This window comes from Pinus tabuliformis, chromosome 8, assembly GCF_031772625.1.
Source record: "Pinus tabuliformis cultivar Carrire ecotype Pingquan chromosome 8, CPIR1, whole genome shotgun sequence".
In the NCBI taxonomy this organism is placed as follows: Eukaryota; Viridiplantae; Streptophyta; class Pinopsida; order Pinales; family Pinaceae; genus Pinus; species Pinus tabuliformis.
The window spans coordinates 1145019089-1145091177 of NC_142294.1; positions in this window are offsets into that span (position 1 = coordinate 1145019089).

A 72089-nucleotide genomic window follows, 5' to 3' on the forward strand; every position below is an offset into this window, starting at 1 on the left:
GGGCAGGAAGTGTTGATGGTAGAAAAAGCACTAGTGGTGGTGCATTCTATATGGGTTCCAGGTTAGTGTCTTGGTTCAGCGAGAAACAAAGTTCAATTGCATTATCTACAGTTGAAGCAGAATATGTGGCTGCTGCATCTTACTACACACAACTACTTTGGATGATGCAAACCTTGCAAGACATTCAGCTCACATGTACTCCACCCATCTCCATTCTATGTGATAATACAAGTGCCATCAGTATTTCAAAGAATCCAATCATGCACTCCAAGACCAAGCACATACCCATCAAATATCATATTCTACATGAACAAGTGCTTGAACAAAAGGTCAAATTGGAGTATGTTCCCTGCAAGGAACAGGTTGCTGATATATTCACTAAACCACTTCCCAAATAGACATTTGAATATCTTAGACAAAAGCTAGGAGTAGTTGTTGCATCATCCTACTATTAAATCCTATTTTTCAGAGAAAGGTTGTTATACATGAGTTTCATGAAGCGTAGTTGCATACATACGTGGGTTTCTGTGGGCACAATCATGTACATGTTGGTTTGAGGAAAAGAAGTGGGCCAGACTCAGGAAAAAGGGGTCTGATATGGTTTTTTCAATTATCTGCTCTGTTTGATGATGGTTACAATCTTCTAATAACATGTGGAAATATGTTGGTCCTCATAAGTTGTTGATAACTTGATGTATATCTGATTGATGATGATGCCTTGATATTTCTTACTGATATATGCATAACCAGATTTGATAGTGAACATCTGGAATAGGTTTAGGGGGAGCATATGCTTCTAGTAATGCATTGTTGGCATTATCTTAGAAGATCTTGGTATAGATCCGCATAATTGTTTTGATTCAGGTGACTCTTTTGATGATGGAAATATACAGGCTATTGATCCTGATGTTGCTAATGGTGCAGATCATATATGGTGTATGATAGTTGTTGATGACTATCATGGTCTTGTTTAGATCGGTTGTCCTTATTATAAATGTCATGTATATCATTTAATGTAAAGGTCATGAAAAGACCTAATTTGTAACCCCACTATGCATGGGATGGATGATGTAATATTTCTTGTTTTTGTCATGTATAAACATATTGGTATATCCCCACTTGGTTGGGAGATGGATGTATGAGTCATTGGTGATAGGAAGGTCATCCTCACATAGTTGATTTATAGAGTCATGTTATTCTTTTAGAAAATATTCTTGCAGACTTTGCTAGTGCTCAGGGGGAGCATGGACTCAATCATGGGAGCTCAATTAGTACATTTCAGCATATCAGAGAATTCAACATGTACTCAGGGGGAGCATGACCCTTTTCCCTTGATGTCAAAGGGGGGGAGTGACTTGGTGTTGTTTTTGCCATCAAGTCCAATGGGGAAGATTGTTAGCATTATGATACAGGTGTTTTCCTTGATGGCAACTCACTGAGATGAAGGGTCATAGTACAACAGGTTAACAACAAAGAATTATAGATTAGTCTACAAAGAATGAAGAAAGAGAGGTATACGCAAATTCACCTTGACCAAGGTGCATATACACGCAAGTTCACTGAACACAAGTAGCGTATACATACACACACACTTTCACAGAAGGAAAAGTGCGTGTATCTTGGAAAACTAAGTTTTTGGTCCAAGGTATTTGGTCCATGGTATTTTGATCCATGGTATTGACCCTAGGTATTTGGTCCAAGGTATTGGTCCTAAGTGATTTTGGTCCATGGTATTGAGAAAGGCCTAAAACTATAAAAGGAGGAGAAGATCATTAGGCTAGGTGTGCAAGTATTGAATATCTGATGAAGTGTGAGATCTAGTATGCAGGTTATTGGCTTATGGTGTTGTGCATGATCTGAACTAGGGATGAACCTTAGCGGTTGATGGAGGATAATATTTAATGATGGATCGGGATCTTAAGGCTTGAAATAAATTATCTTTATATGGTTTGATCATGTTTATTCTAGATTTGAATACTGACGCATGTGTTGTTCTGTAAATATTATGATCTGGGTATAACTGAAGTCTGGAATAGCTACAGAATTATGAATTAATATTTGCAGATGTATACGCTGGTTGGCTTTGAGAAAAGCACATATACACATAGGTTCGACACATGGAAGTAGTGTATACCTTATAAAATATGTTTCAGTTGTTTATGTTTGCTGTTGCAGAGTTCTGGGTTCTGGTTTGGGTTCTGGTTACTGTATTCTGGTGACAGTATTCTAAATGATTAGATTGATGGGTTGTCAAAGTGATTGATTGATTCAGTTGTGGTTGGTTCAGAAAGTGATTGGTTGATGCAGATGTATTTGATGATTGAATTAAAATTATGATGTTGTTGATGGATCCAGTCTGAAAATTTATGAAACGTGGTCCTTGGAGGAAGAAAGAAGGTTGTAGCCTTTTGTAGGTTGCAGCCTATGTACTAGTAAACATATCGGCTAGTACAAGAGTTAGGGGGTTGTAGCTCCCTTCCAGGAGAAGCTGGAGAACGAGAGAAGGTTGTAACCTTCTGCAGGTAGAAGCTTGCATACTGGTATAAGTCTACACCAGTACAAAATTGTAAACAAATTTTCTTATTATTAAAAGAAGATAGAGACGACAACAGCAGGTGGTTTTCACCCACATTGGGTTTCCACCTTATATCTTGGTGTTCATGTGTGTTGCTTATGTGTGATGCTTTATTCTACTTTTACTGCACTGTCTAATAAATCTCTGATATACTGGTTAAAGTTCAATGCATGATAAATTGGGTAAATCAAAAGTTCTCTACATATACGTTGGTTGCCTTAAGTACAGTCGTGTATACACACTAGTTCACTTAGATGAAGTAGCGTATACAAATCTGTTTGGAAAATTAAATCATTGATATGATAATGTTGATTCACCCCCCCTCTCAGTATTATTTCCAACAATTGTCTCATTTGATATTGCCATTATCTCAGCAAAAAATGGGAACACAAGAAGAAGTTGTGGATCGTGATGAGGTTGGAAGCCTCACCAGTGTAGGATACAAACATTGAAGCACAACAGATTCGGTCGCAATTGGAAAGCCTACACATGGAGTTGCAGAGTTTGAATACAAGAAAGGAAGCTCAACCTAAGGTATGCGTAGAAGTTTGGTGCATAAAATGTAAAGATAAGGATCACTGTCATGTTTATCAAAATTACTTGATTGGAGGAGGACCTGTTCTTGTGAAGCCTGAGAACATAGCGATATCAAGCGTAGGAGTACCCTTATGGTGCACTATTTGCCAGATAGCTAGGAAGCACGTGACTGATCATTGTCACCTCTTGCAAAAATTTCTACAGACTCTGCAATAGTTTTTTTGTACCTTCTGTAAATCGGTTGGGCATGATGAATGAAACTACCGAAGCTATGAATTAATGATTGATCATACGCCTACATTTTAAATGAAAGCATAAACTTGGCCTCAGGATCAGGGAGTGGGTGTAGTGCACAGAGGATTCTAGGGTCGAGGAAGAGGATGAGGAGGAGAGGATGGAAGGGGACGTAGACAAGTTATTTGCTACAACTGTGGAGAAGTGGGACATTTTGCGCGTGACTTTCAGAACCCAACACATCCATCTTTCCAGTATTGCAGACAATTTGATCATGTGATAGAGGATTGTCGGGTGTTGATAACCAAAATGCAAGAGAAAAAGACTTAACCAACCATGCAAAATATACAGATGATGAGAGCGGAGCCTCACGAAGAGGACCATAGCATCAATATCTTGACGCAAAGTGGTATTTCCATGGGAGAGGATAAAGGAAAGTAGCCAAAAACTGAAGGCTGGGTGCACAAGACTGCCGAAAAAGAGGTTAGCTTTGATCTCAACAAGGCTAAAGAAAATTTAATGGAAGCCAAGAAGAAATTTTCTGAGGCTTCTACGTTATGAAGTTAGAAGAAATAGGCTAGAAACAATGAAGCATAGGCCTCGCTATTGACTACTTTTTTGAAAACGTGTATGAAGTTGTTGCGAGATAGGAAGGTGGTGGAAGGGCTCCAGGAGCTAACTGACAACTGTACAGGAAAAATCAAGACTCCTCCTGAACAACGCATTGTAAGGAAATTGGGTAAAGATAAGAAGTAGACAGGGCACGAAATGAGGTTGACCGCACAGATTGGTGAGTATGAAATGGATCAAGTCATCTTGGTTTTGGGATCTGATGCAAATTTGTTTCCAAAGAAGGCATGGAAAAGGATGGGGAGACCTACACTACATGGTCTCCTATACAGCTACTCATGGTCAATCAACAAAAGATCATTCCTATGGGGTGCCTATACAGGGTAACAATAGACATTGAGGGAGCAAACACTCTGAGTGACTTTGAAGTAGTTGAAATAGTGGATGACAGCAATCCTTACCTTGTGCTACTAGGATTTGATTGGGCCTTTGACATGGATGCAGTAATTAATATGAAAAATCGAAGAATGACATTTGAAAGGAAGGCACTCTAGGTTATTCTCTCATTGGATCCCATTGAAGGAGTGTTACACTGAACCGGTCCACGACTATGAAGAAGAAGACGATTTGGATCAAATACACAATACAATGCGCACGATGAAGATTGGATCAATCCCACTACAGATGGGTGAATTACATGGGATAGAGATTTCTCATGTACCTTGGATTCATATGAAGAACTCGAGCACTAACAGAATAGGTTGCATGAAGTCTCAACACTATGCTGCAATATGATGACGAAATCGCTTCACTGCATATCTACAGAGGTACGAAACCTACCTAATTATGATGGTTTGAATGATATTAACTTGTTTTTGGGTCAATTTGGAAAGGAGTTTCTAGAGTAATATCGATTCCAGGCACTAGATCTGGTGCTACGTGTTACAACTGCGTGATGGTGGGGGACACATAAAGATATCTTCGCTGACTGGAAAGAGTACAAGCGAATGATGAAGCTACAGTTCAGGTACGCGAATACTTGCCTGACCGAGAAATACTTGGGAAAGGATGATCCGCGCGATCATTTGGCGCACTGGACTAGAACCTGGGGGGAGGAGCCTCAACTAGAATGGGTACATATCTTTTGTCACACCCTAGATACTATTCTGATGAACTAATACTTGGAAATGAAGTTATGCCATGGGACGGTTAAGTGGGATATCATGAGGGAAATTTTCTTGTTAACTTTCAGCTTTGAGGATGGATTTTCTTGTATTGATGAAGTGCTCTAGGAGATTAAGTTTTCAATCTTTAGGATGCCTGAGGAGCCATAGAATTGGTTCAACTGGATTGGAATACACAACTACTCCATGCACTAGAATGCTACAATGTGACTATAGAAGAAGAAGAAGAGGATCCATGAAATATAAAAATTCCAGAGTTCGAGGGAAAATGCAAGGTTGAAGGACCCAAAGTAGCAAACCCTGATATAACAAAACCTTTGAAGAACAAGCAAGTGAACATTCGATCCGATGCGCAACCTAAGTTTGCAAGGATAAGCGATTATTGGGATGAAGATACAATCGATAAGGTTGTGGAACTACTGCGTGAATATCAGGACTTATTTCCTACCAAATTCTCGGATCTGAAGGGAATAGTAGGGGATCTGGGTGTAATGAAGATCACCCTAAAGCTCGATATGAAGCCCATAAAACAAAGACCCTACCGTCTAAATCCCAAGTATAAGGAGAAGGTGCGCAAAGAGCTAGAAAAAATGTTGGAGGTTGGAACCATTGAGCCGATGGAAGAGTCTGATTGGGTGAGCCCTATGGTTGTTCAAGAGAATAAGAAACAATATGAAATTAGGATATGCGTAGATCTTAGGAATCTCAATGATGCATGCGTTCATGACCCATTTCCAATGCCATTTACGGATGAAGTTTTGGAGAATCTTGCAGGGCAGGAGGCCTATTTGTTCACTGATGGGTTCTTGGGGTACCATCATATTAAGATCATGCCAGAGGATCGCAACAATACTACCTTCGTAATGGAGTGGGGATGCTTCCATTACACAGTGATGCCATTCGGGTTGAAGAATGAGTTCGCGATCTTTTCAAGGGTCGTAATTGCATCTTTTAAGGAATTCATCCATAAATTCTTAGAAGTTTATTTTCATGAGTGAACTATGTTTGGGTTGGTAAAGCGCCACGTTACAAGTCTGCACCTTATGTTGGATACTTGTCGCAGATACTAGATTGACCTAAATTTGAAGAAATGTATCTTTTGTGTGCCCTATGGGATATTGCTAGGCCATGTGGTCTACAAGTAGGGATTAATGGTAGATCCTGCGAAGATAGATGTTATTGTCAATTTATAGGCTCCAAACAATGTAAATAAACTGTGTACAATGCTGGGCCACACTGGATACTATAGGAAGTTTATAAAATCTTATGCATAGATCATTGCGCTAATGGAGAAATCACTGAAGAAGGATGCAACTTTTTTCCGGGATGAGGAGTGTTAGAACAGTTTGGATGTTTTAAAGGAAAATATGGTGACTACACCAATTTTTGTGTTCCCAAACTGGAAGAAAGAATTTCATGTTCATGTGGATGCCTCCTGTATTGTGTTAGGTGTGGTATTAACCCAGCCAGGTGAAGGAAAAATTGATAATCCTATAGCCTTCGTGAGTACGAAATTATCAAAGGCCAAGAATAAATACTCAACTACAGAGTGCAAAGGGTTGCCAATGGTATACGCGCTACAAAAATTTCGAAACTACCTGTTGGGTGCGCACTTCAAAATATACACAGATCATTCCGCTCTCAAGTACCTAGTAACCAAGCCTGTGTTGGGGGGGGGAATATGTAGGTGGTTGTTTCTTTTACAATAATATGACTTTGAGGTGATTGCGAAGCCCAGATGATTGAGTGCGGGAACAAATCACTTATCCTGAATTGAGACAGGCGAAGAGCCCACTAGTTTGGAAGAAGGGTTGTTGGATGTGCAACTCTTTACTATACGTGTCGTAGACGATCACTTCACTGACATAATCCAGTTTTTAACCACTGACACAGCCCCAAATGGATATTCTACACAACAAAAAATAAATTGGTGGTCTGCATGGCTGATTTTTCTCTGATATTTGGATACTTGTATAAGATGGGCTCTGATGAAATACTACGCCGATACGTTCTGGAGTTTAAATGATCCTGCATCCTTACTGAAGCACACAGAGGAGTGGCAAGAGAAAACTATGCTGGTAGAGCAACCGCGCAGAAGATCATGCATGCAGGATTGTAGTGGCCAATGATGCATAAGGATTCTAAGGCATATTGCAGGGCATGCGATGCTTGTCAGAGAACATGAAAGCCATCACGGAGGGATTAACTGTCCTTAAACCCACATATTTCTTTGTAAATTTTTGAAAAATGGGTGAATGACTTTGTGGGTCCGATACAAAAAAATGGGTGATTGAATTTGTGGGCCTGATTCAGAAAAATGGGTGATTGACTTTGTGGGTCCGATACAACCACCAGGGAAAAAGACAGGCGCACGATACATTATTACTACAACCGAGTATTTGACGCATGGAGAAGCTCATTCGGTCAAATAATTTGGTGTTGCTATAGCTGCGAATTTCCTTTTCGATTTTGTCTTGACTCGGTTTGGGTGTCCTAAGATATTGATGAGCGGTAAGGATACGCATTCTGATTTTATCACCAGAAGAGCATGCCCTATCACCCTCAAGATAATGGTATGGTTGAAGCATTCAATAAGATCCTAGAGAGCACATTGACGAAGGTCTGTAACGCGAAAAGGAATTATTGGGATGTCCACATACCAGTAGTTCTCTGGGCATATAGGAAAACATGTAAAAAGTTGACAGGCCAAACTCCCTTTAGGTTTGTCTGTGGGATAGAGGTTGTGATGCCCATGGAGCATATTGTGTTGAGTCTACGGATGGAAGCACTCATTGATATGGTTGATCGCTACACAACGGAGGAGCTTTTTGCGTAGATAATGGAATTGGAGGAAGACAGGTTTTTGGCAGATTACACTAGTAGGTGCAAAAGGACCATGAAAAGGCCTGGCACGATCGACATATTAAGCAGTGCACCTTCTAGGTAGATTATTTAGTGTTACTTTATGATAGAAAATTCACAAAGTCTCCTGGAAAATTTCAAATGCATTGGTTGGGTCCATATGTCATCAAAGAAATTATAGATGGTGGCGCAGTTCAACTCACAAAGCTAAATGGAGAGATGTTTCCAGGAAAAGTTAATGGCAGTCGATTGAAGTTGTACAAGGGTGATCCCACCCTTGTGCAATGACTATATGATGGCAAGATAGTCTTAGTACTTCAGGTAGCTGCAAGGAAGTATAGGACTTTAAACTACCCTGTCCAAATCGCGAATAGACACAGGAAAGTAGGGTACAAATGGGAGTTGCGCCAAGGTAGCTGTGCTACACAAAGGGTAGCCGTGTAGACTGCTCAAGAAATAGCTGTTGAAGATATTGTAAATGATTGGACTGTAAATTTTTCATTAAGAGGAGTAGGGGGGGCACATTTATTGGGCAAATCTTTAGCAACATGTTGCCAAAGGAGCATTGGTGATGGGGTTTTGGAGGGAACAGTTGGATTGGAATTTAAAATCTCCTATAAATATGGTAGGGCGACCAACATTCGAACACTTTTCTTTCAACATGTTTGCTGCCAGAGATATTGTTGCATGTCTGAAAATATTTGGGAAGATATTTTGGCACAACCAGAATTCATGAGCTTACCTGAGCGGCGTAGAGCGATCACCTTAAAGAAAGGTCACGCTAAAACTCCTATTACGATATAACACGCGGATTCTAAATAGTTTATGGTATCAACCTTAATGCAATATCGCATCCGCTCGAAATTTACATATCACAAATCCTTATTACATTCAAATCCTATGATTGAGATATGTATTGCGGACCCATTGGTTCCATTGCAATACGCCTTAATACAATATTGCATCCATCGCAAATTGCAAACCATAAAGTTTATTATGTTTCACCACCCCAAATATATCGATTGTGATATGTGCATTGGGGACCCACCGAACCATTACAATACTACTCAATGAAATATTGTGTCTGCCTATCGAAACGTTCATATTGAAGGTCATAAATGGATGTATATCCAAAACCTTCAATTGTGATAACATTGCGGACTTGCTACACCATTATAGCATGACTTAATGAAATATCGCATCTGTATTAATCGCAAGTTTCAAAGTGTTGTCACCACCGGATCGCCGATTGCGATAATACTTGTGAACCCAATCACTGATTGTGATAATACTTATGAACCTGCACACTGATTGTGATATTAGTTGTGGACCCAAAGGATCTATTAACGATGGTTTAATATTATATCGTGTATGTTTCATCAGAAGTATGAATATCGGCCATGTTACATTGGTGATGTTAAGAGTTGCGATTGTGGGACCTCCGAAATTTGTGATTGCGATTGATGACATGGATGTGGGACCTCTTTGGGTATGGTCTCTCCTATGAAATATTTCGTAAAAAAAAAATAAAAAAATATGATTAATTGAATGAATATCCATAAGTCATCCTCTCCTTCCAAATGAACGTTTCTTTTGAGTATTAGTGTAACTCGTATAAAAACGAGTTAAATCACTTCACTTATGAGCATCAATCTCGAGCATAAAAATAAAGCATAAGGATATTTCACAACTCGTGAACTTGAAGAAACAAATGAAGTCAAAGGTCGCGAAATTGAAGATCAAGAAAACGCAGAAGGTGCAGTAGAAGCTGAAGGACGAGCGAAGAAGGAAACTAAAGATAGAGCGGTAGGACATTCTTTTGACCTATTTCATCAAGAAAGAATCAAACCCTAAAGTGAAGCCATAGTGCAGACAACAACCTGTTACATTGACTACAAAGACAGGGTTTTTGTAAAGAAGTTCTTGGAAGTAGTATAATACAATCAAACATTTCTTGATAGAGTAAATCTATAGGGTCGGATCCCTTGGGGTTGGTTCCTCAGAATTGGAAGGATTGGTGTCCTTGGAGTTGGTGCTCCTAAATTCAAGGTTGGTGCCTTGGTAATACAGGGTCAAATCCCTAGAGGTTGGATCCTCATCAAATTCCACGTTGGTGCTTGGAAACATTCATCAGATATTGTATTCAATCTTTTTCTATATTTAATAAAATCATTTCTTTGATTAAAATTGTTAAGAATCTAAACTGGTAATAATAACAATTGAAAATAAACACTGATTCACCCCCCTCTAAGTATTTCCAGCAATTGGTATTAGAGCCAGCTTCTTCAGAATCAACCTAACAATTGGAAGAAGGATTCTTAAGTTACAATGAAGAATCAAGAAATGACAGCAGGAAGGCTTCCCTTGTTCGATGGTACTAATTTTGGTTTTGGAAAAAGACAATGTCTTACTACTTAGTGTCCCTTGGACCTGAAGTTTGGAATGTTGTTCTGAATGGGTACAATGCCCCTCCCACTCTTCCTATTGATCAAGATGAAATGAAAGCATACATTTCCCATGCCAAAGCTCTAAATTCCATTACCACTGGAATTATTGATTCTGAGTTTATGAAAGTCTTGAATTGTGACTCGTCCAAAGAAGTATGGGATAAGATGGTTATCTTATATGATGGGGACTCCAAGGTTAAGAAGGAAAAGCTTTAAACTCATAGGAGGCAGTTCAAAAGTTTGAAAATGGATGATGAAGAAGATATTGCATCATACTTCCTCCGAGTAGCTGAAGTAGTCAACTCTCTTAAAGGATTGGAAGAAAATATTGAAGAAAGCATTATTGTTCAAAAGGTCTTAAGATATCTCCCAGACATATTTTACTCTAAAATAACTGCCATAGAAGAAATGAAGGAACTGGACACTCTCAAAATGGATGAACTTCATGGAATCCTCACCGCCTATGAGATGAGAAAAGGAATCCCAAGTTCCAAAGATGCAACATTCAAGGCCTCAAAATAAAAAAAGGGAAAAGGATGGAATACCAGCAGTGATGAGTCTGATGTTGAATCTGAATTGGTGGAATTTGTACGAAGACTAAAGAAAGGATCCAAGATAAAAAGTAAGCATCCTCTTATTTGCTTCAACTGTGGAAGAATTGCTCATTACATTACAAAATGTCCTCATAAGCATGACGGTGATAATGAGGAAGGAAGGATATACAAAAAGAATGGATTTACTAAGAAGAATTTCCTCTTTAAACAAGATGAATTTGATGAGGATGAATACATGGTCATCGAGAAGAAATCATCCAAAGATATCTTCCATCACAAAGAAATTAATGATGAATCAAATGAAGAGAATGACTATGTTGGAAGCAAGGAAGTAGTATTTATGGCATTCACTGAAGATGGTGAACCAAGATAGGAAAACAAAGAAGATACAAATTAATTACTAATAAGAACCATTGAAGAAAATGAGGAGTTATGAAATAAGGTTATCTCTCTTGAAACAGACAAAGAGGAAGCTAAAAGAAGGGAGGACAATATATGTGAAAGACATGAAGCTGAAATAGCATCTCTCAAAATGTAAGTGGAACAAATCAAAAGAATTTGGCAAAGTTCTCAAACACTTGATCACATTCTCAACACTTAGAAATCTCAAAGTGACAAATTTGGGATCAGTTTTTCATCAAGTGCCAAGGATAATACAAGAAGCTATGCCGACATACTTTGCAACAATCCAAAAGAAGAAAAATCATCTCATCAAAGGCCCGACTCAAATCCAAAGAATGAAGAAAGAGAAACTCCAAGGAAGAAGGTTTATTCAAATCATGACTATTATAACACGTACCAAACTATCTTTCTTGGACAACATTATTATTGTAAAAAATTTGGTCATAAAGTTATACATTGCATGGCTCGTAAGAATGAAGCACCAAGATTGAAAAATCAGACAAACAAACCATGTAGTCTCAAAGGGCAAGGAAAAATCAATACTTTCAACTCATTTGATCCTTTGGCCAAATTTGATCCAATTTTCTCATAATGTAATGATAATGGACATAGCGAACAAAATTGCCCCCTCAAAAGTAGAGAAGGAAAAGATGAAAATCCCAATATGGATAAATGCGGTCTAGCCTTGTGTGCTCACAGTGAGGAAAATCTTTGGTTTGTGGATAGTGGGTGCTCCAGACATATGACAGGTAACAAAAGGAAGTTTGTCTCATTAAACAAAAAGGAATGAAATGTATCCTTTGGGAGTGGGTCTGTCAAAATTGCTGGAAAAGGAACCGTTACCCATATTATTGGAAAAGGAAAGGCTCAAAATGATTTTGCTGGTAGATGGGCTCAAACACAATCTCTTGAGTGTTAGCCAAATATGTGATCAAGGACATAATGTTGTCTTCAACACTAAAAATTGTGAAATAAGGAACTCTTCCTCAAGAGAACTTGTGGCGAAAGGAGTTAGAATATCAGATAACATCTACATTCTAAACAAAATTCAAGAAGATAAATGTTATCTAAGTCAAGCAGGTGAAAGTTGGTTGTGGCATAAACGACTGGGGCATACAAGTTTTGATAACTTGATCAATATTAGCAAAATCAATGCAGTAAGGGACATTCCAAATATTTCCAAACCAGATCAAGTTGTATGTGGCCCATGTCAACATGGCAAGCAAACTAGAACCAACCACAAGACTAAGGAGTTCTCCACATCAAAACCTCTAAAGATCATTCATGTAGATTTATGTGGGCCAACCAGAACTCTAGCACTCCAGGGAGAAAGATATTTTTCTTTATTTTTTGATGACTATACTAGAATGATGTGGGTATATTTCATAAAATATAAATCTGAAGCATTTGAATGTTTTAAGAATCTTAAAGCTCTTGTAGAAAATGAAAAGGATTCCAAAATTAAATGTCTTAGAACAGATAGAGGAGGAGAATTCACATCAAAAGAATTTGATGAATTCTGTAAAGAACATGGAATCGAGAAAGAACTCCCCACTGCTAGAACACCTAAGAAAAATGGGGTAGTTTAAAGGAGAAACCGAACTATTCAAGAAATGGCCAGAACTATGTTACTAGCAATTAACTTGCAACCAAAATTTTGGAAGGTATCAGTCGGGACAACAGTCTATACCTTGAATCGAACTCAATTAAGACCAAATAATGAGAAGACTCCTTATGAATTATGGAAAGGAAGCCCTAATTCAATAAAATACTTCAAGATTTTTGGAAGCAAATGATTTATAAAGATCAATGATGACTCACCAGGAAAATTTGATTCTCAGGTTGACGAAGGAATATTTCTTGGATATTCTACCAAAAGAAAATCTTACAAATGCTACAATAATCAACTACAGAAAATAGTGGAAAGTATTGATGTGAAGATTGATGAAGAACTTCCAGAAAAGAAAATTGAAGATCATGAAGTTGATCCCTTTATTGAAGAAAATGAAGAAGAACCTGAAAAGGAAGAAAAAGATGAAGAAAAAGAAAAAGAAAAATAATCATCTCAAACTCCTTTAAAAGTGAAATTCCTCCAAAAGAATCACCCAGAAGAGCAGATCATTGGAAATTTAGATGAAGGAATACAAACCCGAAGAAGGATGACAAATACACCAAAGAGAAATGATGTTGCTCTCCTATCTATGATAGACCAGAAACTTGTACTCAAGCAAGTAAGGATCCTCATTAGGTGGAAGCCATGGAAGAAGAAATGTCTCAAATCGAGAAAAATGAGACATGGGAGCTGGTACCTCGTCCAAAGGATAAAAATATAATTGGAACTAAGTGGGTGTGCAAAAAAAAATGAATGAAGATAGACAAATCATCATAAATAAGGCAAGGCTTGACTATAAAGGTTATTCACAAATTGAAGGAATCGATTTTGAATCAACATTTGCACTAGTAGCTCATATGGAAGCTATAAGGATGTTCTTGGCATTTGCATGCTCAAAAGGATTCAAACTCTATCAAATGGACATAAAATCAACATTTTCTAAATGGGTAACTCAAGGAAGAAGTCTACATGGAGCAACCATAAGGTTTTGGTCTAGCAAAATGAAAAGATTTTGTATGTAAGTTGAAAAAGGAATTATACAATTTGAAATAATCTCCTAGGGCACGGTACGCAAGATTGGATCACTATCTACAACAAAAAAACTTCAAAAACGGGGTGGTAGGAAGTAATCTCTACATGAAGATGGATGAGGATAAATTACTAATCACCCTTGTATATGTTGATGATCTGATTTTTTCTAGAAATAATGATGAAATGAGCCATGAGTTTGCTCAAAATATGTCAAAAGAATTCGAAATGTCAATGATTGGTGAGATATACTACTTCCTTGGACTACAAGTATCACAAACCACAGTAGGCATGTTTATCTTTCAAACAAAATATCTCAAATATATGCTTAAAAGATATGGAATGGAATAATGTGCACCCATGAGCAAACCGATGACCACAAACTACAAAATTAAGCAAAGATGATGAATCCCCCCAATAGATGCAACTCTTTACAGGTCAATAATTGGATCTCTCTTATACTTAACTGCTACAAGAACTGACATAATGCAAGTTTTGGGAATTGTGGGAAGATTTCAATCAGCTCCTAAGCAATCCCACATGTTGGCTGTGAAAATAATTCTCAAATACTTGAAAGTAACCCCTCACTTTGGTCTTGGTATCCCAAAAGCACAAATGCTACAATGACAACTTATACAGATGTTGATTGGGCTAGAATCATGGATGATTGTAAAAGAACCAGTGGAAATGCATTTTTTATGGGAGATTACCTGGTAGCTTGGCTCAGTAAAAAACAATCATCTATATCTCTCTCTAAAGCTGAAGCCGAATATATAGCCGCAGCTGAATATTGTACACAAATACTATGGATGAAGGAAGCTTTGAAGGATGCCAACATAGAAACTAAATAGCCAATCACCATCTATTGTGATAACACAAGTGCTATTAGTCTCAGTAAAAATCTATTTATGCACTCAATAACCAAACATATACCAATCAAGTATCATTTTCTCCATGGACAAGTGGCTGAACAAAACATCAAGTTGGAATATATTAATACCAAGGAACATATTGCAGATATTTTTACCAAACCTCTTCCTCGATAAGAATTTGAATATCTCTGTCAAAAGATGGGGGTTATTACTTTAGCATCACACTTAAATGATTCTTAAGATGCCACATGACAGGGGGAGCAGTTTGACAAGGGGAGAAATTCGATATGGGGAGTCCTTGTGCACTCCTTTGCCATTGATGTCAAAGGGTGAGAGAAGAAGAATATTGCCACCAATGACAAAAGGGGAGATTGTTGATCTATATTGTCGTTGATTTCAATATGGAAATATTTTATGATACCAAAGGATGATGTGAAGGCAAGAAGAAGCATATCCGTGAAGCAATAGGAGAAAGAACCAAGGAGGAAATCCATCAGGGAAGCCATTAGAAAGACACTGGAAGAAGATCTATCATAAGAATGGAAGAATGAAGAGAATCCACAAAAGCAAGAACCCAACAGTAAGTTTTGGAAGGAAAGAACTAAGAAACAAAGAGGAACACGCAGCGAAGGCACATTAACAGTGTTGATGGAGGAGTTAAGTTGAGGGAGTATTAAAATCATGGAAACCCATTAAAATCCCCAACGCATGTAATAAAACACCTCGGTGGCTTTATATCGGTGACTTTACCAGCGGTCTATTATGTGCCACTACCCAAAACCTCCAATATGCGAAATGAGGTGCGGACTCGATCGTTCCATTATAATTCATCCTATTGTAATATCGCATCTATTGTGTCGGAACCTTCAAATCACAAGTCTTCAAAAAAGGTCACACTAAAACTATGATTGCAATATAATATGCAAACCCGAAACAATTTATGATATCAACCCTAATGCAATATCACATCTGCTCAAAAGTTACCTATCGCAAAGCCTTGTTACATTCAAATCCTTCGATTGTGATATGTATTGCGGACCCAATGGTTCCATTGCAATATGCCTTAATACAATATCGCATCCATCGCAAATCGCAAACCATAAAGTTTATTATGTTTCACCGCCCCAAATCTACCAATTTTGATATGTGCATTGTAGACCCACCGGACTATTACAATACTACTCAATGAAATATCATGTCCACCTATCGAAACATTCATATCGAAGGTCATAAAGGGATGTATATCCAAAACCTCCGATTGTGATAACATTGCAGACCCACTGCACCATTATAGCATGACTTAATGAAATATCACATCTGCAGTAATCGCAAGTTTGAAAGGGTTGTCACCACCGGATCGTCGATTGCGATAAGACTTGTGAACCCGACCGCTGATTGCGATAAGACTTTGTCAACTCGATCACTGATTTTGATATTAACCATGGACACGATGAATCTATTGACAATGTTTTAATATTATATCACATTTGTTTCATCAGAAGTATGAATATCGGACATGTTACATCGGTGATGTTAAGAGTTTCGATTGCGGGACCTTTGAAAGTTGTGAGTTGCGATTGCAGGATACATAAGTCTGTTTCTCCTTCCAAATGAATGTGTATTTTGAGTAATGGTGAAACTCTTATAGAAATTAGTTAAAACGCTTCACTTTTGAGCATCGATATCGGACATACAAACAGAGTGGCAGGACAATGTTTTGACTTGTTTCATTAAGAAAGAATCAAACCCTAAATTGAAGCCATAGCGCAAACAAAAACCTGTTACAAAGACTACAAAGATAGGGTTTTTGTAAAGAAGTTCTTGGAAGTATTATAATACAATCAAACATTTCTTGACATAGTAAATCTATAGGGTCGGAGCCCTTGGGGTTGGTGCCTCAAAATTGGAAGGATTGGTCTCCTTGGAATTGGTGCTCCTAAATTCAAGGTTGGTGCCTTGGTAAGACAAGGACGGAGCCCTAGAGGTTGGAGCCTCATCAAATTCCAAGTTGGTGCTTAGAAAAATTCATGAGATATTGTATTCATTCTTTTTCTAGATTTAATAAAATCATTTCTTTGATTAACATTGTTAAGAATCTAAACTGGTAATAATAACAATTGAAAAGAAATATTGATTCACCCCCCTCTAAGTATTTCCAACAATCTGGACAATAAAAGAGATGTTCTCAACCGCAGCGTAGAAGAAAGAAGTTGCAGCTATGGAAGTTGTTGCTAAAGAGGTCGTGGAGAAAGAAGATGCTGACAAAGAAGTTGCAAAGAAAGAATAGGCCACACAAGAGACAACCATTGAGGTTGAAGAGTCAACATCACTGCACACTCAGGACCACAAAGGGTCTGATGCCGAAAGAGATGAGGGTGTGGAGCAGCGCACTCCTTTTGTGGTTAAGAAATGAACTAAACAAAAAATGCCAAGCCCTAGGAAGAAGAAAAAGTCCGATAGGTACACGAATGTCGATCCAATGGTCCTCACTGAGGGGGACTTGGATGAAATTGAAGATAAAATATGGGAAACCACGACAGAACTTTGGACACAATTTGAGCAGTAGTACCAGTAGGCACTGAGTAATGTGTATAAGGATATGTGTGATCTGCAACTCCAAACAGGATGGCTGCAAGCTAGCGTGGGACAAGCGAGTAGGATTCAGATGAGCTTACAACAAGTGAGCATGACCATGTTAGATATAGATCGGACTCTAGGCCTCAGAGTCATTCAATTTCCGGATGGGGCCCTACACACCCAGTCAGAGGAAGTGAACACCCAACTGTCACAACTTAAGTCTCTGGGTGTCAATTTCGCGGCACTCCTTATCCAGACCCTCCATGAACTGCACCAACGATTATCCGACGAGCTAAGGGTTAGGGAGAAGCACGTGTTGCTAGTGAGCAGCGAGGTCAAGACCAACAATGAGAAGATATTCAAAGAAAAGGTGTATGCGTTGAAAGAAAAAGATGAAATGGCCACACGCAACTAGAACTTGGAAGTGGTGCTTACACAGGAGAGTAATGAGCTTCCAGATCTACAGATTGCCACTGATGCAGAATCCGCTGTCAAAATTTAAAAGTTGGCCATGGCAGTCAAGGAGTCAAAATAGGAAGTGGGCAGAGTTCACTTCAAAGTAAAAGTGTAGATTTCAGAGCTGCAACTCAAGTTACAGCCAACAACAAAGTTGCAGCCAACAACTCCACCAAAGGTTAGAGAGTAGTGTGGTGATTCCATAAAGGAAGGAATGGCCACTTTGGATGTAGCGGTCATAAGCTGCATGAAACTTTTTGAGGAGACAATGGAGCTGTGGACATCGTTGTAGAAGGACCCTACCCTGCAGAGGATCACCACAAATTTAAGGAATAAGCAGTTGCAGTTTGATGAGATCAGTTCAACTACATGGATGTTCGTACCAGTCCAGCAGTTTGCGAAGTTATAGAAGGGAAAGCAATTGCAGACTGAGATTGAAGAGCTGTGCAGGAAAGAAGCGATACTCTAGACCAAAACATAGCCATGGATAGAAAAATGCAATCAGCTAAATCTGTCTGTGCAGAACAAATTAAAGGGTATGCAACAGACATAGAGAACAATGGGCCTCGTGGTGGAAGGCCCTACTACAAAGAAGCTCGTCGAGGAAGTCTAGTAGGAAGCTATGCAAGGCACGGCTAATTTGTACGTTCTGAAGGTGGAGTTCCGCGAAATCTAGGAAAATATTGTAGCACTAGTTGAGTGACTCAAGGATGAGTCACCTAATTGTGTTAGAGTCCTGTTGGGATAGGGTCGCTAGGGTTAAGTTTTGGTCAAATCTTGGGTTAAATTTTGTATAAAATGTAAAGTCTCCGTGAAATGTGGAAGTGGAGCACGAAGATAGTCAAATTCAAAGGGACTTTAGTCCCTTAGGTGGGTAAGTGATAGGAAGGTTTTCAGACATGCCCATGGTTTGCGAACCATGGTACTGTAACCAAAATGCTATATCTATCTATCTATCTATCTATCTATATAGATATATATATATAGATATATATATGAGTCATAGCGAGTTTAGAGAAGTAACTAAGATAGAATATCATTGTTTTGGGAAAGAAGCTAAGGGAGGAAAGGTCTATTTCTTGTACTTAGGCGAAAGGGGAAGGCTCCTACAACTGAGTGCGCGAAGACCTTGGTAAATCCACAGGCTGAGTGCGTGGGCGCCTACAGCTGAGTGTGTAGGGAAAATAACTCTGTACTTGAATGATTATACTTAATAAAGACAGTTTTGAGCCAATTCTGATGCATCTGTGTATTATTTATTATTTATGCAATTATCTATAATTTCGCTCTGTGTTAAACTTTATATGAATCAATGCTTATCTAATACGTGAAAGTAGTAGATCAGTGATATTTATGCATGTTATGAATAATTAATAGCCTTCACGAAGATCTGGAAGTTGTTTAAGTGAATTTACTGTAATCATCTATTTCGTAAGGGTTAGAATTCATGAAGGTAGATCTAAGCCCAAGGAGCCACAGGAACCCTTCACACAGAACCCTGGATGCAGAAACCTGGGTTTGTTATCCCCCAATACTGCTTCAGGTGAGACTGTAGCCTACAATACACAGGTTTTTTCCAAAAGGGCTAGCAGTTAGGGTTTTGTTGGTTGGCGTAGATAACGTAGAACCTGGTTAAGGCCCCATCAAGCCAATAGTATTTCAAAAGTATTAAAGGAGTCTAATAAGAAAATGTGGCCTTTTTTCCTATTCAGTGCAGCATATATGCTTTGGCTAATTTCAAACACATAAGCATTGAAATTAATGCTATCCTAGAGTTTAATTTCCCCACCATTCCTAATAGATAGTATGACCTCCATGACACTGTCAAAACGATTACTGCACAATCAAGCATCAAGCATTTTTCTAATGAACCAGACAAATTCAATGATCTATTTGAAAATGCTTCTATCTATTCAATGGTCACAAGTCAAGCAACAAAGTAGTTGACTCCACAAGATATGATTCAATTCACCCAATAAAGATCTGCAAGGCTAGCTCATTTTCCTATGGATTCATTAAAGCTTCCTCAAGAAAGCATGGTTCAGGATGATGTTATAGTTGTTGGTTCCACACGGACTACTGATATGCATCAATCAAGAGAAATAAGTGCTTCCTCCTCTTCTCACATAGAAGGAATCCCGCCTAATACCAAGATTGAGGAAATATGGGAACAATATAACCAGATTTTGAAGGTTGGTGAACCTCAAGTTTTAAACACTCTTGTACAATAGAAAGTTCAAGATACTTCCAAATGTCTTGAACAAACTCTAATCACGATAAAGGCCTCTGAGAAGACTTTAGGAGATGAAGATATTGAAGTTACATTAGCTTTCCCTACGTCGAAGGTTGTATTAAGGGTTGAAGAAATTCCTCCATTTGATGTATTTTACAGTCTTGAGTATAAGGGTGTAGTCAAATGATAGAGGAAGAAAAGGAAGGTTGATCAATCCCAGGCTTTATTTTCTGGAAACGCTACCTTCAAAGTAGTATGGAAAGGCATTTTTCCCACTCCCACAGAGGAGCTGGGAAGGCTCATTCAATTCACAGGAGCCTATGCTTCGACAACCATGGATAAATCCATTGAAGTACAACAATTGTTTAAAGAGGAGGAAGAAAAAATTGTGTAGTTGGAACAGAGTTTTGAGATCGAGAAACAAAAGTTCGTCGATCAATGGCAAGGTAAAATTAATGAACTCCAGAACAGATTCAATTCCCTCAAAGTTCAATATGATAATTATTTATAAACCAAAGACATTCAAATACAGGAATTGCAGAAAAGGATTGAAAAACTAAGTGTTAATCCTAAATTGACAAAATTTAAGAAGGAGGCAAGAAAGTTAAATACTCTCCTTTCTCAACAAAAAATTGTGTTTTGTCAAAAGTTAGCCACTATTCATGATTTGTGGCATACAACTGGTTCCTTTGTTAATCAATTATCAGATATAAGAACTTATTTTGATGACGTTGAAGAAAAGATTGCAGGTTTCCTTACGTGGGAGGACAACTTCGATGGAAGATTAGCTAATATTCCCCGAATTGAAGATTCACACAAGGAAATGATCTTTAGAGAATGGGAAATTCATCTTAAACATGCAAAGGCAATAGTTTTCAATGTAAGAGATATTTCTAATAATCTCATTGAGACAATTAGTGATCACTTATTTCAAACGAATCTTATATCAAATTTCCCTGAAGGATCATTCCAAACATTAAATTTCTTACTAAAACGTGGCAAGAGACATCCAAAAAGTGAGCCCAAATAATGGATCAATTATCTAAAGTCAACTTGGAAGTCATTGGCAGTTTTGAGTAAAACCACATAGCTAGTGGTTGATGCTTTGACGCCTATCTAATACCACCACTCATATGTTTCCAGCATTAAGAGATGTTATCCTCATTAGCCAAATATGAGTTCAACCGAAGTCTCTTCCTGAATTAAATAATATGACAGATATCTATGAGTTGCATCAATGAATGGGAGGACAATTTTCTTCATAGGCCTAAAGGATTTTGTTGCAACAAATTCTAAATATGTCTCTTTGGGATTATTTTAGCTTCATTTGTTAAAACCGCTTCAAGCTTTTTTTTTTAAGGGTGGTTCACGAACATTGGGTGGTTGCTACATCCACAAGAAAATCCAGGCAGATCAACTTGAAGGGTTCTACCTGTCGGCCAAACAAGCAAGGCCTAACCCCAAGGGCATCGAGGAGATTTGACCCCATGACCTCCCAACTGGCGAGGTACTTAGCAACAAGAAATCAACCAATTGAGCTAACCATTGGGGCTAAAACCGTTTCAAGTTGTTAATCCATTTGCTATATTTGTATTCTATTTTGAGACTATAAATCCCCTCCATTTTGTAATGAGATAGGGTTCTAAATTTTTGAAAGAAGGCTCAAGCTTGCACTACTGTAACTTCAGTGTTCTTAATACATAGTGGAACCATCGCCATTTTTCTCATGAGAAAGAGTAACAATTTATTGGGTACTATTGTCTATTTATTATTTCTTTTTTTAAAAGTTGAATGGAAGTCTGATTCTGCTTATCATATATATGCTATAGAAATCATGCATTTTCACTACTGAAATGTGTGACTGGAATTATTTATTATATGCATAAACAAACATAATCTTATATATGTGACGAATTCATCAGCTAATTTAATTAACTATTTAATTAAATTAGTTATCATTTTATGTTTTAACCTCATAATCACATGATAATCTATATTGTCATGTTGCTTACGAAAATATTTTTAAATGACATATATAAATAGCTTTCTCAGGATAGGTATTAAGTTTATTAGTTTTATTTCCAGTTTTACTTATATCATAGTTATATAATTCTACAATATCTATTTCTTATGATTTCATTTAAAGAGAAACTGGTCCCATAATCCCAGTCTGGGCCACCATCCCAAATGGAAAAGGATATTCTCTAAGTTCCCAACTAGGTGGTTTTCCCTGATGTTGAGGCAGATAATTCGAGTCTTCAACTTTTTTGGCACTAGAAAGAGTACTATCAGACTATGAATGGCAACAAGGTCTAATCCCAAAAGAAAAAATCATTCAAAGAGTAAGTATCCCTCAATGTCTCCACCAAATTCTAAATCCCATTCTAGATCCCCTAGTCATAGATTTGAATTTGTTCATACAGTCACCAAATATCCTAGCTCAACTCTTAAATCTTTCAGTCAAAATTCTACAGAATCACCTACAAAATCACCTGAAGTGCAGAATTTAATCCAGAGACTGGAAGGAATTTCCATTTCCGAAGAAAAATCTTCTCAGATTGATATATCAAAAGGAAGTGTTACTTCATCTCTACAATCATCTAGAGTCTTGACTAGGTCCCAGAGTGAAAAACTTGGAATCAAACCTTTTGAGTTTCCATTACCCACTCATCGGAGAAAGAAAAATACTCTAGATACTCAATCTTCGACTAGTGAGATCATCTCATCACCTCCACCTCATACTCCTTTTGCCGATCCTGCTTCTTCTTCTCATCCTCCTCTACCTTCCTCTTATTATCTTCTGATTCCTTCCATTCACATTCCTCAATCACAATAAAATTTCACTATCGTAATCAATAGTGCTACAAGGGCTACTTCTTCAATTATCCAATCTCCTAAATCCTATATATCAGTTGGAACTTCCTTTGTTCCTACTGATCCCAGAATGGAAAATAAACCATGGAAAAACCCAGGGGTAGTTGCGATGACACCATCACTACATCCTCTCCCTAAACATCAAAAAATATGGTTGCCAAAGTTTAATCCAGACAATTGCTTGCCTGCAGAAAAACATCTACATAATTTTATGTTGGCAATTAATCTTAATGGAGTTTCAGAAGAGGATTGTGTTTGCATACTTTTTCCTTACACATTTGAAGGATCTGTAGGGTCTTGGTATTTGTCCCTGCCTATCGGATCAATCACAAACTGGGATATGTTTGAAGAACATTTTTTGTTGAAATTTGGGGATGCCCACACAACAACTACTTTAATTAACAATTTGAAAAACCTCAAAACCAACCCAAATGAAAAAATCAAGGATTTTAACTCGAGATTCAAAAAAAAATTAAACAAGATCCCAGATACTTCCAAACCAGGTACTGATGTGTAGATTGAATGGTACATCTCTTCTCTTCCTTAAAATATCGCTATGTTCGTAGATAGAGCTAATAAAAAAGTATTACTTGATAATGTGGAAAAACGAGTTCTAGCTCTTGAGAAGGAAATTGCCCTTGAAGAAAGAAAGAAAACCAAGAAAATCACTTGTAAAGATGAATCCAAGAAGAAAGATCCCAAAGATCCTTTTGACTTGGAAGGATTGCAGAAAGTTTTGAAAACAATGTAAAACGGGATGGTCGAAATCAAGAAACAAGTTATTGAATCTTCAAGGAATTCCTTTCAGCCTTTCAAAAGAAATCAACCATCAAAATCACAACCTTCTGCTGATATATCAAATGCAGAATATGATGAAGATGAAGAAACATATTTATCTGTTGATGAGACACAAGAGGAAATAGTTGAAGCTCATGGTTTATGGGACTTCATATTAACCACTTCAGATAATGAAGAAGGAGAGGAAGCTTTGCCTATAAGTACTAGAAGCAAGGGGCTTATTGATAATACTTCAACACTACTTCAACAAGTAAGAATAAAAAGTCTCCAACCCCTTCTACTAAAGAGAAAGGTATGGTAAAAAATACTCCTACTCAATCTTATGATTCTGCTCCAACTACTTCTAAGTCTTCCTCATCATCTAAAAATTTGATAGTATCAGATAACATTGAATATAATATTCTATAAGACATGAAAAATACCAAAGCTAACATTTCCTTGTATGAGGTTAGTAAATTAAAGAAACAATACAAATTATTACTCAATGAGTTAAATGTGGTCCCTGCATCTTCATTACCTTCTACTGCTATTACTGCAAAATCCTCAAAAGGGAAAGGAAAACCCCCAAATGCCTCTGCAGATAAGGTTGATTCTTCTGACACTATTTTGATTGGAGACATATCAAATTCTCACACTCCTCCTTTTCTATTGACTTTTGAAATCTTTGACAAGGATGTTCATAACTGTTTAGTAGATTCTGGTGCATCATCTAATATCGTGCCCTATTCAGCCTATCTCAAACTGAATATTTCACCTCAGAAACCTATTGTTCAAATTGTTCAATTAGACAAGATAAAAGTCAAAGTATTAGGAGAAATTAATGTTGTTTTAATTAGACTGTATTCCAATCCTAAATTTTGTCAAATCATCGATATACTCGTGGCAGATATCCCTGAATTTTATAGTCTTATTTTAAGTAGGGATTGGTCTGAAAAACTACATGGCTATTTTTCTACTGATTGGTCACATATTTGGCTTCCCTATAATGAAAAACCTAATCAAATTTGTGTTGATAGGGAGAAACATATGAAGTATTCTGTGACTGATTTGGATGAGGAAAATGAACCTGTAGTGTTCACAAATAATATCTTGGGAAATTATTCTATGGATTCTTTCTTTGGCAATTTCCTAACTCAGAACTCTTCGTTTCCTGTTGATTTTGTCTTATCCCAAATAGCAAAATCTTCAGATATAGATTCATATAAATATATCAATATTATAAATAACGTTGTACATAAATCCAATGATGAATTATTTTGGACTCTTTACTTTGATGGATCAAAATATAATGATGGTGCAGGAGCTGGATGCATCCTAGTAAACCCAGATGGAGAAAAGACTATACTTGCATGCATATTGGAGTTTGATTGTACCAATAACATTGCTGAATATGAAGCATTGGTACAAGGCTTGCAGAAGGCCACTAGTCTTGAAGTCAAATATATTAAAGTTTATGGTGATTCAAAGAATTTCATTAAATAGGTAAGAAACAATATCCATTTTGTTTATAATCACCTCAAACATTATCAACCTTTGATCCAAGATTTAACAACTTATTTTACTGCATTCAATATATCTTTGATTCCAAGATTATAAAATTCTAGTGCTGACCTCCTAGCCAATGTTGCCTCTAAGCTCATTCCACCTGAAGATTTTAGTCCTGGTAGATTTTTTATTGAATTAATTTTCCACCCCTCCATTATAGAGAACATAACTAATTGGCATGGATTTAACGAAGACAATTACATCCTAATTTTTCCGACTTCTAAAGGATCTTACTCTGACCAAATCATTGACGAAGATGAGCATGATAAGTAGCTAAATAAATATTCTGAAGAAAATTCTTTGCCTAAACCTCTAGTGAAATTGGAATATTTGTATGATTTGAAAGATAGATTTAAAAAGGTTACCAACTACAAACTTCAGAGCTCTACTTTGAGATTCGAATTGGTTAACCTAGGTTCCTATCCTAAACCCCAAAAAAATCATTTAAGCCTTGGACTTACACCATATGAGAGATCTACTTTCATTCATCTGTTGAAAAGATACAAGGATGTATTTTCTTGGAGTTATGATGATCTTAAAACCTATGACACATCCATCATTCAACACACTATTCCTATGCTGCCAGATGTAAATCCTATTCAATAAAAACTTAGGAAGATCCACCCTAATATGGAAGGCCAAATTAAAATCAAATTAAATAAGATGCTAAAATATAAAATCATTTTCCCGATCAGACATTCCAAGTGGGTCTTGAATCTTGTTCTAGTTAGGAAAAATAATGGAGATATTTATATTTGCATAGATTTAGAAATTTAAATAAAGCATGTGAAAAATATAACTTTCCTTTGCCTCTGATGGAACAAATTTTGCAATCTGTTGCTAGTTCTGAATGTAGATTTTAACCTTGTAGAGAAATTACCTACATACGAATTCTAAAAAAAACAAAAAATAAATAATGGTGAGAGCATAAAACATAAAATAGATATACAGAGAGATTTTCCCCTAGATCCCAAAACCAGGACTACCAAATTGATTTTTCATTATGTTGCTTTCAATGTTACAATACATATATATACATGCTAAAGCATCCATAAACCCAATCCATTAACCGTGGATTCGAACATAACTGTATTTCCCTTGACCGGATCTACAAAATACCATATACAGAAAAGCCATCATGGCCAAAAGCATGTGCGAAATCCATGCACAAAACCATAGGTAGGTCCTCCCACCTAATATGCGGTCCAAAAAACATTTCTTGGGGCGTTGCCCTGGGCCTCGTGTAGTGGGGATACTAGCCCCTTGAAAACACCCTAAAAAGGGGGGTTGTTGCCCCCATGTGACCCCCCAGCTTCACCTAGTGCAATGTATAGTGGCGGATACCACTGCTTCACACATGGGGTAGTTGTGGAAAGAGTATAAGACACAACCAACATTCTCCCACTTGTTGTTTTCTTTCCACAAGAGAGCTTAGTCATTGGTCCATCCCCGCAACGCCCATTGTTTCTCTACAGCAAGAGAATTTCTCAGAGCTCACAGACTTTGTCAATGCATCTATATATTCTTCAAAGTGTCCACCTTTACCAACAACACCTTTTTATCATCAACCATATCCCTAACAAAGTGATACTGAACATCAATGTGCTTTGTCTTTGAATGATAAGCAGGGTTCTTTACCAATAAAATTGCACTTTGGTTGCCACATTCTATCCCTATAGCTCAATGTACTAACTCCATACTTGAACACAATCTCTACAACCAAACTTCTGCTTTGCTTGAATGAGTGGCTGCCATGTATTCTACCTCTATAGTTGAAAGTTCCACTATAGACTGTCTCTTAATAATCCAACTGACTGCACCACAAAATAGGTTAAACACATACCTACTTGTAGATATTCTCTAATCTAGATCTCTAGCCCAGTATACATCAACAAAACCACGAATTTCTAAAACTATGTCCAATCCTAGTCTTCCTTGGTAGCACAAACCATAATCACTAGTGCCACACAAATACTTGAAAACCTACTTCACTGTTGTCCAATGCTCCTTCCCTGGTTTTGAAATAAACCTGCTCAATACTCCCACTACATGTGCAATTTCTGGTCTAGTATAGACCTTTGAATGCATTAGGCTACCGACTGCACTTTCATATGGAACACGGGACATGTCCTCTTCCTATTCTTGTGCCTTGGGACACTGTTCAACATATAACTTTACACCTACAGGAATAGGAACCTTCACCAGTTTACTATCCTGCATATTAAACCTCTGTAGTATTGTCTCGACATAAGTCCTCTGGTTTAACCAAATTTTCCTCTTTTATCGATCTCGTTTAATTTCCATGCCCAAAATATAGTTTGTAGCACTAAGATATTTCATGTCAAATTTGGAGTACAATTGGGTATTCAAATCCAGGATAATTTCTTTGCCATTTCCAAATAACAACATATCATCCACATACAAGACCAAATAAATAACATAGTCACCAATTAATTTAAAATACATACAATGATCTCCTTTGCTTATGGTGAAGCCAAGTCCCCATATAAATGTATCAAATTTCTGATACCACATCCTTGGTGACTATTTTAACCCATACAGAGACTTTTTAAACTTGCATACCAGTTATTTCTTACCCTTCACTACAAATCCTTCAGGTTTCTTCATGTACATCTCTTCTTCCTGGTGAAGAAATGTTGTCTTCATATCCATTTGTTCTACCTCAAAATCAAAAGCAACAACAACAAATAAAAGTAATCTAATAGAGGCCACCTTGGCAACACGAGAAAAAATATCACCGAAATCAATTCCCGAAACCTGGGAATAAACTTTTGTTACCAACAGAGCTTTGTATTTCTCCACCTTGCCTTCTGCATTCATCTTCTTCTTAAACACCCATTTGTTTCCAATGGGTTTCCTTCCAGCTGACAACTCCACCAGATCCCAAGCCTCATTTTTGTGCAAAGATGCCATTTCATCAAACATGGCCTCTTTCTAGAGTTTTCCATCCTATGAATCTACTACTTCCCTCACAGTTCTAGGATCATCATCAATAAGAGATAAATCAAAATTTGAATAGAAAGAAGATGGACAATACCTTTCTAGTTGCCTTCTTTCTTGAACTAATATTCTTATAGCTAGAGTTTGTGGTTCTTCGTCTTCTGATTCCTCTTCTGATGTAGAGTTTGATTCTTCCTCCTTTAGCTCAAACTCTATCTTCTCAGGTTCCTTTGGTAGAAATTTATGTTTAATAACATATTTCACCTCTCTAAACACCACATCTCAGTTGTACACAACCTTCCTTGTTTCTGGGTTACAAAGCTTATAACCTTTTAAACCATCATTTTACCCAATAAAGATGCACCTTTCAGATTTACTATCCAAATTTGTTCTTTTCTCCTTTGGAACATGTACATATGCATAAAATCCAAATACCCTCAGATGTGAAAGAGAAGTTTTCTTACCAATCCATACCTCTTGTGGAGTCTTATCCTCCAACACTGATGAAGATGATCTATTGACCAAGTAACATGCAGTCTCCACCGCCTCTGCCCAGAATTCCTGTTCATTATTTCTGCAACTCCATTTTACTGAGGCGTGTATGAAGTATTATTATTTCGTGCTATGCCACACTTCTTATAGAACACTTCAAATTCCTTCTTACAAAACTCTCCACAGTTATCTGTCCTCATCACCTTTCTCTTCTTGTTTGTCTATTTTTCCACCAGAGCCTTAAATTCTTTAAACCTGTCAAAAACTTCAGATTTCTTCCTGAGGAAATATATCCATCTATTCCTTGAGAAACCATATATAAATTATACACAGTACACAGACTTACCCAGTGATGGAACTCACATAGGTCCAAACACATCACTATGCACAAGATATAATATATGTTTTTCCCTCTTAGCACTAGAGGGGAAACTCACCCAATTTTTCTTTCCATATACACAATTTTCACAGCAATCAAAATCTGGAGAGAAATTAGACATACCTTATACCATACCATTACCATGAAGTATTCGAAGGCCCTTCTCTCCAATATGTCCAAGCCTTTGATGCCATAGCATAGTCTTTTCTCCATAGACCACTATATTTTTTGCTCCACTTTCAGGAACCACGAAATTGTTGCACCTATCAATAACAGTGCTACCCTAAAGCTTGTACAAAGTTCCAATCCGAAATCCCAAAATAAATACTAGTGCTTCCTGAACCATCTTGCAGGTATCTTTCTCAAACACTGTTTTTACACCTGCATCATCTAGCTTGCTTACAGAAATCAGATTCCTGACCAATGTAGGAATATGCAGAACACCCGAAAGTGTTCTAATCCTTCCACTTTTCAACTTCAACTTGAATTTTCCATGACCAACAATTCTATCCTTCCTATCATCCCCTAATAATACATCACCACCACCATATTTCTTATACTTGCAGAACCACTCTCAATGAGTAGTGAAGTGAAAGGATGCACCTGAGTCAATCAACCATGCCTCATGATCTACATGTGTACTTGAAGAAGAAGCTAAGTACACATCCCCACCTTCATCTGAGGTTCTTTTCACCTCTGCAGAATGAGCATCATCAAATCCATTTCCTTTCTCGTGATCTTTAGATTTACAATCCCTTTTGAAGTGCCCTTCATTTCTGCATTTCCAACACACCGTTACACATTTTCCTAGAGATTTAGATCTCCCTCTAAATTTAGATCTCCCACTCAAGGAATTATTTTTGTTTATTTTCTTGGACCATCCTCATACAGACAAGGCATCACCATTCGGTCCCTCCATATTTTTCTGTCTCATCTCCTCTGACAATAAGGATGAGACTATTTCATCAAACTGCAAGGAAGTTGCATTGCTACCTATTGCAACAACCAGACTATCCCACGAATATGGTAGAGAACACAAAAAAATGATGCACTTATCTTCATCTGAAATTTTAATATCAACAGATAATAATTGGCTTACCACAATATTAAAGGCGTTCATATGCTCTATCACCGAGTCTCCATCTTTCATCCTCAGGTTATACAACATTTTCCGTAGGAATAGATTATTCACTAGAGATTTATATTGGTACAAAGTCTCTAACTTGTCCCACAAATCCTTCACTGAAGCTTCCCCTAATACATTCAGTAATATTCAATCTGAGACACACAATCATATTGTGCTCTTTGCCTTCTAATCCAACTTCGCTTAGTCTTCATCTGACATTTCCGTTGGTTTAGTACCTAGATCTATCGTGATCCACTGATCTTTATCCACCAACAAATACTCCATCTTGATTTTCCACAAATCAAAGCTCTGAGTAATAAATTTCTTGATCTCTATCTTTCCATTGCTCACCATCTTTTTTCACCGCAAGAATCGATCCCGCAGATCTCCCACTGAACAAGATCTACCATAGGCCCAAGAAAAACCCTTAGCAGTAAAGGTTCCCCCTTGAATCCAAAACAACTCGGATACCAAATGTAGGTTTCAACCCCGTACAGAAATTACCTGCATAAGAATTCTAAAAAAACTGAAAATAAACAATGGCAAGAGCATAAAACATAAAATAGATACACACAGAGATTTTCCCCTAGATCCCAAAACCGGAACTACCAGATTGATTTTTCAATATATTCCTTTCAATGTTACAATAAACCCTAATCTATTAACCCTGGAAGCATCCATAAACCCCAATATATTAACCTTGGATTATAACATAATTGTAGTTCCCTTGACCAGATCTACAAAATACCATGGATAGAAAAACCATCATGCCCAAAACCATGTGCGAAATCCATACAAAAAACCATAGGTAGGTTGGCCCACCTAATATGGGGTCCAAAAAACTGTTACCGGGGTGCTTCCCCAGACCCTGTGTAGGGGAGCAACCACCCCTTGCTAACCCCCTTGCTGCACCCGACGCAATGTACAGGGTGGGGCTGTCGCTCCTCCTATGACCCCCTCATGCGTGGGGTATTCATGGAAATAATATAACACACACCCAACACTATAATAATCTCTTTCTTAGATGGGTTTTCAGGTTATAATCAAATCCTTGTGCATCCTTAAGATAGACTAAAAGCCACATTCAGAACCAAGCAGGGAATATATGCTTATCAAAATATGCCTTTTGGATTAATTAATGTTGGATCCACATTCCTAAGAGCCATGGATATTTCCTTCAAAAGTTTGATCAATAAAAAAAATGTTGTGTACTTAGATTACATTACAATTTATTCAAAAAAGAGAAATAATCATATTCATGACTTAAAACAAATCTTTGACAGATGTAGGAAATTTGGGATCTCCTCGAATCCTAAAAAGTCATTTTTTTTTCTCTTGGTGATGGTAAGCTTCTAGGCTTTATTGTGTCCAAGGAGGGAATTTTCATAGACCCTAAAAGAATTAAGGTGATTTATGAAATCCCCTTACCACACAACAAAAATTTCATACAACCTTTTCTTGGTCAAATTAATTTTGTCAAACGACTTGTCTTGTATTTTTCACAAATTATGTTTCCTTTACATACCCTGATAAAAAAGAAATCAAATTTTAAATGGGGACAAACCGAAAGAAATTCATTTGAGTCAATAAAGCAAGCGATCATAAATTCCTCTTCATTATCAACTCCCAATTTTTCTAAAGAATTTGTTCCATACACTTTTTCTTCTGAACAATCATATGCAGCAATGTTGACCCAACCCAATTAACAACAAGTTGAAGCTCCTATTTCCTTCTTTAGTTCCAATATACAAGGAGCTGAGCTAAACTATTCAGAAGTCGAAAACCAAGATTTTGTAGTGTTTAAGTCAATAAAGCATTTTAGACCTTTTCTCCTAAAATCACATATGAAAGTAATTGTTCCATTCCCTTCGGTCAGACAATTGCTCATTCAGAAAGAACTAGGTGAAAAGAGAGCTAATTGGGTTACTTCTCTACAAGAATATGACCTAGAGATAAATCCAGCTAAAATAGTCAGAGGTCAAGGTTTTTGCAGATTAATAATTGGAGCTTTTGACACTTCATCTGATGAAGATTCAGATAACAATGTTCAAATTACAGAGGTATGTCCGTTGACATTGAATCTCAATATGTTGACTTAATTTTCTACTTAAAAAATGGTTATGCTCCAGTAGAACTCAATTACAAAAGGAAGAGAGCTTTAAGACTTAAAGTTAATCAATATCAACTTGTCAATAATGTCTTGTTTAGAAAAAATTATGATTCTGTCTTGCAGGAGCTACAAGATCGACCCACTCGTGGAAACTATAGCGGGAATACTACTACTCATAAGATCCCTCATGCTGGTTACTATTGACCGACTCTATTCATTATGCAAGAAAGTGTACAGTCTTCTAAACAACTTCTAGGAAGGAAAAGAAACCATCTCTGCCTTTGCAGCTAGTTAACATCAAGAAGCCTTTTGAGAAATGGGGACTGGACATCATAGGTTAGATTGTTCCTCACTCTTCTAAATATCATAAGTACATCTTGACTTCTATGGACTATTTCACTAAATGGGTGGAAGAATTACCCTTGAAGGTGGCCAATTCTGAAACCATTATCAATTTTATCGATCAATTTATAATTACCAGGTTTGGCCTTCCTTATTCCCGTATGTTTGAAAATGCATCTTATTTCTCAAGAAATGCCATTACTGAATTTTCTCTCAAGAGAGGTTTCAAACTCAAATATTATGAAAACTCTTATCCTCAAGGAAATGGTTTAGCAGAATCCACCAATAAAAACCTCATAATGATCATTAAACAAATTGTTGACCAAAATAAAATAAAAAACTGGCACAAAGCTCTAGTTTCTTCTATATGGGATGACAAAATTACTCAGAAGGCCTCTTTAGGCACTTCTCCCTTTCACTTATTATATGGAAAGGAAGCTATTCTACCTCCTAATCTAACTCTTTCTTCAATGGCCCTAGTGAAATCTATAGAAGAAAAACCTTCTTCTGCTTTACAATTAAGAATGTCCAAAATTACTAAGTTAGAGGAAGAAAGAGATAAATCCAAACAATTTCATGCACACCACCATCAATTGGTCAAGTTCTTGTTTGATGTAGGTTCAGTAAGTAACAAAATTTTCACATTGGTGACTTAGTTCTAAAATGGGATAAGGCCGACAATGAAAAAGGTAAACACACTAAATTTCAAAAACTTTGGCTCGACCCATTTCAGATCATTAAGAAACTAGGCCCATCTAGTTTTATCCTTCAAGATTTACAAGGAAAGAAGGAAACGCTTCCCGTAAATGGGCTAGTTTTGAAAAATTTATTTCTTGAAAATGAATTTTTCTTTTGTAAATCTGTAAATAATCATATGTACATACTAGTGTCCCTAGTTTAGTTGTTTTGAGTAATACTCTTTTGAATTCATATTGGGGTCTAAATGTCGAGGCTATGGACACTTGTTGGTAGCAGTGGCTCTACCAAGGACAAATAAGTCTATCTTAAAGCTAAATTTCTATAGTTCTATGTTTTATATTTATAACTGGTTAAATGACTGACAAAGATAATGAACATTTTTATCAATAACAAATTTAGAAGATTTACAAACTAGTGAGTTTTATTTTATTCAGAGTACTCTTAATCAATCTAAATTTCAAATATTTACATCTTCCCAAATATTTTTCATTAGTTATTAAAATTTCATTTATCTTTAAAGAGATAATTTTTTCGCCCAATATGTCGCCAATTTTTGTAGTATTCAACAACCCCCATTTATTTTTATTTTAGTTATTAATAAATAATGGGGACCCTTCTTTCTTTTTAATAAAACTCTTTAATTTTTGATAAAGATAGAACACTTTTTAAGTTTGTTGTAAAAATATCTAAGGCTTGCAAGTTTCCCTCATCAGAACTTTCTTATCGTAGGCTCAACCCTTATAATGTTAACATGAATTAAAATCCCAATAGGCCATTTTTTAACAAAATTTATGCATTATCGGAAGGTTTTATCGGACTCTTACTTTCTCGTAACTTTCCTTTTAGAAAGTTGCGAGAAAATCATTCCCCAATAAATCCTTCCCAATTATTACTTGATTCATTAAAAAGTTTTTGATAAAGGATAATATAAGTCACCCACCCCCATTTTAAATCAATATTATAAGAGACGTCGGCCCCACAGCTGCCACTTGGCATATCGTCCCTATTTAATATCGTAACTTTCTAAATGTGCCACTTATGACTTATGATAGTACTTTTGATATCTCCCAGCTCTGTTGCCTTCCTCTTCCAATGTCCAACATCTCCAATATTCCTCTCCTCTGATACCACGAAACCTCTGATATTTCCGTCTACTGCTAAATTTATATTTTCATATCAGGAGCTTGCACTTTAAACTTTTGATATGTCATCTTCGATACAGAAACCCCGATATCATTTCCCACCTCTACTTATAGCCGTTATTTCTTCAAATACCATTTATTGGAAATTACCAATATTGTAACTTTCTAATGCATCTCCAATTGGTTTCTCTAATATTTTTCTTCCAATACGATGATGTGGGAAAACCCATGTGAATTCACGTTTTGGAATTTAATATTTGAAAGTGGTGAATTTATGATTTTCAAGATTATAATCATCCTCATTCATTACAATTTGATTTTATCATAATTCGCCCTTAAAGACAAAGATTGTTGTGTGAAATTCATTATTTGTGCTAAGTATTTCATGTGAAGAAGTTATCGCTCAGACCTATGTTTTTCATTACAAGCTAGTCCCAACAAGCGTAACTCTAAAGAAATGTCTAAAGCAACAAAAGAAAACAAGAAACTTGCTGCTCAACAACAATCTACAATTCCTCCAACTGAAAACGCCAATACGCCAAGATTATTTTCCTACATAGCCTATTCTCTAGATGTTGGAAGTGCCTGTTAGGAATCTATCTATAAACTATTTGGGGATGAAGGACCTAGGGTAACACAGAGAAAATTTACAGCTGATTATTCTAGCGCAGTCTCAGCCACTACTTATGGTGATGTGGCCAATTCATTCTTGCATAGGATTGCGGCCCGACCCAAAATCCTTACTTATACAGACATGGTTAGATGGGTGGTTGATAATTTAAGCATTGCAAAAGGAAAGATCATGACACAGAAGCAAGCAATCATCAAATCATTCATCGGCAAGGATTTGAGTGCAATGTACTATTTTCCAGAGCCTTAGTGTAAATATAACAAATAGTTTGTGGAGCAATTCATGAGCAAGCACGACCATGTGTTAAAACTTATTGAAGCATAGAGGAGAGATCCAAACAAGAATAAGTGAGAGGATTCAGGTACATATGCAGTTGACTCCCTTGGTACCTATTGTCAAATAGTCACTATGATATATATATTGTTTTATTACCATAATACACAAAAGTTTTTTAATCAATGGAGACCCCTGATTGATGGAGCTTTAGAAGGTTATATTTTTTATCAGGGAAATATATTGTCAGATAAACTAGCCTCTCATATCATGGCCTTTAGAAGCAAGCTAAAATCATTGAAAAAAATAATTCCTCCCTTCTACATGAGTGCCTACATAATGGATTCCCTCCGTTTCACTATGGATTTCACCTCTATGGGATGGAAGTGGACCTTAAATGACCCGAACCCCATCCACATATATCACAATATTCTTTAGGACTCAAAGTATCAGCCTAATTTTTATAAAATATGCCATGGAGTAATTCTCCCTATTTACCAAATCATCTTTGATAAAATAAACCGAAGGGTTTCCCTAGAAGCTGAAACCAACTTGCTCCGGATACCAGATACGAACACTTAGTAGCCTGATACCAGATAGCCTTACATCCCATCCTATAGACTTTATCTCCTGCTAACTATTATCTTATTCGAGGCCCTTGGCCAAACTATATAATCAAAGGCTAGGGCTACACCCTACAAAACCCAAATTTCCAAAAATTCTACCAACAACCCAATAAATTAAAGGGGCCATTCCCAAATTTCTAACACTTTTACTAAGCTCCCAAATGATTTCATAGGATTGAATTTGACTTTGATAGAGTAGAGACCTTTCCTAATGAATTTTGAAGGATCATAAATCTTCTCCAACCTATGTAGGAATCTCAAAATACTACCTTTAACTTGGAATTTGTAGATTTGCAACTGCTTATGAAGCTTTAATCAAAATCACAAGACACGGACCTACTATGTTGCTCTGCGGACACTAATTCACAATTAGAACAAAATTCTCAGACATGCAAGAATAAATAACACACATGCAATCAATATTTCTATCTGGGGAAAGAAATCTACTAAAAACCCCAATGCTTGCTTGCATTAATCAAATGAATAGAGATTTATTACAATTGCTTTGTGCAACTGAGCACACCCTGTAAGTTTATAACCTTTATCTCTACTCCCTGAAGGCCTCTGACCAGACTTAGTCAAATTTTGTCTCGACTTGAGATCTTATTTGTTTACACTATTCCTTGAGGAATTAGCCCCTATTATTTGAGAAATTCCTCTATTTGAATTACGCAATTTCTTAGGTTAATCATCTGACTACATGCAACACCTGTAGACTCAAGACTAGTCTACAACTAATGTTACACTTCCTTGGAATCTCCACCTCAACTGGGTAACTTTAATTCTCTGCATGCACTAGATATTTTAGGTTCATTAATTAGTTAACTGGATGATCACTGAGTTTGAATGCAGTCCCATTTCTTAACTGACCTTCCACCAGTTCCTCTAAAAGTTGGAATTGGTTTAACTGAAAACAATATGAGATAACTAACCTTGATTTCTAAAAATTAGCAATAACACATGCTAAATTGAACTCTAACTCCTCCAACTTGAATTTACTGAGTAAACTAGGTGATACAATCCATGTCACATAATTTAACATCATCCAAGTTGTTTGCTGATGTGGAAATTCGAATTTTCTCAATTTAATCAAGGCAAAATCAAATTGAGAATTTCTTGCTACATTTTTCAACACTGCCTCTCAGCAAGAAATGGATTATCAACCACCCCTATCATGCACCTATGGAACTCGAACTTCCCTCTTGACAAGGCCTTTGTCAAAATTTCAACATTTTGTAACTCTATCGGAATGTACTGCAACAACATTATCTTCCTCTACACACAATCCTATAAATGGTGATACTGGATATCTATATGCTTGTATTGATCATGAAAAATAGGATTCTCAGAGATCTTGATGCAACTCTCACTATCACAGTATATCACAGTTGGATCCATCATCTAACCAAACAATCCAACACATATCTTTCTCATATATATCGCTTCACATGTTGCTTGACTCGCAGCCATGTATTCTTCTTTTTCCAAGATGAGTACCATAGATCTTTGCTTCCTGTTATACCAAGAAACTGTTGTGGACTCAACACTAAAAATTCCACCTAATGTACTCTTTCATTCTAATGGAATCTCTGCCCAATCTACATATGTGAAGCCACATAGCTTCACTTCCTCTGTTCATTTGTACCATAGTCCAAACTGGCTAGTTCTTTTGAGGTACCGTATAACATGCTTAGCTGCCTTCCAAAAATAATTAGGTTGGCTTAACCATAGCTTGGATCATCTGGTTTAGTGCATAGCACATATCTAGTCGTGTGTTCACAAGATACATTAGTGAACCCACCAATTGTTGGTAAACAGTAGCATCCACTTCCTCACCTGAAGTGGCATCCTCTTTCCTCTAGTTGACAGCTAGAGGTGTCTTCATGGGTTTGATATTTTCCATGCGGAAATTATGAAGCATCTCATTAGCTTACTTCCCCTAAGAGACAAACAGTTCCCCATTTCCTTGCCACACTTAGAATCTTAGGAAGTAGTGCATGAGACCCATGTCCTTCATTTCAAACTCTATTGCAAGGTCATCCTTACAAGATCTGATCGACTTCTCATCACTAGTTAAAATAAAATCATCAAACATATAAGACAATAATCAACAATTTACCTTCTACCAAGATATTATAGAGGTTTTCATCTGCATATTTGTGAGATAGCTATCAATCCTAGTGTACCAAGCACGGGGTGCTTGTTTGAGATCATACAACGCTCACTTGAGTCTACACACATGAGACTCTTGATCAAAATTCTCGAAGTTTTTTTATTTCTAGATATACACCTCCTCAATAACTCCATTAAGAAGTTGTTTTTACATCCATCTGGTGGATCTTCCACCCCACCTATGTAGTCAGAGCAATAATTGATCTAATGGATGAGTACCTTGCTACAAGAGCAAGGTCTCCTCATAGTCAATCCCCTCAACTTTAGAGTATCCCTAGGCCACAAATCTGGCCTCTTAATTTTCTATGCTTCCATCTGATGTATGCTTTACCTTTAAGACCCATCTCAAACCCATAACTGATTTGTCTACTGGTCTTGGGACCACTTCCAAAACATTGTTATTTACAATGGATTCGTATTCCTCGGCCATTGCATCAAGCCACACAGGTTTCTCTATTGCTTCCTCAAAAGAGGATGCTTCAGTCTCTACAAGCTCAGTCATTAGATCCATGTGGCCAGTGTACCGATCTAGTGACCCTCTATGCCTGCATTGATTTTAAGGAGCACCAACATTCTCCCTCACATTCTACACAAGTATCTCAGCTTCAATGGTCCATTATATTCCTTCTCTAGATGGTTCTACTTGAGTGGTTGTTTCCACTCTCTGCTCCTCAACTTGTGGTTGTTCCACAACTTCATGAGGCTCCTCCTTTGGAGCTAAAAGATCCTATTCTGGTGGGATCTGAAGCTCCCTCTCATGAGAGAATCACATCACTTTATCTTCATCAAATTTTACATCCCTTCACACAACTTTCATTCTAAGGGATGGAAAGTACACACTGTAGTTGTGGGGAGTTTATGTAACCCATAAATACCTCCAATTTTTTTGTCGATTATAGATTCTTCCTTGATTCGTTGGAGACATGGCAGTAAATAGAGGCTCCAAAAATCCTGAAGTGCGACACATCTGGCTTTCTCCCCAAGAAAGCTTCCTCCGATGTAATCATTTCCAAAATCTAATGAGGACTATAGATCTCCAAATAGACTATTTTGTTTCATGCCTCAGCCCAGAAATATAGAGGTAGGCCTTGATCATGCAACATTTCCCTCACTTCCCCCTCAATGCTACAGTTATTTCTCTCAGTGACCCCATTCTGCTCTAGGTTGTGGAGTGATGTCAACTCTCGTCAAATGCCTTCTTTTTCACAAAATTTTTTAAATTCATTCGACACATACTCATCACCATTATTTCTCCTGAGATCCTCCACCTTCTTACTAGTTTCTTTGTGAACCAGTGCCTTGAATTCTACTAACTTGGAGAATGTCTCATATTTCTTCCGCATGAAGAAGATCAATCACTTCTGTGAGAATTCATCTATAAAAATGACAAAATATTTATGCATAGCAGTGGAGGCTGTCGAGAAAGGTCCACAGACATCATAGTGGATGCTTTTCAAGGATTGCATGTGCTTTATTGTCCCAATCATGGAATGTGGATTTTGTGTACTTCCCCAAATTACATCCTTTGCATACATCTTATTGCTCATGTGCTACTTTGGGAAGTCTCGTGGTTATCTGTTGCATGATATTCAAAGCGCCATGACAAAAATGGCCAATATTCTATGCCAAAGTTCACTAACATCGCATCTCTGCATATTTTCTTCCTTTGTGCTTAATGTAGTATAATCCTCCACATATATCTTGTACAAGTTCTTTACACGAACCCAATTTACTTGACCTGTCCTGTGGCTATGTGTCTCAGGAATGTCTTTCCTTTGTCGAAAATCACATAATAACCACGATCTTCCAAAACTAAAATAGAGACGAGATTTTTCTTTAGGCCCAGAATGAACATGACATCCTTGAGCCTGAGGGGATAGCCCAACTCCCTTTGAAAGGTGATTGTACCAATCTCGATCGTGTTATACCTTTTTTCATCCCCCATATCAATGTGCATATGAAATTATTTTTCCTCCAAGTCACTGAAAAAGTCTCTACACCCTGTCATGTGGAACGATGCACCTGAGTCCAAGTACAACACACTCCCCATCACTTTGTTGTCCATGCATGTAATGAGGGTAAATCCAAGCTTGAAATGTGAAGCCAAAGCTTCACCTTCTGCTCCTAATGAGTTCTTCTTTCTTTCCTTCTTGTGTGGACACTTCTTGGCATAGTGCCCGAATTCATGAAAATGGAAGCATTTAATTTTTAACAAATATTTCTTCTTGCACCCTTGACTAGATTTTGGTTTGGATTGGGATTTCTTCCCTTTTCCCTTATTTTCCCTTCTATCCCATGCAAATTATTATTCATCCTTTGCCTTGGATGAAGTCCCATCTCTTATATTCCTCCTAATTTTCTCTTGTACCAAATTGGACCATAAGCACTCCCAATTCAATAGTTTCTCCATCCCGTTCACCGAATATTGATAGCTATGACAAATATTGGGAAGGCCCAAAAGGGCTAGGCTTAGCAAGTCATCTTGATGGATAGTAACACCGACCTCACCCAGTTCATCTGTTATGAAACCAGCTCACAAAAACATAGAAAAGATAGATCAATGCCTTAGAAATAAGCCTGTTCGAGGGGGGAACCTCCTTTACATTACAGAAATGAACAATTCTTAGATGATTCAAATGAAAAAACCTCATTTCTATATATAGGAGTCTACAGGGTCACAATATAACCAAGCCAACCTAAGAATAATATTAAGGCACAAAAATAACAATAGAGGGATTCTATGGGGCACAATAATAACAATATGGGGACAATAGGGGCACAATAATAACAATAAGGGATACAACGACAATATTAATGGGGGGATCACTAGTATTATAGGGACCTAACATGCCCCTCTCCTTCAAAAAAGTGTTGTCCTCAATGCTTGAGTAGTTCTGGATGCTTCTGTATAAAATTCTCATCCTCCCATGTGGAATCTTCAATAGGTAAGTTCTTCCACTTGATGAGATACTCTGAAATTGATCTATTTTGTAGCTATTGAGTTCTTGTTTCTTTTACTACTTCAGGTTCCAATATGATTTTTCCTTCCTCATCAAGTTCTGGTAATATTGTCTGAACTGGAATCTTGTCACATATAACCTTCTTTAAGCATGAAACATGGAAAACTGTGTGCACTTGCGAAGCTGCAGGAAGCTCCAATTTGTATGCCATAGTACCTATCTTTTGCAACACCTTGTATAGACCATAATACTTTGGTGATAATTTGTTATCCTTCTTAGCTTACTTGAGGGACATTTATTTATATGATTGTAGCTGTAGGAATACCCAATCACCTACATCAAAACTTCTTTCACTGTGATGTTGATCTTCCTGTTGTTTCATTCTATTATGTGCCAAGGTGAGGTTATCCTTTAAGAGTTGGAGAACCTGTTGCTGATGCTCGATGTGATCTTCCACTACTTGAACCTTAGAATTTTCTCTTAAATATGATGTGATGGATGGTGGATGATATCCATAAAGTGCCATAAATGGGGTCATTTTTGTTGCAATATGGAAGGAAGTGTTATACCACCATTCAGCCAAAGGTAACCATTTGACCCATTGTGTCTGTTTATCAGATACAAAGCAACTAATATATCCTTCCAAACATTTGTTTACTATCTCAGTTTGCCCATCAGATTGAGGATTATAAGATGAGCTATGAACTAACATAGTACCAAGACAAGAAAATAATTATGTCCAAAAATTTTCAGTGAAAATGGGATCTCTGTCACTTACAATAATCTTTCAGTTTCCATGTAGTTTTTGAATTGTTTCCATAAATGCAGTAGAAACTGTACTTGCTTTAAATGGATGAGATAATGCACAAAAGTGTGCGTACTTGGTAAGTTTGTCCACCACCACCATGATAACACTCTTTCCTTCGGACTTGGGTAAACCTGTGATAAAATCCATTGAAACCTCCTCCCAACGTTGGCTTGGAATGGATAAAGGTTGTAATAGTCCTAGAGTCGTAATTATTTCAACTTTATTTTGTTGGCAAACCAAACATTCCACCACAAACTTTTGAATATCTGATTTAAGGCAATCCCAACAAAAATCCTTCATAACCCTATGGTAGGTTTTTAGAAATCCTGAGTTCCCTCCTAAGGGAGAGGTGTGTAATTCCCTAAGAATATTTTGTTTGAGTTAAGAATTCTTACATAGGTATACCTGATCCTTGTACCATAACGAATCATTTTTCCAGATAATGTTTCAGATGTACTGGGATCTTGTTGTATCTTTTGAATGAGTGCCCACACTTCCTCTTCATTCTTCCATTCATCCCTTTCTTTGTTTATCCAATCTGGTTGGATAATAGAAATGGTGCAAAGAAATGATCCACATCCTCATCCTTTCTTGAGAGTGAATCTGCCACAACATTGTGCTTCCCTTTTTTGTAGATGATTTCAAAGTCATAACCCAACATCTTTGTGACCCATTTTTGCTGCTCTTCTGAAGATAATCTTTGTTCTAAAAATTATTTAAGACTATCATGATCTTTTTTTACCTTGAAGTGTCTTCCCCTTAGGTAGGGTCACCATTTCTTAAGTGCATGTAGTATTGCCAACATTTCCTTCTCATAAATAGCTTTATGTAAATACTTTCCTCTGATTGGACGACTTTCAAAAGCAATTGGTCTTTCTTCTTGCATTAAAATAGCACCGATTCCATTTCCTGAGGCATCACATTCCACAATAAAGGTTTTTGTGAAGTTCGGTGTAGCTAAGACTGGTGCTTGGCACATTGCCTCTTTAAGATGTTCAAAGGCCTTCGTTGCTTCTGGAGTCCATGAAAATGTATCTTTCTTCAATAATGTTGTTAGAGGTACTGCTATTCTCCCATAATTCTTAACAAACTTGCGATAATACCTTGTCAACCCGAGAAATCCTTGTAGATGCTTTATGGGTGTAGGGATTTTCCATTCCTTAATGGTTTTAATTTTGCTAGGGTCTACCTTAACACCTTCATGACATACAATATGACCCAGATATTCCACCTCTTGTACTCCAAAGAAACATTTGGAGATTTTTTCATATAATTGTTTCTCCTCCAATAGTTTGAGCACCATGTCAACATGCTGGACATGATCCTTCCAAGACTTGTTGTAGATTAGACACAAATTTTCTAAGGAAGGGTTTGAAAATGGAATTCATCAAACCTTGAAATGTAGAAGGTTCATTAGTAAGGCCAAAAGGCATGACCAAAAATTCATAATGACCCTCATGAGTTCTAAATGTTGTTTTTGGAATGTCTTCAATCTTCATTCTGATTTGATGATATCCTGAACGAAGATCCAACTTGGTGAAGTAAATTGATCCATGCAATTCATCCAATAATTCATCAATGACAAGAATGGGAAATTTATCTTTAATAGTGAGCTTGTTGAGCTCCCTATAATCTGGACACATGCACCATGATCCATCCTTCTTGTGAACTAATACTACTGAAGCAGAGAAAAAACTTTGACTAGCTTGAATTATACCAGCTTCTAGCATTTCTGCAACCATACGTTCAATTTCACTCTTTTGGGAATAGGGATATCTGTACGACCTGATGTTTGGAGGAACACTTCCTGGAATCAAATGAATAGCATGATCATGATCATGAATAGGTGGGAGACCTTTGGGAGTCTCAAATACCTTGGAATGATTGTCTAAGACTTTTTGGAGGTTTGGAGAAATAGATGATTTCGATGTGGGAACCTCTAGCGAACATAATTGTGCCATTACACATCGTTGTTCCTTCTTTAGAAGCTTTTTCATACTGTTAGAGTTGATTATCTTTCCCAGTTTCCCTGCAATACCCCTTAATTCAACTTCCTTACCTTCCGCATAAAATTTCATGAAAAGTTCTTGAAAATTAAAAGCTATTGTACCCAAGGATTGTAGCTGTTAGACTCCTAGTAAAACATCAGCACCACCCATTGGAATGGAAAGCATTGGGCTATTCAATACATATTCTCCCATGGATAACTTGATATTATGGCACTTTCCAGAGCAATTTATGGTTCCTCCACTTGCAACCATCACTTGACACTCTAGTGCTGGATATAGGAAGCAATTCAATTCCTTTGCTATCTTACAATGAATAAAATTATGGGTACTTCCTGCATCAATCAACACTATTACCTTTTTCTTCTTGATATGTCCTTCTATCTTGATAGTTTGAGGAGTGGTAATTCCAGCCAATGCATTACAAGATAAGGTCAGATTCATTTCCTCTTTATCTAGGGTTTGTTCCTGGAGTATATCCTCTTCTTTCGACATTTCTTGTTCCTTTTCTTCTTCCTCTTCACAATCTATGTAGAATAATTTCTTCTCAGCACACTTATAACCTTTAGTGTATTTGCTATCACAACTGTAACAAAGCCCTTTTGCTATTTTTTCTTCCAACTGTTGTGGTGTCAACCTTGTAGGTTGTGGAAGGCTAGGGGCAGTAACACTTCCATCTTTATAGTTGTGAGTGGTAGGCTTCCTGGTTGCCATAATTTTTCTTTCCATTTTTCTTGCTAACCTGAATGCCTTTTCCAATGAATCAGGTTCCCAAAGGCAAACCTCATGTTGGATATTATCCTTTAAAGTCCCTATGAACACATCAATTCTATGCTCCTTTGGAATATCTTTTACCCTTATGTTCAATTTTTGGAAGTCCTCAATGTGCTCCATCATTGAACCCTTTTGTTTGGGATTTATCAATTGGCTAAAAAATGTGTTGCTCTTTGTATCCTCATAATGTGCTATCATTTCTTCCATAAAAATTGTCGAAGTGAAAATTTGTTTACGAGAGAAAAGCCATCGATACCATACAAACTGATTTGGTTCCAAATATAAAGTTGCAATATGTGCCTTTTGTGTGTTTTGCACATTATGGAGATCAAAAAATTGCTCCATATGTAGTATCCATGTTTCGGGATCCTTGCCATCAAACTTCCTCATATCGATTTTTGGAACATGGAGGGTCTTCAATCCAACATTAGAGTATATGAAATTATGATTAACATTTATTTTGTTCTCATCATGAGTTTCCTTTACTACCCTTTCACCATTAGTGACCATTTCTTGTAGCAACTTATTCAAATTTATCTTCAATTCTTCCATCTTATCGTCCATGTCATTCATCTTAGCTTCCATCTTAGCGTCCATGCCATCCATCTTAGCTTCCACGCCATCCATTTTAGTTTCCATGATGTCCATCTTAGCTTCCAATTCATTCATCTTAGCTTCTACGCCTTTCTTTAAACCATCCATCTTAGCTTCTACGTCTTTCTTTAAACCATCCATCTTGTTTTTTGTTACCTTTTGTGCCAATGAAATTTGTTGCACTTGGTTTCGTAATATTGATATATCATGTTGCATTTCTTCTTCTTCTTCATGAGTCATGCTAGAGCTTTCAAGTTGCTTAGTAGGTGTTTCCATTTTCTTTCTTCGGGGCATCAATTACCGATAATAATGCTCCACTATGCCCTTTGAATTCCTTCAAACTAACTTTTCAAACCAAGCTTATGCAAAAATTTAAAAAATACACACCTTTTTTCACTTGTAGATATTGAATCTAATGTACCTATGTAATTTTGGATCTCCCAGTTATGAAATCGTGACCTATAGTATCCCTCTGCATCCTCTTTCCAATGCCACCAGTCTGATCAAAATTGGATTCTCCAAGGAAGAGTTATACCAAATCTGCCACGGTGACCTGATTATAGACTAGTTCAGTAGAGCAAACTTGTACGACGTGCCACGTGTCACAGTTTCGACCTTAGTACCTAAAACTGATACACAGAAAACTAGAGGTTGTCCTCTTTTTGAAACTTCTTACAAGATTTCAATCTGATGCTCAAAGAAAAAGCTATGATGATTTTTCCCAGTCACCTGTTTGGAATGTAATTCGGGAATCTGAAAAATGCCAACTTCCTCAAATCATATCTCCGCACATATAGTGAGAAAAGCTCTGAAACTTGGACCCAAAGTTCAGAACTATTTCAGCCCAAATGGGTTTTTTTTTAATCTTCTGAAATGTCGCAAGAAAAAAGTTATAGCTAAAATGGTACGATGACTTGTTTGGAGCAGCAAAACCCTAGAATCCAAAGCTTTGATACCAAATGTTATGAAACTAGCTCACAAAGAGATATAAAAGATAGATCAATGCCTTAGAAATAAGCCTCTTCGAGGGGGAAACCTCCTTTACATTACACAAATGTACAATTCTTAGATGATTCAAATGACAAAACCTCCTTTCTATATATAGGAGTCTACGGGGTCACAATATAACCAAGCCGACCTAACAATAATAATATAAAGGCACAAAAATAATAATAGAGGGATTCTATTGGGCACAATAACAACAATATGGGGACAATAGGGGCACAATAATAACAATAAGGGATACAACGACAATAGTAATAGGGGGATCACTAATATTATAAGGACCTAACATCATCACGACGTTGTGTGAACTTGCTTAGATACTGCGGTATAGTGTCATCCTTCGGCATCTTGATACATCAAAGTTTATCCTTAAACGTCAAATTCATGTGGTCACTATTATTATCGAAAAAAAATTGAGTTCTTTCCACATCATGAAGGGGTTTCTTTTCCATGGATATTCGAGATAATATTATCTCATACTCCCTCCAAGATTATTCTCCTCGCCTTGGATACATATTTCTTCCATTGTGCAAGGTCCTAGACATCAACTACTAGTGGTCTTGGAATATTTGTCTTGAAATATTCAAGAAATCCATTGTCATCCAATACTTTCTCTATGTCATCCTTCCATGCAACAAAATTTGAGGTGCCTTCCAAGGCATACTCTAGCCTTAGTCTGTTGAAGGCCATCTTCTCAGCTCTAAAGAAACCGTACCACACTGATCTTCAAATTCAAACCTCTGAGAAACAACTTCAAATTTCCTGCTCTAATGTGAATCTAGCTCTGATACAATGTAGAAATTAGGTTGTATATTTTCAACTTCTTATGAAGTTTTAATTAAAATTACAAGATACAAACCTACTCTACTTCTATTTAGACATTAATTCAAAATTTAGAACAAATCATAGACATACAAGAAGAAATAACACACATGCAACAAGTATTTTTATCTAGGGAAAGAAATTTTCTAAAAACCCCAATGCCTTCCTCCATTAATCAAATGAATAAAGATGCATTACAATTGCTTTCCTCAATTGAGCACACCCCACAAGTTCATAACCTATCTCTTTGCTCATTGAAGGCCTCTGACCCAGACTTAGTCAAAATTTTCCTCATCTTGAGCTCCTATTTCCTTGCGTTGTTCCTTGATGAATTACCCCATATTATTTAGGAAGTTCCTTTGATTGAATTTTGCAATTAATTAGGTAGATCATCGAACTGCATGCAACACCTGTACACTCAAGACTAGTCGGCAACTGACTTTACACTGCCTTGGAATATCTACCTCAACTAGGTAACTCAAATTCTCTGCATGCACTAGTTATTTTGGGATGATTCACCAGTTAACTAGATGATCATTGAGTTTGACTAAAGTCCCACTGCTTAACTGGCCTTCGACTAGTTCCTCCAAAAGTTGGAAATAGTTTAATCGAAAACAACTTGAGATAGGTGACCTTGATTACTACAAATTAACAATCACACATGCTAAACTGAACTCTAACTCCTCCAAATCAAATTTACTTGGTGACACAAGCCATGTCACACAAGATAACATCATCCAAGTTGTCTGCTGATGTGGAAATTCGAATTTTCTCAATTTAATCAAGGAAAAATGAAATTGAGAATTTCTTGGTGCATTTTTCAACAACATCTCCACAAAATAAATACATAAAATGGAAAATGGATAGATATTCTCAACTTCACCCAACTGATATGATATTACTCTCACCCTTTGGATTGCAATTACAACATCACCCTGTTAACTACAAACTCTTACACGTAGAGGGGCTAACATATGGCTTACCTCTAGAGGAAACAAGGTCTCCCATCATTGAATAATTGTCAATTCTTCTAATTTAAAATATAGGGATACATTCACAGTTGTTTTATCCCACAACTGGCCTAGTAAAATCCATTCACATTATGGAATATTTAAAGAGCCTTAGAGCATAATTCAACTTATACACTCACCTTACTCAATAGCACATCCCATATTCATCATAGATAACTTGTTTAAATAATACATCTATATATAAGATTCATTCATGAAGGAAGTAATATCTAGCACTCAAGAAAAACCATACAATAAATTCATCTCATCACTTACATATATTCAATGAACTAGCATAACAACTTCTAGCTTATCATTACAAACACTAGTAACTAGCATAGTAAGAATCATGAAATGTTGAACAACAATTTTATTTCATTAGCAAAGAAATAGATACAATTATCTAGTTCAATTACAATTGCTGGAAACTGAAGAAGGGAGATCCATTATCCATCAAGTCATAGGCATAGCTACAAAATATACTTCCTATAGTTATCCGCCTTTGAGATGAATCTAAGAAGTTTCTCTTAGGGTTCTATATATTTCAAATCAAGACTGAGGACATGAAAGTTATTCTCCTTCATGCAAGTATTCTTGTATAAATAACCTACTAGGTATATATATATATATATATATATATATATATATATATATGATATTGTTATGCTCTTAACCTATAAGACGATACCAGAATACCAAATATGTGAAGAAATATACCCAGAACATAGAACAATGAGAAATAACAGCAAGTATTTTATTATTCAAAAAGCAATGTTCACTTGCCTCTTCGAGGGGGCAACCCCCAATAGAGCTAAGCTCAATTACAAAATAAGACACGATGATCCTCGAGGGGAGTCTCTATCCTTTATATAGGGTTCGTACATGCAATACCATGGGGCAATACCATGGTTCTTATTAATACCATCTATCCAATACCATGGCCCATTTGCAACTAACTGTGGTCCCTTCATTAAATGCGGGTTAACCACTTACAATTATTAATATGGGCTTTATTGACTGTTTACTTAACTATAACTATGATTCAATCCTATTACATAAATAAGGGGGGTTAGCGTTGGACCCTAACATGCCCTCCCCCATAAGAATAGCCTTGTCCTCAAGGCTGAAGCTACGAAAAAGGCTAAAGGATAGTGGCTGGTTCCCAGGTTGCATCTTCCATAGAGGTGTCTTTCCACTTAACGAGGACTTCCTTGATCGTGCGGCCACACAGGTGTCGTTCTCGTGTGTCAAGAACCTGTTCAGGTTGGATCCAGATTGACCCTTCTTCATCCAGTTTAGGTAGACTGGTTTGAATTCTACAATTGTTCCCAATCACTTTCTTGAGGCATGAGACATGGAAGACTGGATGGATTTTGCAGTGGGTGGCAAAGCTAGCTTGTAGGCAACTTCTCCAATGCGCTGAAGTACTTGATACGGTCCGTAGAATTTTGGAGATAATTTCTAACAACCCTTGTCTTTGAGTGATTTTTTCTTATATGGTTGCAGCCTCAAAAATACCTGATCCCCTTCTTGAAATTGGCGTTCTAAGCGATGTTGATCTCCCTGTTGCTTCATGCGGTTTTGGGCTTGATGAAGATTCTCTCTAAGCTGGGCCAGCATGGTTGTGCGGTTCTGTAGGAGTTGATCCACTGCTTGTACCTTCAATCATCCCTTGATATAAGAAGTAGGGGAAGGAGGGAGTTGACCATAAACTGCTTCATATGGAGTCATTTTGGTGGTGGCATGATAGTTGGTGTTATACCACCATTCAGCTAGAGGTAACCACCATACCCAGAGATGTTGCTTTTCTGAAGTGAAACACCTAAGGTAGGTCTCCAGACATTTTTTGACTGCTTCAGTGTGACCATCAGTTTGTGGATGATAAGAAGTACTGAGTTGTAGTTGGGTACCTTGTAGCCGGAAGAGTTCCTGCCAAAAGCTATTGGTGAAGATCGGATCACGATCAGACACAATGGAAGTGGGCATGCCATGCAATTTGAAGATTTGATCCATGAAAGATTGAGTGACCAAAGTCAATGTAAAAGGGTGGGGTAGGGCACAAAAATGAGCATACGTAGAAATTTTGTCCACAACCACCATGATGACTGACTTGTTTCCTGACTTTGGAAGACTCGTAATGATATCCATAGAAACCTCCGTCCAGATTGAGGTTGGGATGGGTAATTCCTATAATGTGCCTGGGGATTTGACTGTTTCTCCTTTGTGGCACTGACAGATGTCGCATTCAGCTACAAAAGTAAGAATGTCCTTTTTCATGCCTGTCCAAAAAAATGATCTTCGAGTGTGAGCATACGTCTTCTGAAAGCCTGAATGTCCTGCAGTGGGAGATGAGTGCAACTCCACAAAAATGCAGCTTTTGAGGGTGGATGTTGGTGATATTACGACTCTGTCCTTGTAGCGAAGAATCTCACCCTGCCACGAGTAGCCCACTGTACAATTTGGATCCGCCTGTAATTGATTAATGAGTTCGGAGAGCCAAGGATGTGAAAACCATTCCTTGCAAGCCTCTTCAATCCATTTTGGAATGGGAAGGGAAATTGCAAGCAGGGTACTTTCCTCCTCAAATTGGCGAGATAACGCATCTGCTACAATATTTTCGCTCCCTTTCTTGTAAATTATCTCATAATCATATCCCAGCATTTTGGCGAGCCATTTATTTTGTTGTGGTGAGGATAGGTGTTGCTCCAAAAAATATTTAAGGCTTTGATGGTCTGTGCGGATTTGGAAACGTCACCCCAACAAGTATGGTTGCCAGGTATCTACTACATGTAAGATGGCCATCATCTCCTTCTCATAGGTAGATTGTCTCAGATTCTTCCCACTTAGTTGTTGGCTCGTGAAGGCCAAGGGTCGACCTCCCTGCATTAAGACCGCCCCAATACCCGTACCAGAAGCATCACATTCAATCACAAAAGATTTTGTGAAGTCGGGTAGTGTTAAGACTGGAGTGGAACACATGGCATGTTTGAGAGCTGTAAAGGCTTGTTGTGCTTCATCATTCCAGAGGAATGAATTTTTCTTGAGGAGTTGAGTGAGGGGCCTAGCAATGCGACAATAATTGTAGACAAATTTGCAATAGTAGCCTATGAGGCCCAAAAATCCTCTCAAGCTCTTCAAGGTCTTTGGTTGAGGCCAATCCTGCATTGCCTGGATCTTTTTGGGGTCCACCCTGACACCTTCACGCCCCACAATGTGGCCCAAATACTCAACTTCTTCCATGCAAAAAGAGCACTTGGACATTTTGACAAATAATTTATGCTTGCGGAGCAGTTGCAAGAGGAGATCTACATGCTGAAGATGTGTGGCCCAGGTGTGACTGTAGATGAGGATGTCATCAAAGAAAACAAGGACAAATTTTCTGAGATATGGTTTGAGTAGGTGGTTCATAAGGCTCTAAAAACTGGATGGGGCGTTACAAATACCAAATGGCATGACCAAGAGCTCATAATGGCCTTTATGAGTTCGAAAAGTAGTCTTTGGAATGTCTACTTCTTTCATGCGAATTTGGTGGTAGCCTGAGCGAAGGTCGAGCTTAGTAAAGAATTGAGCCCCATTTAGTTCATCCAGCAAATCATCGACAACCGAGATGGGAAATTTATCTTTGACCGTCAACTTATTGAGGGCCCTGAAGTCTGGACACATACGCCATTCCCCATCTTTTTTGAGCACCATGACCATCTGTGATGAATAAGGACTAATGCTGTGACGAATGACGCCTGCTTACAAGAGTTCCTTGATTATTTTTTCAATTTCATTCTTTTGGGTGAATGGATATATATATGGGCGAACATTTAGTGGTTGGTCCCCTGGGACCAAAGTAATGTTATGATCATATTCCCCTCTTGAGGGTGGAAGCTCATGAGGCTTTTCAAAGACTGGCAGATGGTTGTTTAAGATCTGTTGCATCCCAGGATGAATATGAAGAGAATTGGGTTCGAAGGCCTGGATGGCATTAAATTGGGCTATAACTCCATGGTGGCCCTTTTTTAACAATTTTTCCAATCCAATGTGAGCTGATGATAGAGGGAACTCTCGCCTGGAGTCCACGGAGGGTATGTGTGTGGTTGTTCTGCTTAAAGCTCATATATAACTCCTGGAAATCCATTGTGATTGGGCCAAGTGTGCGAAGCCATTTAGCACCTAGGACAATGTCGCACCCTCCCATGTGTATGGAAAACATGTGGGTCTTTAACTGGTAATCCCCCATTCGAAGTTTGACATCTTCACAACAACCTTCACATTTCATTGTCCCCCCATCAGTAATTTGGACCTGAAAGTTAGAAACTGCTCAGACAAAACAATGCACTGCTTCCGCGACTCTTTGATGGATGAAATTATGTGTACTACCACTATCAATCAAGACTACTACTGGGCGATTCTTAATAAAACCTCTAATTTTGAGAGTTTGGGGAGAAGAAATCCCTGCCAAAGCATGCAGCTAGATAACTGGTTCTTCAGGTACATTGTCCTGCTAGTTGTCCTCTTCTTCCTCATCTGGTTCCTCAAGTGGTGGGGCTTCCTCCGATGAACTGTGATCAATAGCATCAATTTGAAAGAATTTGGGCTCCTTGCATTTATGCCCTGGGGAGTATTTCTCATCACAGTAGTAACACAATCCTTGCTTTCTTCTTTCCGCCATTTCTGTTGGTGACACCTTTTGAACCTTGAGTGTTTGGGTAGTGCTTTGAGCCTGTGTGGGGAAACCCTTGGCGATGAAATTTGGGCGATTGGACTGGGCCGCTAACGCATGTTCTACTTCACGAGCTATCTTGTAAGCATGCATCCATGAGCTAGGGTGGTGCAGTCAGACGTGGGCTTGTATGGCTTCTTGAAGACCACTGACAAAACATTGCACGTAGAACTCATTATGTAGACCTCCAATGCGAAAATCTAAGGCTTCAAAGGCTGCAATATATTCGTTCATTGTTCCTGTCTGTAGGAGCTTAGTGAGACAACCCAAAAAATCAAATTCATGGTCAAAGTGGTCCATAAGAGATTTTTTGAATGTCTGCCAAGTCAAGGACCTTCCATAGCAATGTTGATGTCATTGCCACTATTGCCATTTTTCATTGTCCAAGTACATGATACCCACACTAAGCTGAGTCGCATCATCCAGGATGTAATTCAATGTGAAATATTGCTCCATTTGTGCTATCCATGCGGCCAGGTGAGAACCATCAAATTTATACATGTCTAGCTTTGGTGGTCACAGATGGGATTGTTGGTGGGTGCCAAAGAGGTGAAGAGACTGGCTAGACTCTCCCTCAATGTTTTCATTGCCAATAGATGCCTCCGCGCGTGCCTCCACCTTGCCCTTAGAGAGTGTTTCATTTAAGTTCTTCAGCTGCAAGATGACATCTTGCAATTGTGATTCAAGGCTGTCAATCCTCTCATTGGCCATAGCTTGAGCTCTAGTTTGTACCATGCACAGATTTGATGTTCTTGAAATTTGGGACCCCCTGAAATTTTTGGCCCTAACAATTGAATGGTACCACCTTGCTCGGCTCATCGATCGGATTCTTATCGGCTAAGTCACCAATAAGTGCCCAGGGGGGTCTCAGACTTTTTTTTTTTTTTAACTCCTTGCTTAGGAATACTACAGTAGCTGAATCCCAGAAATGTCAATGTTGCCCAAAGTCCCACGAAAATCATGCCCAAGTATAGGAACCCACACAATTAGTCAGATCTGAATGGCAGATCTGATTGTTGCGACGGCTACAGAGCCCAAACTGCTAGATTTGGATGGCAGATATGATGGATCTGAGAGATCTGAATGGCGGAACTGATTGCTGCTGCAGATCTGATGGATCTAATAGATATGAATGGCTGATCTGATTTATCTGAACAACGGAATTGATTGTTGCTGGTGTGACAAAACCCCATTTACGATATTTGATCTGGCAAAGATTATGCGTGATCCAGAGATAGAGAAGGGAACTATGGTCTCCAGGGGTGTCAGGTGCTACAGATCGCAATATACATAAGGGTCTGACAGCAGTACTCGGCCCAATTTTTCAGGGCACTAACCAAGGAGGATCAACCATACCCTTAGCTGTACAACTCAACTACCCTATCGTACGCACGAGTAATCTCTCTGAGTGTTGTTCTCAGTGTACTGTAGCAGCAATATGGCCGACAGTTTATCTATGGCGAGGTTTCAATGGAGCTAGGGGGCTTCCGATATACCGAGAGGGTACTTGGAAGACAGTCCGTGCATGGTTATGTCTAATGCGCTACTACTCGAAGGGGTACCCAAAGGGTTACAAGGGAGTCCAACAAGCATGACCACCTCTTGTATTTCCTGCATGTATGCCTCCCCAAATCTGCAGGTTTATGTGCTCAACGACAGATCTCGTGGTTTAAAGAGGCCGAAACATGTCTCTACCAAAAAAAAAAATTGCTAAAAATTGGAGATCCCACCAGCCCTGGAAAGCACTTTGATACCACTTATTATGCTCTTAACCTGCAATACGATACCAAAATACTAAATATGCGAAGAAATATACCCAGAACATAGAACAATGAGAAATAATAGCAAGTATTTTATTATTCAGAAAGCAATGTTCACTTACCTCTTTGAGGGGGCAACCTCCAATAGAGCTGAGCTCAATTACAAAATAAGACACGATGCTCCTCGAGGGGAGTCTCTATCCTTTATATAGGATTCATACATGCAATACCATGGGGCAATGCCATGGTTCTTATTAATGCCATCTATCTAATACCATGGCCCATTTGCAACTAACTGTGGTCCCTTCATTAAATGCGGGCTAACACTTACAATTAGTAATATGGGCTTTATTGACTCTTTACTTAACTATAACTATGACTCAATCCTATTACATAAATAAGGGGGGTTAGGGTTCGACCCTAACATATATATATATATATATATATTAACTCTTCACAATTGCATTTTATATGTGTGGTTTATTTCCTTTAACAAATGAAATATAATAGACAAATATAATCCAAATATACCTTTTAGAAACTATCCAACAACATATTTTGGATAAAAAAAAATGCTTTAGGTTTTTCGCAAGCATGAGAACCCTAAGCTAGTTCTCAAAAAATGTTGCTTCATGCAATATCAAGGGATTAACAAATCCAAAAAAAAAACTGAAGGATTATCATTATGTTGTAAGATCTCGACATTTTTTCTTTGTGGGTAATCAAATTCACTTGTTTTTGTTTGAACAACACATTCACTGTGATTTGGTCTCAAAATTTTGATATTTTGACATGTTGACTCATAGGAAGGGGAGTGGTGGCATCACTATGCTAGACTCACCCCATCTAGCCTCATTTGGTATCAATTAGGCATTTTTCATATAAATATCACATATCTTTGCTCCAACATTAGGTCAAAACCCTACCTCCTCTCTTTTTTTCATTGGAAAGAGGCTTACAAAATTTACTAAGTTTCTTTATCTATAGTTCCAGTTGTTTCTAGTCTCAAAACATATGAGTGAGGTGGAATTGTCTACCATGAATATTAAGCAATATGAAAATGTATTCTGTAGAAGGCATACCAAATACATTATGGGTTCAATCCCTTAGAAAAATAGATGGGTTCATTCTCTCCTTAGATAGGTTTACTCATTTGTGTAGACTCTTTACTGGTAAGTGGGGTAAATCCAATGCAAATGTTAGCAGGTTCCTCTTCTCTACACTCTCCATGAAGAGAGGTGTGTTTGATCCAATGCAAATTTTAGCGGGTTTCTCCTTTGCAGACCCTCATTACTAGTAAGTGATGTCAACCAATGCAAAGGTCAACAGGTTTGGGGGTGTTTTTATTTGGTTTGGATAATGGCACGAGAGTGTTTTTTATGTTTGAAATTTGTTCTTTTATTTTTATTTATTTTTTCTTATTTTTCATTTGTTTTATTTTATTCTTTATTTTCATTTGTTATTTGTTTGTAATATATTTTATATTTATATTTGTATATAATATGTGTGATATAATTATATATAATCCTCTTAACCCTTAAACCACCCTATCCTCCTAACCACTAAATCCCCTTACCCCTACACCTTCCAAACCTTCAATCTCTAACTCCTAACGCCTCACCAAAAATGACATCTAAAGCCCCCCAAAAACATTATTTATGTTAAACCTTGAAATGGCTACTATATGACACTTGTAGCTCAAAGATTTCATTTAGGGACTGGGTAGTGGTTTTGGAGAAAGCATGTGGTTCTTTTGGTGGATGGGCATGGAGAGGTAGAAGTTTACTAAGGTTAGTGGGAAGAGGGTTAAAAAGTTGTGTTAAATTATCAATATTGACCAATGGTTAAAACCAATCAACACATGCTCAGTATGGGTTATGAGATTATAGGTTTGTAGTTTATGAGATAAATTAATGACAATGACTTCTGACCAATCATTAATACATACAAAATGGAGTAAAGCTTAAAAACATGTAATTAACCCATATAAGAAAATATTTTAAAAAAATCATAGAAAATGTATAATCACATACCTCCTATATTTCAATAATTCAATATCATTGATATTCTTCTTTTTCCAACTCCACATTTGTATCATCCAATTTAGAATCGATGTTAGAAGGATTGTCCATAGAAATATCATCATTAGTGTCATTTTTAACAATTGCATGATCTATATCATCATTAAGAACATTGTCATTTACATCTAGCTCAACTTCCTTGACTTTTTCATCTAACACATATACTGTAACACCCTCCTCCCACATCTACCTAAGTAGCCGTCCAACCGGGGTAAACATGTGACGAGAAGTTACTATGATATGATTCGACCTTCGAAGTCACATTAAGGAAGTGGAACCGATGGAAAGACACCATACATACCTTCAACATTAGAAATAGGACCCCTAGGAACCATCCCAACCTTTCTGCAAACCAGCGCCTTGGTCCCACTGAGAATTTGGACCACTTGACCCTTGGACACTCCCATACCATAGGCATGTCAGCGTCCAAGAGGCTTTGGATGCTCTCATGACAAGGCATGCTAGCATCAAGGGATTAAATTTCATGGTGTTGTGCCAACATCCCTGGGATTTGAACCACTTTTTCAGGCCTAGAACCCAGGTCACTACCCAGAATTGAATTAAACTCTTAGAACAACAAGATAACAAGGAAAAAAATGAGAAAAATGAAAATACTTGAACAAGTCCTTGACTTGACCCCTAGTAGCCATGATAGACATTTCACCAAAAATATCATGAATATGTAATCTATAGGTGCAAATAAAAGATCTAAGCATAGGGGTCTCATACTTAGCTGAGAATCGCTAAGAAACATTGATGCCTTATCACTTTTGTTGTGTTTCTGTCCATTAAGCCATAGATACATTGTTCATTCATATACAAGTAAAAACATGTAGGGAGCCATACATAGCCACTATCATAATACGTATTCATAACCAGCATAATAGAAATAGAAATACCAAGGATACAATAGCCATAGAATCCACATATAAACTAGTATAATACTCATGAGCTAACAATGAGAAATAACATCATATTAATGATGCAAAAGCCAACCCGGTATGGGACTATCACATTCCACCCGACCGTAGAATGGCTGAGCCAAATCTCTCTTCATCCATTCACCCTCATGCCATATTCCAAGCATTAATGTGGGATCTCATAGAACATATCAATCCCAAACCATCCAGGGTTTCCAAAGGCCATCCAGGTCAACCCATAAAATAGTGATTCCACCTCACGGTCGGATGTCACAAAACCATCATCAGATTGTTCTCTACCCAAGCCTTCCAGGGCTCCAGAGTGTTTGTCCAACCAAGGCTTCTGGGACTAGTAACTCAACCCATATCTTATTCTGGGCTTCCAGAGCATTTATCCAATCAAGGCTTCCAGGACTAGGAACCCAACCCACAACTTTTTCTAGGATTCTAGAGTATTTGTCCAACTAGGGCTTCCAAGACTAGTAACTCAACCCACCAAGGGCTTCTAGAGTGTGTTTCCAACAAAGGCTTCTAGGACTAGTAACTCAACCCCAGTTGTTACAGGGCTTCCAGAACGTTTGTCCAACCAAGGCTCTAGGAAATAATAACTCAACCCAATCTAAAGGAAACATGAGAACCAACAAGAAATGAATAAATAAACCCAAAACACCATGGCTATCTAGGAAATGGAAAGGCTAGAAAAATCCATTGCCAATCCAGGCAATCCTCCATGCCAATGACAAATCATGACCAATAAACCACATCCATGAGACATGCATGCCAGAACTAGTGAGGAAAACATACATGAAACTTGGTAACTGCAAGAAAAAATCATTGAATTTATTGATCTCGGTGTCCTCTTGCTCTTTTCCTTCTCTTTATTTTCCTTCTTTCTCAAAAACTCCAAGTATGCCACTCTCTCCAAGAGTGCTCCAAGAAAACTCTAAGTGTCCAAGAGTGAGAGAGAGAGAATAGAAATGAGTGCCACTAAAATCGAACTGACTAAGCTCACCCACTGATCCTCAGAAGCCCTTTTATTAATGAGGCCTCTATTTTCTTCATTTTCTATTATTTTCCTTCAATTTCCTCCTCACATGCAACCTATGACCTTTCACCTCCCTTTTCTCCTAATTTCCATTATTTTCATAAATAAATGCCAATTAATGCCTCTTTGCCTTTCCAAATCCTTAGCCATTGCCTTTTCCAATTTCCTTTAGTCATAACAACTGAAATTAACACCCACTGGGATGTTTTTCCCACCATTTAACTTGGAATATGTGTCCCATCAACTGTGGTCTTATATTGTTTAACATGGATTTTTACCAGCGCTGTTACAAAACCCTACCCCTTGGAGGAACACCTTCCTCGATGTTCAATGACATTTATAACCAACAATACTGGTGAAAACAAAAAATATTGCTCATGGAGCTTTATAACACAACTCGTTGCAGTATTTTCAATGACCATCTATAAAACATGACAAGCATACTGTTTATTGGAGCTTTATAACACAACTCATTACGTTATTTATAATAATAACCACATATACACACATACACATTTGCTTCACCCATCAAATAATCATACTATCTATGGAGCTTTATAAATGCAGCTCGATATTGTATTTACAATAATACACACATATAAACATATGCACATTTTCTCAACTAGAAAATAAAAGGATATGATGTTTGCATCTGCAACAAGGGAATCCATAGGCTCACACCCCCGCCCTCAAATTCATACTAGGATTCACCTCCTTCCCAAGAAGTCCAAAATCCACTACAAGGTCAAATTTGCATCCAATGCCCAGCGCTACAATCCAGTGCCACTTTTCCTCTCAGTGAATAGTTATTGTCTCATTGTTATAGGGCACACTCCCAATGTGTATATGATTCCACCTGGAAATGCTAATGACCCAAAAAAATCCATCCCTGTCTTTCCCTTCTCTACTGCACAGTCCCTATGGCAATCCAGTCACCCCCTTCCATGCATTCACACACCTTCCAAGTTCTGTTGGCACCCCCATCTCGGGTAGTCCATCCCTTGGCAAGGATTCCTTGCATCAAAAGATACAAAAACCAAGGCATATCCCCACCTCAAACCATCATACCAGTCATAGAATTCTCATGGAAATAAATGGACACTATTGGGTACCAGTGTCCCACAATGGCCCTGCTCCTCAAGTGCTTTACCAGCATACTGTTGCATGTTCCAATTTATTTTGTTGTTGTTGCTAATACTTGCCATCATTTTCAACCACCCAACTTGGCGTGTTCATGCATTCATGTACCAAGCACATAATTTCCATTATATTTGAAATAAATTGAAATAAATTCACTTCATACCTCATTGGTAGCTCGTCAATAAGGTACACTTACAATCCTATTTACTTCCTATCACAACAAGTCAAACTAGCATATTTGACCAAATCAACATGTATAAAAATATCGCGTCAGGTTTTCTCAAAACACAACCATCATAGATCAAAATCATAAATCAAATGTAACCATCATAAACCAAAATCATAGATCACATGTAATCATCATAGACCATAATCATAAATCACATGCATAATAAAACATAAATAAAATATTGATACTTATCCTTTAATCAATCCTTAGCTTCTACCTTTGTCCTTATTCCATACGCACTCTGGATTTGTTTCCACACCTGACAAACACCCAGTGCTTCCTCCTCAACCATGTGTACATACACATAGTGTGCATCACACACATACAACCACACACGGCATACAACACCATACAATACATGCACCTACACCTGACATACAACACATACACCTACACCCTATGTACAACACATCACAATATATACACCTACATCCGGTGTACACCACCACACAATACATACACCTATGCCCAGTGTACAACACAACACATACATACACCTACACCCGATGTACAACACAATACATCCAACTATACCCGATGTACAATCCCACAAAATACATATACCTACACCTGGCGTACAACACAACATAATACATCTATACCTAGTGCACAACACCACACAATACATATACGTACACAGAGTACAACCTAATGAGTACACATGTCACGATATCATGACTACACAATGCAGATACATAGTACCGCATGCCTGCAACACAACATGTACGACACGCACACAATACCACATATACACCAGTACCATATGTACAACATGTACATAGTACCACCTATATAAAACTCCACCTGCACAAAATCACATGTACACGACACCACCTACACAATATGAACACAACACCACATGTACATCATACCACCTATACAACATGTACATAGTACCACATGCATGACATGTACACGACACCACATGTACACAACATCACATGCACGACATGTACACAGTACCACCTGCACACAGCACCATATGTACAACATGTACACAGCACCACATGCTCACAACACCACTTGTACAATCATGCACACAACGCCAAATGTACATAGAATCATATGTACAACATGCACACAACACCATATGTACATAGCACTACATATACAACATGTACATAGCACCCTATGTACACAACATTGCATGTCCAACATGCAAACAACACCATATGCACACAACATCGCATATCCATCATGCGCACAGTATGATATGTACACAACACCACATATCCAACATGTACATAGGACCATCTGTACCTAGCACTACATATGAAATATTCTCGCAACACTATCTATACCACCCTGTACATAACATTGCATAAACAACATGTACACAAACTATAGATATACAACACTGCATGCACACAACATCACATATGAAACATATAAAACATATACAACATATGGACAACAATAGTACCACACATCCAAAACCACACTGCCTCTACCAAACAACCTTGCTTTCAGTGCCTTATCCGTACTTATCCTAGCATCCCGCAGACCACATGCTTCCATTTCGCTAATGTATCCCTCGGTATAGCCTATCCATAACATAGACATAATATAATCTCATAATATCAACTCATATCCACATGATATTGACCTCATATAGTTTTCAAGGCTACTCTTCCCAATTGATTCCTCGTAAGAACAAGAACCTCTTCATGTCATTCACCTGTGTTGTTGGCATTATGACATAGGTTTGGTGCTATGACATAGGTGTTGTCCTTGATGGAAAATCACACATATGACAGATCATAGTGCAGCAAGTCAGAAGCAAAGAATTGATGATCAAACTACAAAGAATGAAGAAAGAAAAGTATATACGCAGGTTCACTATATACCAAGTCGTGTACATACGCAAGTTCACTATATACCAAGTTGCGTACATACGCAGGTTCACTATACACCAAGTCATGTACACACGTAGGTTCACTATATACCAAGTCGTGTATACACGCAGTTTCACTATATACAAAGGCGCAGGTTCGCTATATACCAAGTAGTGTATACATGCAGTTTCACTATATACAAAGGCGTGTATATTGTACACACGCATTTTCATGCAAGGAAAGGCGCGTACATGTCGGAAAACTAAGTTTTGGGTCCGTGGTATTTGGACCTTGGTATTGCATCCGAAGTATTGAACCCAAGTATTGGGTCCCTAGTATTGGTTCTAAATGGTTTTGGACCATGGTATTGAGTAAGGCCTAAGACTATAAAAGGGGAAGGATATCATTGGGCAAAAGCATTAACTCAAGCATTAAATATCTGATGAAGAGCAAGATCTAGAATACTAGTCATTGGGTAATTGTGCATAGCTGGATCTGAATCAAGGAGGAACCTGAGCGCTAGAAGAAGGATAAGTTCTATTGATGGGTCAAGATCTTAAGGCTTGAATAGTACTATCTTTGTGTTATTTTGATCTGTTATATTTGGCGCATGACTTGATCTATAAATCTGATAATCTGGGTTTAACTGATGTCTGAATAAGTGAAAAGTGTAAATTATCTTTTCTAATCTGTACGCAGGTTCGGCACAATAGAGGTGTGTATACACGCAGGTTCATTAATTCAAAATAGCGTATATGCAGGTTGGCCTTAATACATCAACGTATGCATGCAGGTTATGCATATTGAAGTAGCGTACGTCTCATGAAATATGTTTTAGCTACTTCTGTTTATTGTTGCAGTGTTCTGGGTTCAGGATAGGTTATGGTTACTATCACTCTATTCTGGTTACAGCTTTCTGAGAAGTGATTGGTTGATTCAGTATTGGTTTGTACAAAGGAGATTGGTTGATGTAGATATAATTGATGTTTGATTGATGTTATTCATGGATCCAGTCTGAAAATTTATGAAATGTGGTCCCTGGAAGAAAAGAGAAGGTTGTAGCCTTCTGTAGGTCAGCACCTATGTACTAGTACCTCAGCTAGTACAAGAGCTAAGGGGGTTGTAGCTCCCTTCCAGGAGAAGCTGGAGAACGAGAGAAGGTTGTAGCCTTCTACAAGTAACAGCTTGCATACGGATATAAGACTGCACCAGTACAGAAACATTGTAAAAAGAAGTTTCTAATTAAAAGAAGATAGAGACGAATTGTAGCAGGTGGTTTTCACCCACATTGGGTTTCCACCTTATATCTTGTGTTCTTATGTGTGACTGCCTGTTCTGTTTTACTATTCCTGGTTACTATTTATATGGTTTGATGCACAGATTAATGATCAACATCTGAAGAATAATTTAAATTACAAGTCTGTTGGTTATATGTTGGTTTCCTTAACTGTAGTTGCATACATACGCGATTTTCACTAACTGAAGTAGCGTATACAAATCTGATTGTGAAATGAAAAATAATTGACCTGATAATACTGATTCACCCCCCTCTTAGTATTATTTCCAACAATTGGTATCAGAGCAGGTCCTTCAGAAGAAGCTTGATTGCTTGAAGGAAGATCTATCATCATGAGCAACTACAAAAAAGAGGCATCTATCAGGCCACCAATTTTTTATGGGAGCAACTTCGTCTATTGGAAGGTAAGAATCACAGCCTATCTTCAATCTCTTGGTACAGAAGTTTGGGATATCATGGAAACAAGATACACATTTCCATCAGCAACTCATACATATACGGTTGGTAAGAAGCAGTATGAAACAAATGCAAAGGCTGTCAATACTCTATTAGGGAGTTTATCTCAATCAAAATTCATCAAGGTTATGCAGCTCAAAACTGCGAAATAAATATGGGACAAGATCGTTCTAAGCTATGAAGGAGATGATCAGGTAAAATGGGCAAAACTACAAACTCTCATAATTCAGTATGAAAATCTTAGAATGCACGATGATGAAAGTGTGGCTAACTATTTCTTATGTATAGATGAGATTTTTAATTGTATGAAAAACTTGGGTGAAGAAATAAAAGAAGTTACTTTGGTTGAAAAGGTTCTAAGATCTTTGTCTTCTAAGTTTGAATCAAAAGTTTCTGCCATAGAAGAAAAGAAGAATCTACAGAGCATTACCATGTCACAGCTGCACGGAATCCTAACTGCTTTCGAAATGAGAAAAGGGGGACCATTAGACAGGAGAGAAGCCGCATTCAAAGCCTCAGGAAAAGGAGATTACAATGAGTCAGGACATATGTCAGAAGGAGAGGAAGAATCAAACTTTGTCAAGAACCTTCAACGGGGTTCTGGAAGATTCAGAGGTAAGCTACCTTTCAAATGTTTTGCTTGTGGAAGAGTCAGTCACTATGCTGCCAAGTGTCCTCATAAAGATAAGCTTGACAAAGGTAAGGAACTAGTTAGATGGAACAGAAAACAGAATGTAAGTAAGAAGAGCTATTATACACATGAAGACAGTGATGGATTTTCAAATAGTGATGAAGATGAACAATGTAATGATTATAGACTTTTGATGGATTTTGAAGATGATGATTTCTTGGATGCTATAGATGAAGAAGGTCTTTATGAAGAAATTTCTAAACTCAAAATTTGTTTAGAAGAAAAGAATATTATTATAGATACTCTGACATTCGAACTTGTTGAAAGGGAAAAACACAATGAAAAGTTAGAATGTGAAATTTTGGGACTTAGAAAAGATATTGAGAAATCAAAAGCTTTTAATATTAGATTTGCTAAAGGATCTAAAACTTTAGATGAGATTATCAAAGTGCAGCGTTCTCCTCTAATCAAGACAGGTCTTGGATATACTAAAGAAGCATCTCAAGCACAGAAGCCATCCACCTCCAAAAGTTATCTTGATGCAGCAAGGAGAAGTGAACAAGTTGACAATCGATAGTAAAGGCATAATGCAGATCACCAAGTAAATCAAGGACAATTTACTTCAAGAATGAACAGAGATCACCAAGTAAATCGGGGGCAATCTACTTCAAGGATGAACATAAGCTACAACCAACCGCAGGTAAATCATTCTCAATTTGCCTCAAGAATGGATGTCAATAGAAACTACAATCATTTGGTCGGTAGGTTTGATAATCACAGGAATTTATTTAATGGCCAATGTTTCTCTTGTCATAACTTTGGACACAAAGCTGCTCAATGTGTTGCCTACAAGACCATCATGACTAGAGAAGCACAAAAACAAAGGAGTATGACTGGGATCATGAAAAGGACCTACAATAACTTTTCAGCTCTTGAAAATGAAATAGAATGTTCTATTTGTAACAACTTCGGTCATGAAGATTCTGAATGCAGGAGTAGGTTTCGGCAAACATCTCAGAAGGAGCAAGCTTCATTGAGTCCCAAAACATGGAGAAAGAAAGAACTGCAACCATAAAGAATTGGTATAGCCTTATATGCAGAAGGGCAGGAAAATCAGTGGTACATTTACAGTGGATGCTCGAAACATATGACAGGTGATAAAGAAAAACTTCATTCATATAGTGCCTTAGAAAAGGAAAGGAAGGTCTCATTTAGAAATGACACCCTTGCACTCATAAAAGGTAAAGGTTCTGTTCTTTTGAAAGAAAAGGTCAAAGCTGGAAATGTTATGTATGTTGATGGCTTAAAGCATAATCTATTGAGTGTCAGTCAAATGTGTGATCAAGGAAATGAGGTAATATTTCGATCAAATGGATGTATTGTTCGTGAGCTTGATACAGGAGAAATAGTGATCAAAGGCATAAGAACTCCCAATAATTTATACATACTCAAGGGAGGACAACAACAATGCTATCTAAGCAAGAATGATGAACATTGGCTATGGCACAGAAGATTGGGGCATCTAAGCTTCTCTCAGATAAGGAAAGCATGCAAATATCAGGCGGTTCGTGATCTCCCTGACATCAGAATTCCAGACAATACAATATGCAAATCATGTCAGTTTGGTAATCAAACCAGAACTAATTTCTCTAAGAAGGAAGGATCAGCTAGTAGGCCACTTGAACTTGTCCATATTGATGTATGTGGTCCATCTAGGAAGCGGTCACCTCGAGGAGAAGAATACTTCATATTGTTCATTGACGATTTTTCTAGGATGTGTTGGATAGGACTTCTGAAGCATAAAGACAAAGCTTTCGAAAAGTTCAAAGCATTCAAAGCCTTGGTTGAAAACGAATCAGATCGCAGAATAAAATGCCTCAGGTTTAATCAAGGAGGGGAATTTACCTCGGATGAATTTTTCGACTTTTGTGAAGAACATGGAATAAGAAGGGAAGTCTCTATAGCAAGGACTCCTTAGCAAAATGGAGTAGTGGAAGGGATGAACAGAACGGTTCAACAAATGGCTCGTGCTATGCTTGATTAGTCTAGAACTCCCGCAACCTTCTGGGGTGAAGCTTCATTTGCTGCAGTTACTATTCTCAACAAGACAAACATCCGGGTGAACAGCACTCAAACTCCTCATGAACTTTGGTATGGTAAGACTTGTTATAGACATTTTTGTGCCTTACAGCTTTGAGCATGAAATGTCCATAATCCAAGGGATCCAAAGTCCCTAAAAGTGTTGTTCCTGCCCCTAAAGGAACAAGGTCAACCAATGACAGCTTCTCCCAGAAGTTCTCCACCAAAAACTACTCAGAATCAGTCAAATCAGGATCAATTCAGATGCTCTACTAGCTGCCTGCGTTGCAAAGAAGCCCAGTACACTAGCTAGGTGCGTTGCAACGCACCTAAATGCACTACCAGGGTGCGCTGAGCGAGAAATGCCAAATGGCAGTGTCATTCCGTGAGGTGTACAGACAATGGAAGCTTCCAGAATCTTCCTCAATGACACTTGCCTTACTGAATTCGACCAAGGATGAGTAAGAGGCTCTCAGCCTCCAAGTGGAAGCAAGAACTGACAGAGAGAAGCCACAAGTCAAAACATAAGCTGACTCATCCTCTCTGCTTACATCTATATATGGATCCCTCATCCCAGAGATCCAGAGGCTGGAATTTTGTACTTTGCAGAGAATTGTTGTTGGTTTGAGATTGAGATTAGTACATTGGGTGATTTATGCTTTGTTGGAGGTGAGGAAGGGATTCCTTTGCTGGGAGGTAGATGCTGGATCAGGACTCACTTGGTTGTATCTCCTCTTGGACTTTCTTATCATATCAATAAAATTATTTGAGTTTCTCCTACATGCTGTGTATCAATGATGTTTTGTTATATTTGCATGTTTAGCTTAATCTGATCCTAAGCTTTTTATGAATGTAAATCTATATCTTCATGTAGTTTCTCTCTTCTGTGATCTTGCAGGAATTTGGTGAAGCTGGGCCGGTAAGGGAGCAGGGAGCTGGGAGCTATTGAAGAGAGGAGCGATTGGATCAACAAACTAGCGCAAGACACAGGTTAGTTTATCCTTCCTCTTCGTTTACATTTCATAAAGAAGAATACTCAAGTAGTTTTCCTTGTTTTTTGCTAAGGCACTGTCACACCTTAGAGTGGGATAGGGGCGTTCTAAATAGATACTTTTCCCAACAACAAAATGGCAACTCCGCTGGGGATCGTGTCTAGTTAGTTTATTTGTGTTTCTATTGTTGTTCATCTCATAAACTCAGGAGTGGCGAATCGAACTGCATTTGCCATTTACAAATGCAAAGTAGAGATCTGCTACTCTAGTCCATTCACTGGGCCTGTTTATGATCTGAAAAATTGATCCACAAATGCTCTAATTGCCCTTTGTGATAGCTCTTAGTCCTCCTTTAAATCATCCCTCTAATTGTACCTTATTGATAGCTTTTATCTGGCCAAAAACCTTAGATCAAACTGTAAACCGTGACCCAGAACCCGGAGACAATTCTCGTTTCTGCTTCAGCGCAGGCTCTGTGAAGAGACTCTGCATTTCAACGCAGGTCCCGAGAGGGCTACCTGCGCTGCAATTTAGTTTCTCTGTGCAACAGGTGCGCTGATCAGCCTTTGCCCTGTGCAGCTGTGGTTCTTTGCTTCATTTTGTTCAGTTTTATCTCTGTTTTTTGTAGCCTGTTATCAGTGTGTGTACCTATCTGAAAACCCCTTTTCTTTGCCTTAATTCCGCCTCAGTTGTATAAAAGAAACTGTATTTGTTACATCATTTGCAGTTTCCCATTACAAAAGTAAACTAGTCATACTGTCGCCCTTAGATCTAGACCTGTCGTAAGTGTCGTTTTGATCTTAGGAGTAAGTTTGTTTGCTGTTGACAGTTGATTACGCTTTTACTTTTGTCTTTTGGTTTGAATTTGTGAATTTCTAGTGTCGAAACAAGTGTTTACTTCAAAATCATAAAGTGTCGTAATCGTCTCTACTTTGTTGATTTCGAAAAAGAAGCTTGTTTGTGTTTTTCACTTGAAATCGAATTCAAATTTGTACAACAAATTTCTTTTTAGGCATCAATATTAAGAAAGTGAAAACAAATACATGCACAAGTGCATTTGCATTTTGACAGTTTGTATGGCTTGATTTAGGAAAAGTGCATTTACAGTGTGCTCTATGCTCTTTGAGAAAAGATTGTGTCTTTCTTTTCCCCTTGTAGCTAGGATTTTCATTGTTGAAAAGAGATAAAAGCTTGCTTATCATCTTTAGACTGCATTTAGGAATTGTATCTACATCTCGTGGTGATCCAAAAAGGCAAACTTCTAAGAAAGATCAACCTAAAATAAATTGAATGAACTTAACAACGCTTTGTAACTTAACGCACAACATAGAGGTCTAGGCTAGAGACGTGTTCCGACGTCGTAAAACCTGGTAACTGTTGGCCTCACTGATGGTTGGGTGATTCCTCCTGAGAGACGATAAGTGCCAGTACGGATTGTGCTCCCACGTACCGTCGAGTATATATTGGGAGACCCCTATAGGCATAAAACCTTTATCCATAGGAAGCCGTGTTGGCCGCCATGCTGATCGCAATGCACTGAACACAGCATTCAGGAAGATTGACCGCCCGTACCTTAAAAAGTATTCTGCGGTTTTACGAAAGGTTTGGCACACCCTCTACCTAGAACTCCAGAGCAGTCCCTTTCGTTCCTTTTCAAACTCCTTAACAGAAAAGGTCCATCTGAGCACTTGTCACTTCAGGCTCATTAAAAATCGAAGGAGACTAGAGTCATCTTTTGTTTTTTCTCGACTCTTAAAAACTAAAAAAGCAAGTTGTGTCTAAAAGCGTCTAAAATTCATTTAATTCGGAAACATATTTCCCTTTTTTGTATTTTGGTTGATCGAGTAATCCGCAATCGTGGAAGAAAGTCAATTGAAACCCCGTCGTTCGCGGAGGCTTACGAGTCAACCGTCTTTGTCTCCGAAATCGAAAACAGTACGGACAAAGCGAACTCGTTTAACCTGTTCGAAATCTCCTATTAAAGTTAGAACAAGTGTTCCAACAATATCCGAGATTCCGGTTACTCCAAACATTTCTGGAAAACCTGCCTCTACAGAAGAAGTTCGATAGCCACAGAGGGACAGTGATACTGATCCTAGTCTGAGAGTAAACACTTGTGTGACTGAACCAGTTCCATCAGCAACCGGTTCGGAGAGTCTTGCTCCTCAAACATCTGTCGTTGTCGATTCAACCCCTTCTTCGGCACCAGAAATATTTTACGGACCTGACGGTCTTCCCCTTCCACCTGGTTTGATTGCGATAGAGGAAATTGTAGAAGATCCGCAAGCAAGTACTCCAACACACTTTAGAGTCGGGGTCACTCTATTTCCTTCTTCATCAGAAGTTGGTCTACCACCAGCGGAAGTTCTTGTAGAATCGCTAGGTAATCTTTTGGATAGACTCAAAATGTCTGAACAACCGTCAACATCTAGGACTGTGTCGACTGACACAGCGACAGCAGAACTCCCTGCCATCACTCCGACAATGTTTGCCGGCGTACCATCTGTCCCAACTAGCTCACAACCGCTAGAAGGAGTCCATCCAGGGGCTATTTCGACAGTATGGTCCGTTCCTATTTGTTCCTCCGGAATAATATCCGGCAACTCTTATGTTGAGACTCGACAAATTGATCCATTTGGAGGTCAATTTGGGCAATCCAGTCCCCAAGGGCAGACAATCCCCTTGAGTTCCGGATTACCACCGTATGGGGGTCAGTATGCCCTTTCATTACCCCCTCCGGGGGGATATCCATATGGGAGTTCACAACAGTATTCAGGTTATACTGGAGTTACATCAAGTGGTTGGGTACCTATACTACCCCAACAACCAAGGGTTGTATATTCGATGCAACAATGCGTACCTGTGTCGAATATACCTACTACACCGACTATTATGACAGTGTCACAAGTTCAAACGCTGCCTGTTGTATGTCAACCTCAGATTTCTCAGGTTGTAATGCAATAGCCCCTTGACCCTGTGACTCAACCACAAACGCCAACTGGTGGGACGACACAGGTCCAAACGGGTACAATTACCCCACACCTTGGTCCAACGGTTAGCATAGCGCAACAGAACATGGCTTCACAACCGTGGCTGGTGCAATACCAACAACAACAATTCCAACAAGTATACCAAGGTTCTGAGCAGCAGATCTTTGCGAACAGTGGACAGCCGTACATTCAAAACGGTCAAAATCAACCACTTTACAATGGTCATGTCCACCAACCATATCAGTCGTACCAGCATCAACTACATTATGCTGGTATGCAAAGGCCAACTGCTCAGGCAATTCCATCGTATCCTGGGTATGCTTCACCTAACCTGAATCAACAGTTACCATTCATGGCAACTTTAGAGTTACCCGATTTACACCGGTTAACAAATGATCCAATTGCTTACGCCCCTTGGTGGCCAGCGATACCTCATAAACTTCCATCAGATATTCCTAAATTTAATGGAAATCCAGGTGAAGATCCATCGAATCACGTGATGAAATTTCATCTATGGTGTTCATCAAACACCCTAAACGATGATTCGATAAGGTTTCGCCTTTTTCAGAGGACGTTAACGGGTCCAGCGGCAAAATGGTATATTGAATTTCCTAGAGCTTCGTTCGACAACTTCAGTACCTTAGCCACGACTTTCTTAACCCATTTTCAATTACCGATAAGGTATGAAACGGGAACGGAACTCCTAACCAACTTCAAATAGACAATGGCCGCTCACATATCTGATCATATACATGAGTGGCGACGTCGTCGTAGGATGGTAAAAACGTACGTTCCCGATCAGCTATTAGCTGAATGGTTTATCAAATCCTTACTTCCTACAATCACGGAAGATGTGGCAAAGGGGGGAGTCGTAACGGAAGAGCAAGTCATCGCTCGTGCACAATATCTGGACTTGGTCTACACTCAGTCTGGCACGCTCTACGACAAAATACCTGACGCCACTAGACCGGAATTCTCAATTCATCCTCCTCCTAAATCAAACAATGACTATCACGCCGGCGATGGCGTGATTGGCACGACAAACGCAAAATCGACAAAGGCTACGTCCAAGAAAGCCCGTAATATTTCAGATCAAAATGCAAAAGACGAAATTCTTGCTTCGGAAGTAAATGTCGTATCAGCAGATAAAGGCAAAGAAACCAAACAACCAGGAAGCAAGAAAAAACAAGGCAAAGGGAAGAAGAAGAAACAGGGTGAGTCATCTCCTGAAAAAACTTCTTCAGACCCTCCTGGAAATAGGAAACCCCCCTTTGGGTGTCAGATATGTGATGAGAATCATTGGACGAGAGAATGTCCATACAAAGCTGAGCTTAAAAGATTCTTTAAAAGTTCGCAAACCTCAGCTGTGTTAACTGATCCGTTTCCAAATCTAGGAACAAATCTGGTTGAAAGTGGAAATGCTTCCCCGTCGCAAGTGCTAATGTTGTCGATTTCGAAGCAGCAAAATGATGCTTTGATTTTGACAAGGAACAAAGATTACGGGAATCCGCAGCTGTCGAACGGCAAGGAAAAAGATCAACCAAGTAGTTCGACAACAACTTCGACAGAAGTTGTACCACCCATCATTCCTGAATTAACAATAAAACTGCCAAAGGGAGTAGTACACAAG